The sequence below is a fragment of the Folsomia candida genome, unplaced genomic scaffold, assembly GCF_002217175.1.
Source record: "Folsomia candida strain VU population unplaced genomic scaffold, ASM221717v1 Fcan01_Sc032, whole genome shotgun sequence".
Classification (NCBI taxonomy): domain Eukaryota; kingdom Metazoa; phylum Arthropoda; class Collembola; order Entomobryomorpha; family Isotomidae; genus Folsomia; species Folsomia candida.
Window position 1 is genome coordinate 380,908 of NW_019091224.1, and position 70,793 is coordinate 451,700.

The following is a 70,793-nucleotide window of genomic DNA, read 5'->3' on the forward strand; positions in this document are numbered from 1 at the left end:
AGTTGCTAAGAGTGTAGAATTGTAATTTTAAGGTTATATACATATTAAAAAATAAGAGAGACATCTTATGTATGTGCACACGCGTAGCAAATAATGTGTCATGAAAAGCGAATAGCAATGAAGGTCTTGGGGGCCGTTCAAGTATTACGTAATCAAAAATTTGGAAAAATATTACTCATGGATATGTTCCCGTCATCATATCTCCCAATGTTAAATTTAACATGGGAAGGGTAAGCCGACCAAAAGGACTGACTTGCTAAGTTGATTACGTAATACTTGAACGGTCCCTTGTGAATGAAACTCGCTTGTCTTGGTTGCATACGGTGTGTATGACGCATTATTCATGCATAAATGGGTAGGTATGCAGTTTTGGAGAATGTGGGTGAGTTCATGCAAGCCATACATTTTAAAAGGAAATAAATAAATAAGAAACTTAAATAAAATTGCTTAATTGTATTCATTTCTTGCCTTATCTTCTATTCGCCGTCAGACATCAAAAATATGATGCAGTAAGACGAAAATCAAAAACCAAATCAAAATATAAATGTTCTTAAGATATTCCATTTTATACTAAACAATAAATAAACACAGAGTAATTTTTATTTGCAAAATTGTAAAGATTTGAAATTTGAATAAATTCCGGTTCATGATTGGATTCACAACCTGAACTAATACACTGAAGAGTCACCACTTAGGATTAGTTTAGTTGCCATGGTTACCACTGGTAACTTATCAGTAACTAACTTTGTTAAATTTTTTGCTAACTTTCGGTTTTTTTTCTGCCAGCTCTTTGATACTATGGTTTGCCTACTAAATCGGCGGACTGTACTAAATTAAATTAATTCGGTAAGGAAACGAACGAATAATTTAATTCTCTTTATGTCGTCGTAAGTAGTAACTAATGTACCCACAATAATTGCAATTCAATAATATGACCAATCGCTTGGAACAAAATGACACGAGTCGAAGATTAGGAATTCGTAACTCGAATTTTTCACTGCTAGGAAAATGTCGATTTTTTTTACATTGCTAGGGAAATTTTTTTTGAGGTTGCTAAGGAATTTCTTTATGTTGCTAAGGAATTTTTTTGACGTTGCTAAGGGAAATTTTTTATGTTGCTAGGGCATTTATTTGACGTTGCTAAGGGAAATTTTTTATGTTGCTAGGGCATTTATTTGACGTTGCTAAGGGAAATTTTTTATGTTGCTAGGGCATTTATTTGACGTTGCTAAGGGAAATCAGAATGCAGGAATGTCACGGAAAATTTCACGGGACGGACTTTTCGAAATTATAATATAAATTGGCAAGACGTCAGTCACCTTCGGAGGAGCATGCTAAACTATGAAGCATCAACTTTCTTTACACATAAAAATCCAGGTAGGAAAGATTTATACATATTTAGCACGCATTTCTGGTCCGCATTTCTGTTTAGTACAACGTCTGTACTAGATCTGCATTGCAGTCACGGCTGGATTGAATTTAAGGTGGGAAAACCTTTATGCGCTGATCTTGTCTGTGTGTGTAACCAATTTCGAAGGGCGAAATTTACTAGCTCTAAGCAGGGCTTATGCATGAACTTATATTGGCAAGGACTGGTAAGTGGAGGATGTGGGAGCGAGACAACATGGGCAGAGATTGTACTACGTGCCTCGTGCCGCGATTTGGTGCCTGTGTCAGTGCTTCTATAGTATTTGGTGCCTGTGTCGGAATACTTGTTGCCTCTGTAGTATTTGGTGCCTTCGATCGAATTTTTTGGGTTAGACAGATTATTTACATATGTGATGGGTTGCAAATAAGTAGCGCATGGATTTTTATCAGGTTTATTTCAATCTTTATGAAAAAAGCAGCATATAAAATTAATAAATTCAATACTTTATAGAATTATTAGTGTTAACTAAAATATAAGTATTATATAATATATATTAACACCAGTTAAAAATCTCAAGAGTTAAAACAAATCAATCCCCATTCTGTGGTCTATTCAATAATTTCAGCAGACGTTTAATTTAAATGAATAACATCGTAGTCTAAAGGGTATAGATTTAATTCCTCACGACTACTGTCATAAATATGCGAAAACTCGTAACTCAAAAACTACTAAAACTTCGAGGTCAGTATTTTATCAGAGATACATTGCCAATGAGCCATTCAGATATTTATGCTAATCATGCCATTAACACATTTAACTTTGGAGGTAAACCAGACCAAGTGTGACACTTCCATATTTCCAGAGAGAGAGAGTGAGAAACTCGGATTCTGGTGACCGTCCACCACCGCCTTTCGACAGGGCCGTATCCGTGTCACCTCGTCTCTCTCTCTGTAAACATCGGATATCACCAAAGTCTCATTTAATTAACCGTACAGGATAAATTAAATCTTGGCTTATCAAACCATGATAAACCTTTAATTTTTGTAATTATTAATTAATTTAAGTTTTTAATTTGGAACAATTTTAACACAAAATTTGATTATCTAAAAAATCGATAAGTGCATTGATAAGCGCCATAGCGTTAGTTTTTGAGTGGAAAACATCATTATAAATTATGATAAGCTTAAGTTGTAAATTTGGGGCGATTTGGATAACGAAATTTGCTTATCTGAAAAATTGATAAGCGCCTAGCGCTAATCTTCAGGTCGATATCGTCATTGTAAATTCAGATAGGCTTAAGTTCTAAACTTGGAGCGAGTTCCAGATTTTGATAATTGAAACTATTATCTCGTCAGTGGCCACACGTTTGCTACGGCTCTTGCCATAAAAGATGACCCCCACAGAAACTTTGACCCCAAAAATCTCATTGCGGCCATTTCTACTCGGACAACAAAAGCTGGAAATATAGATTTTCTGACGTAGAAAAATCTGGCATCAGGTTGTCAGCCTAGAAATGGCCGCAACTATGAGTTTTTTAACGGTTTATGTCGATAAAAAAGCGCGAAATTTCGAATTTTGAAACTTTTGATGCTTCAAAATGTTCGTATTCATGAGGGAATCCAAATGGCAAATGCAAGTTGGGGTCTAATTCTTTTTGTGCTGAGTGTACATTAACTTTCTCATTTTTCCCAATTTTCGAAGGGGGTGTGGTTGCATATAACTCAAAAATAGTCATGCTACACTGATCATCCCACCCAAAGTTAAATTTGGATTTTTTTATATAAATTTCGGTGATATCGATGCGACGTGGGATCTTCTCTTCTGGCCTGGTTTACCTCTTTGCTTATTTCCGTAAATTTGTGTCGGGTTCCAAAAAACCAGCGGGACGAATTTAATTAGCACCCTTTATTTTCTTGATAAGTTATAACGATTAATTGAGACAAAGATATCGAAAACATTTTTTTTGCATGTAAAATCAAAATTATTTCAATTTGTTTCAGTAACAATCACCTTGAACTTGTGTAGGTGTAAGTACATGTGATACATTTCAAAACGGTGCTTAATTGTCACAAACGGGGGTCGAGACACCAAGTCATGCAGCACAAAGCCCTACCTCTGCAAAAGTTTATGACAGCCTTGTCTTCGTATTGGATGGAGTCATCCACCCACAATTGGCATAAAAACATTATATATTCATATCATTTAAAGAATTTATAAATTAAATTAATACAAAGATTCGTAAAAATTTTCACCACTTCAGAGTTACGTACCTACTCTGTTCACATAAAGTGTTACTGGGATAAACAGGAACCGCTTTTTCAATTTTGGGAATTTAAATTTTATTTTTATTTCATTGAAAAGCCAGTTAAATTTTGAACAGAAAACATGTGTCACACTTCAAAATTTATCCCCCCTACGTAGCTAAATTTTTGAACTCGCGAACGCCAAGCACCCGCTGCGGCACGCGCTCCATTCATGCACAAATTGTCGCATTCCGGGGTCAGAAATTTTTTTGTGACCCAGACACTTATATGGGGCTCAGAACATACATTTTCTTCAACTCTAATAAATATTTGGTGTTGAAGTAGATTGAGGTCGGGAAATGCCAAGGTCAAACATGAAGTAAAATGAAGTCAGAAATATGGATCCTAATCCATTTTTTCACGAATTTCGCGCTAATTGTTAGCGTGGAGCCCTGTACAAGTGTCCACAGCTTACCACCCGATATGAATTGGTTGGTGGGGTGTTTCACCTTGGCCAGGACGTTAATAATAAAATTTTTTGCATCTACCCCCACCCCCCACTCGACGAAATTTAAGGTTTTGGATCAATTCCGTCGCTTTCCGCCAAAACTGAGAGTGACTCCGGAGGGTGTGACCTTTTGACCCTCTTTTGCAACTGTCCAATCCTTAATATATTTGCCATAAAACGTTCTATCCTGTTCGTTGAAATACACTTCCATCATGAAGATATTCACATTGGTAAACAGAAAAAAATTTCAGCATTTTTACCGTGCCTGCTTGGGAGGACCTTGCCATTTTTTACACGGACATATTCCTGCGGAATCGTTAACGTGTGGGACTCGGGAATAATTGAAGGCCTTCATCTTGGGGTCATTTTACAGCTTTCTTCCGATTGCTGAGTTTGCAGGTCATCTGTATGACCAAAGTCTTCGGCGCTTGAGTGTGATTTTGTAGTATTCTGGCGCTTGTAGCGTTGGACATTCCAGGAATTTTCTGCGACCTTAGACGATCGGAAATTTTGCATTTATTAATTGCCCCCATCCCTAAGATTATTTTAATAGCTTGGGCGACGACATAGTAGCTGACCATGAAAAGCTACACCACTTTAAAAATTGATATTTTTTTGCTAGGTGTAAAAATAAAAAATGATGGCTGTTCTCTTCTGCTTGCGCTTATATTAATTTTTACGTAGTGGGATCAGGAAAAAGCAGTTGGTACCTAATCATAGATACTGAATCAAGGAACACCATACAACCTATCTTTTAATTTTAGCTTATCGGATTCAAAAATACCGGGCGAGTAACACTTTATGTGAACAGAGTAGGTATTTCATGGATACACCCACATCAAAATAAATAATTGTCCTCTTACTATTTTACTTCCACCATTGCAAAAACTAAATTAAATATTCCGAAATTTTCTAAAACTGGACTTAGCATGTCCGGACAGCTTCTAGTTAACCGGTTCTCCAAAAAATGTGCACTTTTAATTAATTTTATGATGTTTTTAAATGAAAAGTTTATTGATTTGTTGGATGACTTTTTAAGGCAATTCTAACTTGGAGCTGCGGCCGTGTTACTGGGTGGAAGCACATGCACAGTGTGTCTCACAAAAACCAACGAGGCTTTATTGGGACTTACCAGTCCATCCTAGTATATAAGTTCATGGGCTTATGGGACCCCCATTTCCCTCTGTTTGTCTGTCTGAGTTGTGATAACTTTCTTTGAACTTATCCAATCGACTTAAAATGTGTAACCCAATACGGAATAAGCTACACCGGTTATGAAAATTTAAAATGCAGGTTAGAAATGTAATTTTGAAATAGGCGGGGAATTTGATAAATGTGCTCAAATTCTGGTTCGGGCTAAGCAAAGCTGTACTGAGAGATTTTCACGTAGTATTTTCACCAATCGATATAGATAAACGGGCAAAATTGAGGTTGTCGGTGGGCCTGCTTCTTGAAACGGTCATCCGGCAGCCTTGTGAACGGGGTCACGTGGGGTATAAATTAGTAAAGACGAACACAACGTTATGGAGCGTTTCGATCTTGGACGTGGCAATATGTAACGATGCCGACACTTATTTAAGCATGTTTGACGTTGTCATAATTTTGACATGCATACCATGCTTTGTCCCGTATCAGTTTATTGATTCATACACCACTTTGTACATATTTTGATAAAAGGATCTGTCAACAAGGTGTCCAGGGATTTATTATCTTTTGTAGACAAGCCGGATATCTGTAAAGTGCTGCTGCCTTTGATTCTCTCTTCCGCCTTCTGTTACTTTTGTGTCTTTCAAAACAAAACCAACAGGAATGGGCAAAATACAGTATTTTGAAAATACAAGTGTATTTGAAATACAAAATATATATTTCGTATTTTGTACTTAATACAACAATTTTAAGAAGCATTTGAAAAAACAAGTGTATTTGAAATACAAAATACGTATTTTGTATTTAATACAACAATTTTCAAAAGCATTTGAAAATACAAATGTATTTTGAACGATCTTATATATTTTCATTTTGTATAATATACAATATTATTGTATTTTAAGTGTTGGTCAAAGTATTTTTGGGTCAAAATACAAAACACTTTTCTAACATACTTTTAATTTTTTCACTTCTGGAATTGAAAATAACAGCAAATTGATTGTTTTTTACTTGAGTTTATTTAATTGCTGAATTTCCGTTTTGCATGGAATATTTCGGCTCTAATAAAGTACTTATGCAAATTCCTCGTAAAAATAAAAACATTAAAACAAAATATATTGCGGGCCATAAGCTTGGGTACTAATGCTCACCAATTGCAGAGAAACCAAAGAAAGTAAATTTTCTCATTTTATAAATAGTAAATGTTTGAGATGCTCACTTTACTTCAAACGTAAAAGGTTAAGTAAATAAATTTCGAATGTTTTGTTACTACACTTCTGTGTTGTATCAACATGTTTAATTAATGAAGTACGAAAATAGGAAAAGTATTTTTTTATTTTTGGAAGTATTTTGTATTTAATAAAACAATTTTCAAAAATATTTGAAAGTACAAATGTATTTTACCACTTCAAATGTATTTTCATATTGTATTTGGTATTTCCAACGGGTGTATTTTGCCCATCCCTGAAAGCCAAAAAAGTAGAGTCGAGCCGTTGTAGTATTCGTCATTGTTAAATTTACCATTTGCGGACCTACATGAAAATTGGCAGTGGTAAAATAAATTCTTCTCAAATTTACTTGCCAATTCAAGCTAGAAAGTTGTACGCGCCTTAGTCCTTCAAAAAAATGGTAAAGTTAATTTACGTGTTTGAAGTTTTTTTTAAATTTATAGATTTTCGCTTTTCCAGGCTCAAAGTAGTCAGAATCTAAGCGACGAACAAATAGCAGAATTTCAGGAATCATTTGGAATTTTTGACAAAAACGGGGATGGAACAATCAGCACTAAAGAACTTGGGATGGTGATGCGTTCGATGGGAAAGTTTCCAAGTGCCGCAGAGTTGGAGCAGATGATAAGCGAGGTTGATGGAGATGGTGGGTGTCCAAACAATCTTAGAAATTACCAGGGTTGCAAGTGTTTTAAACCACTTTTCACCAGATAGTGGGAAAAATGGGAAAAATACAATTTTTCCCACCCGCTAAAACTGTTAGGAAAACGTAGATTATACTAGATGGCGCCCCTGCAAACCGCTTGGAAATATGCAACACTAGTTTAAGTTTTGAAGTTAAAAGAGCTTATAGTTTAATTAATGTAGTTATGATTTTTGAGCATATTGAATACCGCGGTGAGATGCTAACAGAATAAATTATTTGTCTTTCTAACAACAGGAAGCGGGACGATCGATTTTCAAGAGTTTCTTTCCATGATGGCCCGCAACCAAGGTAGTCGAGACGAGAAAATGGAGGTGCACGAGTCCTTCAGGGTTATTGATAAGAACGGCGATGGGTTCATCACGGTGGGTGAGTTGAGACAAGTGATGGCCAACATTGGGGAGAATGCGAGTTATGAGGAAATTCAGGAGATGATTAAAGTTGCGGATCTGGATGGTGATGGGAAAGTTAATTTCGATGGTGAGCCATTTAAATTAATAAATTAATAAATAAATTAATTAATTTTTGTTCCGGTTTACTTCCAGAATATTTTGCAGTCCTCGGATCAAAATGAAGTTTCTAGAAGCAGAAAATATATTTCGAGGAAATTAGTTAAAAGAGAAATGAATAATGAAAAACAATTTAAGAGTTTGGATAGATTAAGAGAATAGTGCAATTATAAATAAATTTGAGTGGTCTCCTTTGAGTAGCTTCAAACCGTTTGGTAACACCTAAAATGTAGGATTTAAATTAGCGACGATTTAATTTTTTTTATGGTCGGGGGTCACGAGTGGACATGAAAAGTGAAGAGATTTTGGTCCCACCCCATGCCACACCCCCTCAGCTGAGCAAAACGTGTAAATCAGTTTTGAGTTTTTGTAATTTTTAGTGTTTGTGCAAATGGGCTGAAATTTGGCATGGAGGTAGACCAAATAATGCTGCTCATAGGAAATCTTTTGATTTTCGAAATTTTGAAAACTTTTGGAAATATCCAAAATTTCCGAAAAGAAGCGAAAATTTTGTTTTTGAAGGCAAATTTCCAAGAAATTAGTGGTTTATCGATTCTAATGTACTCAGCAGACTTTTGTGGTTCAAATAAATGAAAAAACACAGTTTTCATTTTTTTTCGTTTTTCTGACAGTAAATAAAAAAAGGTTAATGATCTCCTTCTCATGGGATGAAACAATTAATTAGAACAACTAATAGTGAATTAAGCAATCAATAAATTATCCGTTTGTGGTGTGTCGACACTTGTCATTGTGACTTTTTTAGCCCGACCCAAGGGCTTATATTGTCCGTCTGTCTGTGTATCTGTGTTGCAGTAATTCTCTAACGCATTGACCGATTTTTACCAAACGTGGTGGAAATATGCTTATTCGGGGGTGTGACGTGCTGTATAGTTTTTGACTCGAACAAAAAAGGTTTGGACCGGTGGGGGTCATATTAGTGGTTATATTTTTAAAACCTAAGGGAGGGCCCTTTTTAGGTAAATTCGACATGATGGTGCCAATGGAGGTATAAAGTTTATACTATAAACACGGAATTTTAAATTAAAATCGAAAATTCTTCAAATGATGCGACCCTTTTGGGTGTCCCACACCGATTTTTAAATTTTGTTATAGAAAGTTAAAATTTGGCACACCGATCTCTGATCGCTCCTAATTGTAGAATACAAATTCTAGAAACTTTCACCCGGCTAGAGGGCGACCCCCACCGATTTATAAATGTTGTGGGATGGAAGTCTAAAATTTTGAAAAGAGGTTTCCATTTGGTTCTAATGACAAAATGTGATGTTAAATGTGAACAAAATGAAATGAAAGGGACCACTTGTGATGACCCATACTGATTTAAATATTGTTCTGGTAGGCTGATCCACAGTCGAGTAAATATAAATTTATTTCAATGAATTGCCAGTTTATTCGTATAAATTACTCACTATGGTAATTAGCATGAACTAAATTAATTATTTCGGATCAAATAATTAAAAATTGGATGGTAGATTTCTTTGTTTAATATTTGTATTATTTGAAATAATACTGCAAGTTGAGTTGTTATTAGGACAAGGCCAATATATATTTTTGTTCATTCTCTGCCAGAGAATCTCTGTAAATGCTTAATTATAGGAAATATGATATTTTAAATATCTGTATACAGAAAATCCTAATACACGATTATTTAAATTGGCCGCCATTGTGGCACACATTTTGCCCACCCAGTATATCCAGGAGGTTATCTTTCTACTTACTTGTTTATTCGTTCATGTCTCGTATCTAAGCATTTACTCTAATTTTCTAAAAAGTTTAGGGTAAATCTATTTAGTTCAAATACCACCGTTATTTAATTTTTTTAAATTGTTTTAAACCAGTCGTTTAAATCTTACATAACCAAACACTTCCATTTTGGCAAGGTTGTTGCAACATTAAAAGAACAATAACTTTCAAAAGAGAACAATCGTTCAATTGTTCATCTCAAATTTATTTAAGCAATGTGCTCCACGGTCAACTGTTCCACTTTCAATTTCATTCTCCTCTTCTCTCTCCTGTCCAATTTTCAGCTGATTAGCCATGAAGTTCATCGTCTTAGCCATTTTGGTCGTAATTGCTGTGGGGGTGACGAAATCTGGTAAATTAAATAAAGTACAATTTTAACAAAGCTGTTCAAACTAATATCCTTGAAAATTTTGGGCAGAATTTTCCGCCGAATTTTCCGGGGAAGCCTCTGTAGCCTTGGACCATGGTGCTAAGCAAGTACGGGAAAAAAGAGCCCCCCATCGATTTTCCCCCTATGAAGGAAGATACAGTGGAGGATACGTTGGGCGTGGCTGGTACGATATCGACTACGCTAGGATGGGATGATGACGTCAATAGCTCCTCTCTCAACAGAATTAATTAAAATTGATCAATTTCAAGAGATACGCATTATGCATGAACAAGAAGATAATTAGGCAAATCAATCAGCATGGTCATCATTCTAATAAAATATATTTTGTTCATGAGCATGTAGACTATTTTATTAATGTTTTACTGTACAAGTTGTATTCGCAGATTTTGACGTGAGCATACATGCATAATTAAAAAAACTGAGTACGCAGGAGTCGCACAAAAAAGTCTCTAAATTTAAAAAAATCGTTGAAAACTAGAAAAAATAGAGAACCTGCTCCTATCCAGCAGGGGGGTACCCAAAATCGCGGGCACATTCCCTCGTTGCGTGGTTAAGGGAGATCCGCGGGCGCGAAAAGTTAAGGGGGTTGGGGGTGGGGCTGTCCTGACATTGATTCTCTCAACAATCTGCTGAATGAGTGCCAGCCCCTTCTCGCCAAAAACTCCCGTAGTTTTTATAGCAACGTGAACAAAAAAGAGCGGGGGCGGGAGCTTGAGAAGAGAACACGTCACTTTGTTCTCCTCCATTTTAAATACTTTTGTTTCTTGAAAAGCTGACGGCAAGGGTCACCCCCATTTTAATAATTTTCCCCCACTTAGTCTCTGTAGGCTCCAAGTTAGTGCAAGTGTTTTAGTGGGGGGAAATACGCCCGTAGTGATTTTTACGGCGTTTTTCCACCCCCTATCTTCTCAGTGCGGAGCAAGTCGCCCCAACTCCCCTTAGCAACGGTTGTCAAGGACCCCCTTTAACGGGATTTCGCCCTTCGTGCCTACCGGAGGGATTACCCACGACTCAGGTCCTGTAGGGGGAGGTACCTGCGTCCCCAGAAGCTTCGCGGAGTTTAAGCAACCGGTTTCTCTCTTGTTCAGTGATACAATCCAAATGACGATCCGTAACTTTTTTTAATAATATTATCACGAAAACGAATTGTTTCTGTTCCCTTTGGGTGGGACTAATTGGTCTCTCTTCGCGCTCAAGGCCCCTCACAGACCATGTCCACACCTAAAAAAAGTCCCGTTCCTCCTTCGTTGCGGCCGCCGCAGGACGACTCCACTGTTGCGCCTGGCCTCCGCAGCCGACCCCGTAAATCGATTATCGAACCCCCTCTTTCTCTCGTCGGGTTAGGCGGTGAGGAGCCCTCATGGAGTGGAGTCCCCCCTCCGTCTCACACACGTAGCGCAGGGTCCCCCATCCATGCCGGTCATCGGTCTCCCCCACATCTCCCGGAAAAAGACAGGATTTTGCGTCCATATTTACGCAGGACACCCAAAATTGGTCGATGGATGCAGGACAATTTTTTGTCGACCACTCTTCCCGGTTCCCCCAATTTCCCAGTTGGATGGGAAATATGTCCAGAAAGTGGGAACTGGGAAACGCTGGCAACATCAAATAAATATGAAAAAAATGATAAAAAGATTTCCCTGCAGAAACCAACTGTCATATTAACCTTTTAAGGTGGAAGGAGGTCAATTATTTGTATTACCAAAAAAATACTTCCGTCGAGCGGGAGGACAAGAATAGTGCTTCATGAATTTGTAAATTAATACATTTAGTTACTAAATTGGGATATTCCCTAGAAAATGGATTAAGTACCTGGAAAATTGGAAATTTATGGACCTTAGGGGATTGTAAAATTCCTAGGGATCGGGGAACCCTAATAGCAATTAAGAAAATTTTCTTGAAATTGATTAGGGTCAAATTCTGGTGAACTTTTGGCCGTACGTAAGTGTCAGTCGTGTCAGTCTGACCATCCGTCTAATCATAAAATATAACTGACTTACTTGAAATTTGGGACCCGGTTGTGGCTCAGGTCGAATTAGGGATTTTGTAGTCTGGGCAGTGTGTGGGGCATCATAACCTTTGCCCTGTCTGGAATATAGCTTTCATACTTTCCAACAACAGTGTAACATTTGTGTGGGTTCATGGTGCGAGGTAAGCTCGAAATTGAAGTTGGAGAGGCTTATTTAGACTAGAAAACTAAAGTTTTTATTTCTACTCCTGAACTTTTAATGAGAATTGTGAACATAAGAAGTGCTTCTACGTATTATGTACATAAGTTGTATGTATTTAGGAAATATCGAAAAAAATAGAAAATTGTTATATTTAAATGCTCATAAAGCAGTAATTTTACATCTTTCCGAGATATTGAATTCATTAAGGCAATTTTGTGCTTCACAAAATTTCACAAAATTTCTTTGTCAATATCCTTTGTATAAAACGATTTAATTTTTTGCAACTTTTGGTTTTAGTTTTCAATTTAGGGCAATGATTAGGACAACTCAACACTTGCGTATGAATAAAATCAGATTCTTATGCCTTTTAGAGTGTTTTAAAGTCAAATTGAACCAAATTTGTCATGTTATGCATTTTTGTGAATTTAATGCACTTTTAGGCAATTTCATGCATGGTGCATGCATATTAATATTATGCCCCTAAAAAGAAACACTGGGCAGATCATCAGCGTACCCATTCAAACAGGGTTCTGGCATTGAGGTCCTGTTATTGTTATAAATTGCTTTTAGTTATAAGTACCTCATAATCCACTTATCAGTCAGCAGGACTGGCAGTAGTTTAGTAGAGTAAATTTCAAACTAACTTCGTGCCAGGACCACCGGAAATAGCTTAGGAGGGGAACTTCAGAACATGCCACTCTCAGAATCCAATGCCCTTTGGATATGTTGTAGTACCCCATGAGTGTACCAAAACCCTGAAACGGTTTGATGCCATGACCCCATTTGCGCCCACCACACCCACTCAAAGGTGCAAAAAAAAAACGAAAAATGCCCTGTTTTGGTTCATTAGAAAATTCGCCAAAAATCCTATTTTGATCGGATTTTCAAAATTTAAGCCTTTTTGTGATCCTAGATAGTTGCCTTAGAATATCCAATATCAACTGTTTTGAAATTTTGATTTGGGTTATCTTTAATGGACCATAATTAAATACTAAAACTGACCATAATAACCATAATACATTGACCGATACTGGCTTTATTCATAAAAATAACCAGATCATCCATAATAAGTACTGAATTTGACCATAAAAAATCATTAAATTTAAAAAGCATTACCGCTGACAAATACACTTCAACTTTGTACAATTTTACAATTTTTAGTAAATAATTTAATCCTTTGGTGTTTTGGCTGGTCTTCCGCAGTTAAATTTCTCTCCAATAGGTACGCACTTAGGGGTATCCTTAAATTACGTAATGCTGGCTAGTATGGGCAAGATAGGGTTTTTCCCCTATCCTTCCCATACTGGCCAGCGTTACGTAATTTAAAGATAGCCCCTTAGCTTCAGGGGGTGGGCTAAACAGTTTTAATTTGATGGCCATCCCTACTGTATGTTTGCAAATATACATTTTCAAAAATGATGGTCAAGTTCATGGTGCATCATTCTAAGATACTGTGCTATCATCTTTTTTGACGAATGTTACAAGCCATATTTTACTCTGAAACTATTTAAATGATTCGAAACCTCGATGGGTTTGGGTTTTCCTCATCTAAAGGTAACCCTGGATCTCTACTTCCTAGCTGGGAGGACTTCGATGAAGGTTGAATAACCAGAAGTTATGTTTGCATCAAGTGTCCTAAATTTCGCCAGCTTAGCATTTTCAGTGCTAGTCCAATTGTATGCTTGTGTTGTCACAGAGAGGGTTAATACCGGTTCTACCATAAATTGAATGAAGTCAACATTGAAGTCAACGCCAGAATTATGCTTTAGACACAACGCCTACAACTCCCCGAGGGATAACTTTCTGGATGAATCCGACCTGTTTGTTTGTAGAAAATTATTTAGCTATGGATTTGAAGGACGATCTGCTCCCTCTGTCTGCAGGGACAACAGAATTGGATTTGGTTTGGTGATTCCTAATTCCAACAATGTCTTAATCCTTTATTTAATGTCTACTGGTATGTTTAATATCTCAGAATCACTGTCTACATCCTCAGATTCAGGTATGGCGTCATGATAAATTTGAGATTTTAAATTTTCTAGTTCCATTTTAGTAATTTATTGGTGAGACGTTATGTGAGTTGTATTTGGAAAGTGAGCATAAGTGAAATAAGTGAGTTCGAAAGTTTAGGAATGAAAAATACGCCATAATAATGTACCTCTTAATCCATGTTTGCCCTTCATTTCTTGATTATGTTGAGTTCAGTGTTTATTATGTATATATTAGTCTATATTTTACCTGCAATGTTAATTTTGTTATGTAAAAAGCCAGTATTGGTGGAATAAGTACTTATTATGGTCAGTATCAGAATTAGATTATGGTCGTTTAAATAGCACTATTTTGATTTTTTCGAAGACATACCCTCGGTGGGAAAATTTTCGAAAATACTCAAAAAATTTAAAAAATATATTTTGATGTGGGATACTATAAAACAACTATCTGGGAGTATACTGGTGAAGAATTTTCCAAATCCGAGCAAAATTGGAATTTTGTCGAGCGTTTGAAAGTGACTATTTTCGTGTTTTTTACCCTTTTGAGTGGGTGTGGCGGAGGCAAATAGGGCCATGGCATCAAACCGTTTCAGGGTATTGGTACACTCATTGGGTACTACAACACATCCAAAGGGCACCGAATTCTGAGAGTGGCATGTTCTGAAGTGTTCCTCCTTAGTGTACAGATTCCAGCATGCATAAATTCCAATCAAAATCTCAAAATAATTTAATTCCATCCCAAAATTAAAAAAAATTAATGGGTTTTGCATGCTTACTTTGTTTCTTGTATTACACAAACAAGAAATAGAAATTGGAATAGAAAATCCATCTGATATTGTTATCATTATGATCCATTGTTCTTTTAACTTTCGATTTTACTTCGATTTGTTAACTTCTAAATTACAACAAATCTGCGGAGTAGCAGTCAAACTACTAAGCTGTTTCACCCCAGAGATATGGCAGTTTTTATTACAAATTTAATTTTCTTTACACTTCCGGTACTAATTCTGTGTGAAAGCTCGTTCCACCAGATAACCCCACTCTATGTGCGACACTTGAAAAAGTTGGAGGACACCCTTGTCCCACATGTCATTGCCCGCTACACCAAGGCCCTCGAGGATCAGCTGGTTCTTATCCGAGAGTACGTCCAAGACTACGAGGACCATCAAAAATCACTTAATCCCGTTGAGGGAAATCCACTCGATACATACCGCCTCGTCCGACGGCTGGCCCTACTTACAGGACCGGACCTCACTAGGCTTTCTAAATATGCACAGGATGGTAGTTCCTATTTCAATAAACGTAGATGCAATTTTGACAAACTTTTATTTATTTTTATATAGAATTAGCGACAATTGTGGGACTGGTGAATATTGAGGATAAAAATGAAGCCGTTTTGTCACTTCTCCATCTCCAATACACATATTCGTTAACTGCATTTGATTTAGTGGAAGGAATCGTTTCAGGCCAGTATTAAATATTTTTAATTTCATTCGTCATGCATTAATCCATTAGCCAGGAAAAATATTTTTTGCTACTACTTGTTAGTTTCTCTAAAATCCATTTTTTCACAGGTGTACATACTGGAGTAACTCTAACCGCTGCGCATTCCATGGAAATTGCTCAGTCGGCTCTACACGGCGGTTACTACTCTTTCGCTTTGGAATGGCTTCAAGTCACCCATAAATCCAATAAAAGGGAGCAACGATTTACGGACTTTGAATTGCTAGAGGCCACAAAAGCATTTACGGTTGAACACGACACAAACTATGAGGTTAAAAGGTGTGGCTTGATCATCCTGTAAAACGATTAGCGTAATATCTCCCAGATCTCAGATTTTCAGAAAATTAAAAATAAGAATTTGCTTAATATTTGTATTTTTCGTCGGGTATTCGAAAAACCCAAAATTTTTCAATCCAACCTGAGTCGATTTATATCTGATATCGAATTTACCTCCGTCCTCCTAAACAACTTTCATAATACCGGGTAGGCTCAATCCAAACATTGATTTCAGTTTGATTTAATTTGTCTTGCAGGGCACAGAGGCACATGTTTATCTATCCACAAACTTTCAAAGAATGGAATATGAGCCTCCAGGAACTTCTTACTAAGCCACCACCTTCAATGGCATTGGGGCAAAGTGAGTTAATAAAGACGATACCAGATACCGGCGCGGCAAAGAGGGAACCATACAGCACAATTGCGTTATGTCAAGGCAACAATTTCCAGGTTTGTACATTTTTTGGCGGCTTTCGTTTCATGATATGCAAAACTTGTACAACCAAACATACAATTTGTTAATGCATAGCTCTTATGAATGCTTATGATGCTAAGAATGAATAATATAAAGCTGTAGTTATTAATTATATCGTCAAAAACAGGGAAATGCGGTGCGCTCAAAACTCCGATGTTATCTTGACTACGGCGCCAATTCTTACTTTTTAATCCAACCTGTCAGAGTGGAAGAATTAGGAGAGGGTCTAACCATTTTCCATTCCTTTCTTACCAACTCCCACGTCGATGAAATTAACCGGGTAGCATTCAATAAAATTGGTTTAGCTGTTACAAGGCGTGAAGCCAGTAGTGATGAGAATATAGCAGCATTTGCATGTAAGTAATTATCAAAATTTTATGCAAATCTGAATTGAACAATTTTTGTATTCCCAGCAGTCCTAAAGAATTCTGAACCGGTGGCATGGAGATTGAAAAGGAGGGCTGAGTTATTGTTGGGGCTTAATGTTCTGGGAGTTAATGCATCTGAAAGTGTACGCTTCTCACTTTATTCGACGGGTATGAAAATTCACAAAAACAAATTGGATGTGATTTTGTTGATAAATATTTATACTCAGTTGGTTAGATTAACGTATCTAATTTAAATTTTCAGGTGTGTGCTGTTTCGTTTACCTGGACGTATTGAGGGATTGAGGGCACACAACGATGCGGCTGGACACTACGACGAAAATGACCCCGATTTGGCCTGGGACAAGACTAATTATGTGGACAGACTCAAGACAATGCTGATCTATGTAAGAAATTACCCATTTAGAACTCTCCCGCTTAGGATTATAATTCTTAGTGGGGTTAAGTTGGAGATGGAAGTTCGGAATCAAACTTAACTTCGAATAATCAGTATGTGAATCAGGTTTGGATATTAATGAATTCTGGAAAAAATTACAAGGCGTGTTTGGGAACCAGTTTCTAAAAGTAATCAGTTCTTCCTATTCTAAATTAAAAATACAAATTAGTATTGCTTTGAAGGATTTAAAGAAATTTAAAGAAATTTAAATTTAAAGAAATAAAACTCGAAATAACCACCTTTTCGGATTAAAAAAATGTAATTACGAAACCTAATCAGATGTTTTAACGATTCCTTACTTCATATATGCACAGCTGAGCGACATTGACGTCGGTGGGATCACCGCCTTTACAAATCTTGGCGTAGCGATGCGTCCAACGAAAGGCTCGGCATTATTCTGGTAATGTTTAGTAAAACCCTGAAATTTCATTATTATGGTTTCCCTCCATTAAATCCGCTATGTTTACGTTTCAGGAGTAACTATGCATCAAATGCGGAGGACTTAAATCCCCTAATTACTCATGCGGGCTGCCCCGTCCTGCTCGGGATCAAGAGTTATGCCACCTTGTGGTTACTTTGGGTGACGATTGCATGATATGTTCTACCAATTTACAGTTATTATGAAAATCCTAAAATGTTTTTACTGCTTTGGCTTCATTTGTAAACAAATCCGAAAATTCGGTGGAGGCATGCATATTAAAGTAATGATATAAATTAAATGTCGCATTCATTTTGATTTTTGCTTGACGGATGTTAATTTTAATTTTTATTTTACAATTCATAGCAGTAAACTTTTTGCAATAAGTTATTGCAAAAAGTAAAAATATTTGATAGTTATTGCCAATAACTATCAAATATTTTTACTTTTACTTTTTACTTTTTACTATCTTTACTATTTTTACTTTTACTTTTTTTGTGTTCCAAAAATATTTAGAACAAAACAGTCTTTTGACTTCTCAATACTGATCTTGATCTTGGGCTTTTGATCTTGATCTGGGATTTGATCTTGATTTTGATCTTTTATCTTGAGTATTCGGCAGATTTATGTCTATCTTGATTTTTATCTTATGGGGCGCAAAAATTAATCTTGATCTTTTATCTTGATCTGCAAAAACCTTCATCTTGCCCACCTCTGCCCCTTGAGTTTGAATTTTTCGGTGGAAACCATTTATTGATTTTATTGATAGGGTTGCCGCTGGCTCTTATTTTGACGGGCTGGTAGTCGGGGAAAATTGACCGTACGGGCTGGGCGCCATACCGAGGACGACTTCGTCGGCCATTCTGTTTCCTTTAAATTTCTGAGAAGATAATTCCGTAAAAATATTATTTTTTAAAGTTTCGTTAAATTTATTTACATGATCACACGGTTTAAATTCCACTAGAAAATCTCCTAGCGAACTTACAGAGCAGTGTTGTGAATCAGTACAGTTATCCTGATAACTTATTAATGGGGATGGGTAATCCCGCCAAATTTGAAGCGGATCTGAAGCGGATCAGATAGTTTTTGCCTCGCGGTAAATAAATTTGTGTAGTCAACGTCAAAACGGCAAGGTACTTGTCATTTGTGCGTGAGGCATTGATAAGGGCTTTTTCCAAAGAAGGATTGTTCCAAAGGCAAGTATGTAAAAGGTTAGAACAGAACGGAATCAACATAAATAAACCGTTAAAAACGACTTTAACCAAGGGGTAAAATAAAGTTATTCATGGGAATTGAATTAACTTTGAATTGTTCTCGAGTCTCGACTATCCATTTTTGAATTTGTCATCAAGCTTGAGTATACCAAATTTCGACATTTTCGACCTTTGGCGTCGTCAACACAGTCACCATGTCGACGTACGTCGAAATCATCAAAAATCATGTCGATTTTTGAAATCCCCGTCCCAAGATATGTCTAAAACCGTTGAATCAAAAATTTCGACATGTTTCGCCATTGACCTTATTAACTTGGCGTCGTGACCTTTTGACCGACGACCCCCAAGTTCTAATCAGTTCCTCCCCTTAACATAATGAGTTAGTGTCCAAAATTTGAAATCTCTGTATCACTCCGTTTGAGAAAATTTGTGCTTCCAGCTCCAGTGCGTCCGCTTCCGACCAAAAATGGCCGCTTCCGACGTCCGGAAGCTGCTTCTGACTTCCGGAAGTCGAAAGCTGCGCACCTATGAGCTCCAAGAGTAAAATTTTAGTCTTGGTTAATAGTCCATAATTGGTCTTAATCAAGAATTTGGCTGAACTAAACTTAATTGAGTCATATTAACAGATTATAATTAAATGTGAAATGCTTGATTTGAAAATTTCCATGTTATATTTTCGTTAATATATGAAACCTAAAACTAGTCGTAAGTAGTGTTAACTAAACAATTAAAAAAAGAAAAAACGAGACTTATTCGTTAACCTCTTTGACAGTACTCATTTTTTTATTAAAATTTCACTTCTAAACGATATTGATTTGACTATTATATTTGATTATTATTATTATTAATTATACCCGATAGCAACCGATTAACATTTTCCACGAGTTTCCAATATTCGAGTTTTTGACGAAAAACACGAAAATCCACTTTTTAGAATTGGTTGGTACAGGGAAAATCCACAATTTTTAGGAGAAAAGTATCGAAAAAAAATGTTTTTCACCATCTAGTTTTCCACAAAATACCGAACAAATATTCTTTTTTTAAAGAAATTTTGGTGCCAAGGAAATCCTTGCAGTACGGACATTTGTGTATTTCGTAGTCAACGGATAAATAAAATACGACACAAATTTGCGTATTTCGCCGTGAACGGAAAATACAATAATAACACAAATGTGTGTACTTCGTCGTCAAGGTGTTAAAGCTCCACATTCCAAAATCCATAAAAATCGATAAAAAAATAGGCCCCCAAATCTAGCTCACGTATCAATAGTTCCGCTAGTGATATGCATAATGTGGAGTTGGATGTTGCACTACCCACACTGGTTTAACCTACAGACCGTCACGACCCCGACTCATTTAATTTTGCAAGGTATCATGCAAAATTTGGCAGATTTTCCCGACCACCATTTTGGCACGACCGGGTCCACGTCAGCACCCACCACCAATTGCATTTCAAAATACCAAGCTTCCCCTTATTGGAATTGAATATCACGAAAATGAATTTCATTATTATTATTATTATGAAAAATAATATTCAATTTTAAAAAAAATATCGCATATTTTCGTAAACCATTTCATCATGTATAATTAATAAATATGTATATACACCCAAATCAATGACTAATACAAATTACGTCGCAATAAATTACGTCAAGCTGTACATTTGTTGTAATTATTCATATACGCGGAACATCCTGTGTAGAATACGTCCAGGTAAACGAAACAGTACACACATTGTTATCAGGGCATAAATGATAACAACCAAAAAATTATCTCTCTACGCCACGATTACATTTATTGATACACAGCGTATGAAATATGCATGTGTGATAAATCCTCGTAGTGTGAATAATTACCAGACATCAAGCTCCCCTAAATCTACACAAAACTTAAAGCGTACACGGTTTATCACAACTGTTTCACAACCAAAATAGTTCGAAAGTACGTAAATCGTCCACCGTCAGTTAAACATTTGTTGAATAATTGGAAGCAAATAAGTTTCTGGAATTTTGTGAGATGGAAATGGTCTCGTACAAACCTCGTGGAGAAATGTATATGGTTGAGAACGATCAATCTTCCACACCTCCTAAAAGTTGCAGGTAGATGTGAACAGCTTTGTCTTCTCCACGGCCACTATTCGTCAAGGATTCGTACGGTAAATAAAGCAATAATTAATTTAAATTATTAACTATAAGAGGTTTAATTTTGGTTTAATTTTCAGAAAAGTGTTTTCCATTCTCCTACTCCAAATCGTGACGACTTTTGGGGTGGTTACGCTAGTGACGTTTTCAGACAGTGTCAGAGATGCGCTACGTAATTTGACATTTATTTACGTATCAATCCCTTTGGTGATTTTGGACCTTTGCTTGATCATCTTCATCCTGGTGAAGCCAGAGCGGATGAAAACCACTCCGATAAATTATATCGGATTAGTGGTCGTGACCATGGCAACTACGTTTCCGATAGGGGTGGGAACGTCTTATGTGGAGTAAGTGTAGTGGGAATTTATATATTTTAAGTGAAGATGAGTGTTTCGCCTAGTTTTAACTCATCCTGGACAGGACACTGTCCAAGAGTGGTTTTGAACAAGAATTCAAATGTGTCTAAAAGTGTTCAAAATGTGAAAAGGTGTCTAAATTGAAAAATGGGGCAAACTGCTACAATTCATGTTGCCACATTGGTTACTTTTGGGCACTTTTGGACACTTTAGACATTTTGGCCACTGCCCATGCCCAAAACGAAGCAATGCTTAAAATCAAGTCGTCTAAATGTGTTCAAAATGTCGAAAAGTGACCAAAATTGAAAAATGGGTCAAATTGCTATAACTCATATTTCCCCATTGGTTACTTTTGGATATTGGCCATGTCCAAAACGAAGCACTGCTTAAAATGAAGTCTTACTTTATCACACTAATCTCTGTTTTGTGCCCACTTTGTAGGATAAAATACGTCGTACTCTTCCCGACCGGACTCATCGTTACCAGCACATTGTCAGTGCTCCTATTTTGTCTACAATCTCGGAAACAATTGTCCTGCTTGTCTGGTTTCCTGATCTCCACGCTATCCCTCGTACTAACTGCGCTCCTTCTCTTCTTCGCTTTTCGCGTAGAAAATGTAGAAAAGGAGAGAGAAATGGGTACCATCCTAGGTGTTGCGGTCGTAATGACGATACTTTTGGAAATGTTTTGGATCGGTCTAATTCGTGGAATTATATTCGGGGATAAAAATAGATATGGGACACGATGTTCCGAAGAAGATTACATTTTGGCTGCAGTGCTGCTTTATGTGGTGGTAATTTTAATCTTTTTGGTTATCCTGCTCATAGTCCTGCTCATTGTGGGGTCAGGAAAAGGTGGTTCGAATACTTGTGGGAGTTGTGGATGTCATGGGAGTTGCGGGTTCTGGACTTGGCCGATGTTTGGGAGAACGAGAGCGTGTAAAGAACAACGACGGGGGGGTTGCGTGCCGGGTGAGAATGGAGGTGTTTCATAAATAAAATTTGGTTATTTATTGATTGTACTAGTGTTTAGAGCCCGGCTAGTGGGGGCTGTCGAATAAACAAAATGATAAGAATGCGAGTCCCTTTCATCAATATTTTTGATAAAAACTCATAAGCTATAGTTGTATTTAAGGACACAATTAATTTCGGTAACTTCATGTGTTGTTTAATATATGTATTCGTATTATGACTGGCGACACCCCTCGTGATGGGTGTGGTTTGAAAATCTCACTATTCTGTGTGGATTACATTTACAATGCATTTCAATTTGTTGAGGAAACAAGTTGAACGGCTATTTTTTTTACCAATTTAGATAATACGGATCCTTTGTAATAGCTACTGATCATTTTGTATAAAATGAAATCTTGAAAAAACAGCGAAGAAATTGCTGCGCTTTCGAATTTCAAAATTTACCAGTTGAACCAAAATTGTCTTTAATGCCAATATCATATGTGCTTATAGGGCTGGGAATTCAGTCTAGTGGTTAGTGCATCCATCTCTTTCCACAAATTGGCGTCCAGTTCGAAAAGGGCTGGAGTTTTTGGTATAATCACCGATTAGCGTACTGGAAAAGATGTCTGCTTGATGATAGAGAGCGGCTTGATTAGGCAAATGCTGGCTCCCATTTGGACACTATAAACAAAATTATAATGAATCATTACTGCGCGGAGTGCATATATGACTCCACCGCGATAGTAATGATTTGGTATTAAAACAATACTATATGGTAAATAACCTTCAGTGCAGACTTATATAGCCCGAGCTAGTATGTGAAACTTCCATTGCAATGATCCATTGCAATGATCATAATTTATTTCAACTCGATTAAGCAATTAGCAAGAATCGGTATAGGTCATCCCCTAGGGTCCCTCGGGATGAAAAATTTTCCAACTTAACTTCATAATGTCATAAATATTCATCAGAGACCTCTGTGCTAAATTTAAGCTTTCTATGATAATTTATTAAAATCGGTATGGGTCACCCTATAGGGTCCCTCAAGTTCAAAATTTTTAAAGTTTGATTTGATATTCCTATTTTACACCTCCATTGGAGCCATCATACCGAATTTCAGCATTTTACTCGAATACTCTGCACCGAAGTCAAAATCCACACCACTATTTTGACCCCCACCGGTCCAAAACTTTTTTGATCGAACCCATCTTCGAACTTAACCTCGGCCTTGCCCCAACGGTCATTGTAAGACCAAGTAGGTCAAAATCGGTTGAGTGGTTCGGTTCGTCCGCTAGCGTGTCACGGACGGACGGACGGACGGACGGACATGGTGATCCCATAAGCCCTGGCTCGGGCTAAAAAGTAACACAAATTAGTGTTAAGATTATTACCAAAAAGTGTTATTTTATTACTAAATTTATACCAACATAGTGTAAATTTTTAATTAAAGCACGGTATCTACTCCGCTGGTTTTTTTTATTGCCAAGTTGCTAAGATTGGATACATACTCCGGTCCGGTACATGCTAATTGACTAATACGTGTTTCCTCCATGCCCGGGGAATTCCATTTACTGACTATATAAGTAGTATTGTGCACTGTACATGTCTGAATAGAACCTAACTTACTTACCTAGTTAAAATCTACCTATCCTAATCACCCTCTCCTAAACAAAGCCTGCAAGAGCTGTTAGCCATAAGCGGACGTTAAACCTGACCTTTTTTTACATTATGTGTTTATAAACATACCCAGAATTTAGTCGACACAATTGTGTTTAAAGTATTCACTTATTTAATATTGTGGCTGTCTTAAAACTATATATTTCTTCCCGAATATGAATGAAGCCTAATTATTTAGTATTTAGGTATTTTTTTTAAATCCAAATTATAAATAAGTATGTGCAATACTCAAATAATCCTTTTGCCGAATTTTCGGATTTTCAAATCGCTCAACTTTTTGAATTTTGGGACAAATTAGAAAATTTAAACACGTATTTCCTTAGAATTACTTTTTTTACGTTTTAAAAATGTATTTAAGTTCATGAGAAATAGTGTTGAGTGATTTTGTATGTTATTTTTAAGTGTGGTGAATTTTGTGTAAATATTGCATTAGGCGAAAACAGATTATCTTTTATATTATAAAAAGCAATGAATTATTTATTTACAAGTTTTGAAATGGTTACATACACATATTTGATGTATGAACTAATGTGGGGTATTTTAATACATTAATTTATTGAGGGAAATTGATACATATTTAATTGCAATCTCACTTCCTTCCATTTGAGGTAAGTTGAGACTTGCGATCTACTCTTGCGTAACAGCGTTTGCTTTAGCACGTAAAATTTGCGGACCTGTTTGGTGGTGGACCTTGGCTACTCTTATTCCACAGGTCGGACACGAAAGCGCGCGACCTGCGTAACCAAAACTCGGCGATATATTTAGCTTTCCCGGAATTGTGACCGTGGAAAGTAATGTACATGCGAGTTTCTGCAGGAGCGTTCTTTTCTCATGCATTTATGTAGCAGTCGACTCTTCCACTGCTGCGTCGGGTATGCATATGCATCATGTGTATCTAGCTGGATGAGAGCGAGGGTTTTTCTCTCTTTGTTTCATCCATCCATCCATCCAACTGTACCTATGCAGAATATCTGCATGCAATGCAACACAAATTGCACCCAACTTTTACACATTTGTCAATCTTACTTGCTGCATCCAGCAACCTATGTCCCTGTGCATGTTTCTAAACATTCTGCCTCCTTTGAACGGTTACCGTTCTAAATTAAACAATACAAATTAGATATTGTTAAATAATCTTAAATTTACATTATGGTATAACTAACAAAAACTAACTTAACCCAATGTATGGCACTATTTCGCCAATTTCGGAAGATTTTGCATCCATTTGCATCCGATTTTGCATGAATCAAAGTCTATGCAATTTGACCAGTATAAAAGGCCCTGCAATTTGTCACCAAATTGTAGTTACCTTTTGTCTCTGGTCCAGTTCCTGCAGGTCTCATCTTCCCCAAAAATCTCCAGGATGTCCACCAATTCGGTCGAAACCCGGGTCTTCTCTTCCCTGTTCGGAGCCATTCAGGATTCCGGCCCCATTTGTCTGGATCTCGTTGTGCCCCAGGACGACAGATATGCAGAGGACCATCCTGTGGTACCCTGCTACCAGAGTCGATCTGCCACCTGCGGTCATCTTGTTCATCAGGGCTGCGCCGCAAATTACGTAATTAGATGCGGCCGGGTGTTTTCCCTTGAGTACGAGGACGAAGTCTCCTTATCCGAATGGCGGACCCGCTGCTGGTGTAGATTCGACTCGGACTCTTTTCGAACGGCGGATATCTCGATTGGTGAGTTGCATTCATCCATTTTGTAATATAATTTTATTATGTTTAGTAATTTTTAATTTCCTAATTTTTTTACTAATTTTTTTACTAATTTTTTTTTCAGTTTAACCTAACTTTTATTTATTTACTTATTATTTTTTCGCAGTATACCCCTTGCGGATGGAAGGAGACTTAGAGTCTCTCTCGAACCGACCCAGTGACCCCCCCTCAGAGGACGCCTTCCTCGACCCTCCAGTAGTGGATGAAAATAGGGAGCCCATTGAAGAGTACTTCTTCGAGGCGGAGGTCGTGCTCACTCCTCTCCAGCCCGTTGCTCCATCTCACAATGCTGTTTCTCTCGTTCCTGTCGTCCCAACCTTGGCTGAGGATGCGGCTGAGAGAACTTCTGGCAATAAGTCGACCACTGAGCTGGATCCCACTATGGACACAGCAGACGAGCAATCTTCGTGGTCAACTGGATCCTGGAGAGACGAGCCGTATGAGTGTGCACATTGCGGTAAGTTTCCTTATTTCCTTAGTAGTTGCAGTAATAGTAGTAGTGAGAGTTTACTCACGTCAGGTTTGCATATTTACCCTCATTCATTTTCTTATCTTGCTTGATTGCAGAGTTCACGTCAATGGAGTACCACCTCATGAGACTTCACGATGAGAACGAGCATCCTCTCCTTTTCGAGTGCATGCTGTGCTACCTAGAGAACCGGAATCGCGGGGTCATCCTGGACCATCTTCCTAATTTCCATCGCATCCGTGGTTTGCACACCACTCAGTTTGTGGCTCCTTACTAACAGTTTTTTTTAGTTAATTATCGCTCGGTTACAACTAGGTTATTCTTTATTATATGACCTATTATAACCTATTATTCTAGGTTATTCTGCAATCCCATAACTCTTTTTAAATGATGCTTAACTGACTTCACTCCGCTTTCCCAAAGACCTCCAAAATGTGGCGCGGCTGGTGGATTATAGTGCCATGTAATTCCTTCATCGGCAAGAATCTGGAATATTTTCTGATTACGATTATTTGATTTTGATAGCTTTATAAATTCTTTTAATTCTTTATCTCCGCCGACAAAATTTGTTCCATCGTCACTATATATGTCCGACGGCTTGCCTCTTCGTGCTGTGAATCTTCGTAATGCTGCTATGAATGCATTCGAACTAGCATCACTCACGATTTCCAGATGAATTGCCCTCGTAGCACAACAGATGAAGATGCATAAATAAGCTTTCAAAGTTATCTTACTTCTCGGTGTAATTGGTTTAATTAGAAACGGTCCAGCATAATCCACTCCACAATTTTTGAACGGTGGGGCTGGATTTATTCGAAATGACGGCAGATTAGCCATCATCTGCTCCATTGTTTCCGCTCTCAATCTTGTGCATACTATACAATTTCTTATTACTTTTCTAATTGCATCCTTTCCTCGCACAATCCAATATTTTTGTTGTAGATACGATAGTAGCGCTTGCGGCCCTGCATGTAAGTTTAGTAAATGGGCCTCTTCAATTATTAAGGATGTTAACCTATGCTTCTGGGGTAGAAGCATGGGATATTTTTTATCTGGAGACATCTTCGCATGTGCGAGCCTTCCCCCCACACGAAGAATGTGTTCTTTGTCCAGAAATGGATTTAACTGTAACAGTCTACTTTTATTAGAAAGTTTTCCATTCTGTAGCTGCACGATTTCTTGGTTAAATTCTTCTCCTTGAATGATAACAATCCACTTTTTTATTGCGACATCAAGTTCATTCGTAGATATCCCACTTGTTAATTTATTTCCAGTTACAACGCCTTGTTTAGACTGGAATGAGTGCACACAATTATTTTTGAAACGTAATAATAGTGCTGTGATTCTTTGTACTCGATTAATTGATGAATATCTTAATAATAATTCATTTGGTACATTAATTGTTGTCATCTGACAGATAATATTTTCACGTTTTTCGTCCCTTGGATCGGGCACGTGTTGAAAATCTTCTGGAAGTACTGGTTCGGCAATTTTTTCAACCAACCAGCTTGGTCCATTCCACCATAATTGGTGGTTTATTAATTCTTTTACGGTAATTCCTCGAGATGCACAATCAGCTGGGTTGTCCACACCACGGAGGAATCCCCAGTTTTCCGCTGGTAAATTTTCTTGAATTTTTGAAATACGATTGGCGACGAAGGTATGATACTTATATGGCTCGGATTGCACCCATCGAAGTACTAATGTGGAATCTGTATACGCAAACATCCGTGTGAACTTGATTTTTAATGCTTTTGCGACTGACGGCATGAATTCTGCAAGTAAGACGGCTCCACATAGTTCCAACCTGGGTAACGACTGCTTTTGCACTGGGGCAACTCTTGTCTTTGATGCCACTAAGTACGATAATCCATTCCCATTCGAATCATATGAGACCAAGTATACTACGGCTGCGTATGCTTTTTCAGATGCATCACTAAATCCAATTAAATAAGTCATACATTTTTCCCAGCATGCCCTGATTGGGCTCTCGGGATGTGTAGTTGCTTCAGATCTTGTAATTCGGATTTGAACTTGCTCCACGTATTTTGAATGTATTCTGGGACTTCATCATCCTACTCCGTTTTTTCTTTCCATATAGTCTGCATTAAGATTTTCGCTCTTATAACTATCGGAGCGCACCATCCTATGGGATCAAATAGCTTTGATATTTCTGACAGAACAACTCGTTTCGTTAACGATTTATTGGAGCAATTATTGAACATGTCAGTTTTGAATCCGAATGAATCATCCACTGGGTTCCAGTAGATTCCAAGGGTCTTGATGGTGGCGTCCTTATCGAAAGCTAACAACGTTTTTGTTTCTCTCAACTCTTCTGGTATAGATGAAAGCACTCTTTCTGAATTTGAGGTGAATTTCCTAATTGAAAAACCTCCTAATTGTAATAATTCTCTGATTCCCTGCTGAATTTTAATGGCATCTTCTTCATTGTTTACGCCAGACAACAGGTCATCCATGTAGAAATCTTGCTTTAATATTTTTGATATAATTTCAAAGTTGTGCTGATTCGCCAACTCTTGTAACACTTTTGTGGCCAAATACGGACCTGACGCTGTGCCATAGGTGATTGTTAATAACTTGAAATGTTGTAGTGGTAGATGTGGAGCTTCTCTCCATACTATATGTTGTAACTCTTGGTCTTCACTTGACACAAGAATTTGACGATACTGTTACGCGTAATAAATTATGCAAGGACAAGAGGAGTGGTTGGAAGTATTTCCATTTTATGTGGATTTTATTATAAAAATTCAAAAATTTAAATTTTCTTACATATAAAGATTTCCAAAACCAAATGGCTCAGTCTTACGACTTTAACCGACTAGGTTATGGAGACAGAGGGAGAGAGATTGATTCTGCTGTACAATTTTCCAGCCTTTTTATACCAGGTCTGGACAAAGAAATCATGAAAACATCTTCTTACTGCGTGATCATTGAAGGACTTGTTATTGTCATAATAATAGTTCAAGGATGAATAAGGGTCTCCTCAAATACACTCAAATATATATATACATATTGTATAGTTATTTCTATAGTCTATTTCTTAACTTTCTCCTTCATATTTTATAGCGTAACAGATACATCTTCTCTATATCTCCATTCAACGCTAGAGCATGCTTTCTGATGCGCATAATCAGATCTGCCAGCTTATCCTGTACTGACGGACCGATCATCATAGTATTGACGGACCGATCGTACTGACGGACCGATCATCATTTAACGATAATCCATTAGACGTTTTGGCGGACGCGTCAAAAACTACACGAAATTTTGTCGTGGTTGACGATTCCTTCACAATAAAATGATGGGGGAGATAACATCTAAACGTGCTATCTTTATTTGGCGGTGGTACTTCTACCATATGGCCTAAATTCAAATATTCGTCCATAAACTTTTTGTATTCTTTAACAAATTGTTCATTTTTGTGGAGACGTCGGTCAACTTCGTTGAAACGATTTATTGCAATATTTAAAGAGTCCCCTAATTGCACTTTATGAATTTTAATTGGGTACTTCACAATGAATACACCCTCTTTATTTCTTTGTACTGTATTTTTGAAATGTTCCTCACACTGTTTTTCTTCAGCACTAAGGAATGGGGAGTCCTGGAATTTTTCCATTTCCCAAAAACCTTTTAATAATGAATCCAGTTTCAAGCTCTGGTCCTTCTCAATTGATTTATTTACTTGAGAATTATACAATTTCACCTCAGTTTTATTCCTTGTTCGTCCTCCGCCTATCAGTACACCCAATTGTGAATTGATAGCCATTGGTTTGTTGCAATCCACGTCCTTCCCCCCATCGATTATACTGTGGTAGAGTTCAGCTCCTATCAGTATATCGATATCAGAGGGTATATGAAATCCTGGATCAGCCATTTGATTATTTGTTTGATTTATTTTGTTTTGAAGATAATGCACAGTATTTTGACCTATCTTCGAAAATGGCAACCGACTAATTTTTGGTACCACGAATGCTTCCATTTGGAAGGTTTTGTTTGTGTCAAAGTGCGGAGAAAATAGAACATTTACTAATCCTCTGCTACACCCGACGTTATTTTGCCCTAACCCAGAAATTGACGCATAGGTTTTTTGTTGTGGCAACCTTAAACGATTTGCACACGATACAGTTATAAAATTGTTGCTGGCTGCACTATCGAGCATTGCCTTACACCTCACCAATTTATGTACATTATTGTTTACTGCCACACATGCAGTTGCTATTTTTAAGTGTGGTGAATTTTGTGTAAATATTGCATTAGGCGAAAACAGATTATCTTTTTTATTATATGAACTAATTTGGGGTATTTTAATACATTAATTTATTGAGGGAAATTGATACATATTTAATTGCAATCTCACTTCCTTCCATTTGAGGTAAGTTGAGACTTGCGATCTACTCTTGCGTAACAGCGTTTGCTTTAGCACGTAAAATTTGCGGACCTGTTTGGTGGTGGACCTTGGCTACTCTTATTCCACAGGTCGGACACGAAAGCGCGCGACCTGCGTAACCAAAACTCGGCGATATATTTAGCTTTCCCGGAATTGTGACCGTGGAAAGTAATGTACATGCGAGTTTCTGCAGGAGCGTTCTTTTCTCATGCATTTATGTAGCAGTCGACTCTTCCACTGCTGCGTCGGGTATGCATATGCATCATGTGTATCTAGCTGGATGAGAGCGAGGGTTTTTCTCTCTTTGTTTCATCCATCCATCCATCCAACTGTACCTATGCAGAATATCTGCATGCAATGCAACACAAATTGCACCCAACTTTTACACATTTGTCAATCTTACTTGCTGCATCCAGCAACCTATGTCCCTGTGCATGTTTCTAAACAAAATGCAAGTTAAATTTTTTTTTATTCGAATTTTTAGTTTTTGTAATTTTGTAATTTTGGATAATAGCAAAAATTTTGTGATTTGTATAAATCCCAAAACTTATTATTTTTACTAAATCCAGGAGGTAATTCTGAAAATGCTTGCTTCTAATTTTCTGATTTCGAGTCGAAAATAAAAAAGTTACAGTGATTTTAAAATCCGAAAATTCAGATGAAGAATTATTTCAATCAAACGCAAGGCGGTTAAATTAGCGCATTATTTAAAGAACAAAAATACATGTTCGCTGATTTTCGGATGTGAACAAATTAAAATTAGTCTCATTAAATTTGATAATATACACCGGAGTTGATTCGGGTCATGGGTTTTTGAAAATCCGATCCGTTTCTCGGATTAAAAATAAAACCCGTTTTGACCCGATCCGTTTTTTGGATTCTCAAAACCCGATCCGATCCGTTTTTCAGAAGGCCCATTTTGACCCGTTTTTCGGGTGAAGCCCGATCTGTTTTGGGTATATAACAAGCCCGATTTTTTTATTATTAATTTTTGAGGGATCCAAATAATTCAAAAGCATGTTCTATAATTTAACCAGATGCCAAATCCACTAATTGTCACTACAATTCCAACAGCAACGTTTTCTTTTGAATATATTTAATTAAATATTATCCAATCATAGGTTCTGAATTCCTACACTGCTTGGTTTATTTGCTCTAAATATCTAAATATTATAATTTTGAAATTTAAAGTCCAAAAGTATTAGCTAATAATAGCTACTAATATTTTTAGTAGATTGTAAACGATGCTACAATCATATATTTATTATTCGTTGATATTGGGGCACATCAAGTAGTCATTTATGTCACAAATCTAACTCTTTCAGACTACATATTTTTACAAAACCTACATAAGTAGCTTGACAACAAAAAAAACATCACGCCCAGATTTTTTAGACTTTGGCCAAAATAGTAGCTAAGTTGGGCCAAAATCCACTTTGTCCTTCAATAACAAATCACTCTTCCTTCAACACAGGAGAATCTTCTACCCAACCGATATCCATGGGCTCAACAGCATTCCTTCTGTTCGGGTGGAGACCGATTGCAAACTTCGTTACAGGCGTCAACATATGTTCCCTGTGCTTGAACCGTTGTCATGGCAAATTCTGTCCATTAAAAAATAAAATAAAAAAATAAAATAAAAAAATAAAAAAACAAAAAATAAAAAGTCCATTAAATGAAAAATCTCATAATTATTATATTTATAAACTTTCTTTGCAATTAGTCTTATGGTTCAAGATACGCCCCAATAATGCACACACTGTTAGTGTGACATGTCATTTTAAAATTATAAAATGAACATACTCACGACAACGTCTTGTTTTGCATCGCAACTTATTTAGCAAACTTGCGAAAATCAAAATATTTGCGTCGCGAGGGGATTCGCATATCTCGCAAATCTACTAACAATACCTATTTTGTCGTTGTTTCCATGGATTTCTGTAATTTCTCTTGAGGATGCGTTTGCGAAATAAGCTTGCGAAATAAGAACATGCTCAATTGCTGGGTAAATTTGCGAAAAAAATCCCATGGTTTTCCAGCAAAATTTTTGCGAACTCTCGCACATCTTCGCAAGTTATGTTGCTATGCTTAATTTGCAAGATATGCGAGGGTTGACGTGAGTACGCTCAATATAAATTAAATTTGATAAATTAGGTAAAAAGTTAGTAAATGTGGACAAACCTCCTAAAACGAGCAGAGCTGCAAAAAATATGGTCGCCGTTTTCATAATTTCTGTCGGAGTAAGTAAATATGTAGATGAAAAATGTTTCCAATGCGGCTACTTTTCGAGATATGTACACTCTTAGCAAACTGGTAATAAAATTTTAATAACGATCTTTACCAAGCCCCTGGTAAACAGAGTTGTTCCACAGTGGTAATAATACTTATTACTAGGTTTATTACTGTTTGGTAAAGACACGACTCCACGTGTTGGTAATATTCGTTATTACGTATTTGGTAAAGATTTATTACCGCGGGTTTCGAATAATTTGATAACAAAGATTTTTACCGTCACTACATGAAGTTTTACCATGGCGTAATAAATTATTACTGATCTAGTAACGAAATTATTTATTACCAACCAGTAACAATTCTTTACTATTCTGGTAGAGTCATATACTTGTACGGCTTGGTAATGATCTCGTAACAATTTTTTTAAGAGTGTAATAGTATGATTATGGCGATTTGCTGCTTTTATATGCATAAAAGGGTTGATTGACATCATTTCTAAGAAATTTGTCAAGTTCAATGAATGAGAATCAGGGTTCCGAACAGTGTTTTGCGTGTTTTTGTTCGGTCAGGTGTCCGTCTACTGCATATACATATCCGCATATGTACCTACACTCTAAATAAAAATAACTAAAATTTACCCACGGTTGAGTAAAAAAGAGGATGACACAACAATCGGGTGAAATTTTCACAAACGGTTGGACAAGTATTACACAATCGTTGGATAAATTTTACACAAGCAACACTGCATTCAACACGGTATTTTGGAACCCTGGATGAGAATACGTAGTAAATATTAGCATTTTGGTTTTCCAGCTAGAAACGTGGTGATGAATAATAAACAAGTTCGTATGAATTGGAAAAAGGTTTTTACCCGGTGGAAATAATAGTGTCTGTATTTGTTTACTTGTCATGCTTTGAAATGCAGTGACGAGATTTTTACCAGATTAGCTTCCCCAGGGTGCACGATGGATTAAAAATGTGTTTAAATAATTTAATTTAACATTTAATACTATTAAATCATTTAGGGTTTTTTTTATAGAATTTCTAATTTCTTGCGGCGGAAAAGTATTTATCCTTAACTCTTAGAAATGGGGTTACGATTATAACCAAAAAGTAAAAGTATGTGACTCTGCCACCGTGGTTATACATTTGTCATCGAGTGGTTACAATTGTCACCGACTAATTATAAAATTTCACTGACTTGGTATTAAATTTGTAACTATTAAATTTGTAAATTAATGTGAAACTTACATTTCATCGTAAGCATTTGAAATTGGGCATGCACATGCATTAAAGTGCTGTGCACCACAATTTATAATCAGTTTCCGTTCCAATCAGGGAGAATTTTTTGCAAAAAATTGAAAAGCAACTGAATTCACATGATCCGTTATTGGGACCAGTGTTTCTTTTAGTGCGCACGAAATAATTTTTATGCATGCATGGTGCATAAAAATTCACAAAAATGCGTAACAACATATAAAAATGCACAAAATGCATAAAAATACCTGAAATACAATTTTGGCAGAGAATTTCATATTTTTAAGAAATTTTATACTTTACTACCCTGAATGGGGAAGTAAAATTCAGTTGTCTATACTTCTATAATGGTTTGAAACCTTTCCACAACACTTTCTAGCCCTTGGCAGAGCTTATGTACTCATCATACATAGTTGGCATCAATTACGCTAGTAAAAATTCTATCCTATCTACTTGGAATACATAAAATTTTGACTTGAAAATTTTGACCTTTTACATGAAAATTTCAAACAAGGATTTGTTTTTCTATAAAATTCAAGCCGTGTAAAATGTTAATAAAAAATTGTCGAGTTATAATTTCACCAGCTTTTAGAGACTTTCAGTTCAAATATTAAAATACTAAAAAGATGAATAAAATGTCATATTTACAAAACACAGCGATTTCTCAACTATGGGCTAGCAGATATTTAGAAAAATTAAAATATTACAATATTATTTGCACCTAAATCAGTTTCGTGCATTTTCATGCACTTTTCCGATTTTTTGATGGGTGTTATTTGACGTTTAAAAAAACATTTTCGTGCAGATGTTATTTAACAGCAGAAGCAGCTAATTAAAAAAAGGTAGAACTTTTGATTGAAAAACGATTTTCAAGTTCTGTTTTCGCAGCTCTCTTTAATCTGAGTTGGGAAAGTTTTTGAATTTTGAAAGAATTTTTTTGCGACTTAATTACAATATAAGGGGTTCTATGGGGAGGGTCCCTACTGCGATTAGCAGAATTTGAGATGGAACATTATGTGGTTGCTTATTAAATAACCTAAGAGTGTTTAAAAAAAGTATTTAGCGTATGACATTATTTATTGTCCTTACAATACACGTTGGCAGAAAGGAATTATATAATTTAAGTAATATTATTTAAATTCATGCACCAATAAACTCTGACTAACTGGGCCAGTAGGTCCTTTTAACCGAATATTGCTGTGAATCGGATTATCGTCATGAATAAACAGTTTTATAAACACACACATCTGCCCAGCCATGCAAAAATAGGAGCCTCCTCGCGACAGGTGAATCTTTCTTTTACTGACAATGCAACACCGTGAAGTGTTTATCTCAAATCTTAATGGAACTAACAATGCGATGGTGTGAAGTGCAACTCTCCGATTTGGCTGAAATTTTGGAATTATGTGGTCCAAGTCGATACAACCAACGTTTCTTGAGGCAGTTTGTGCGATGGTTGGGCTTTGTCAAAAAATTTGAGGTGAAAGTTGAAAAACGGGTGATTTTTACCAAGCGGAGGAAGCAAATTCCACTTCCATTCTTTTTAAATGGAAAAATCGCCCGTTTTTCAACTGTGACCTGAAATATTTTGACAAAGCCCAACCATCGCACAAAGTGGGTCAAGAAACGTTGGTTGTATCGACTTGGACCACATAATTCCAAAATTTCAGCCAAATCGGAGAGTTGCCCTTCACACAATCACATTGTAAGTTTAATTTATTCACATTCAAAAATAAGCGGACCCGTATTTTTATTCTAATTGATAATTCGCGTGGTTAAGTGCCTCGCGGGAGATTCAAATAATTCAAATTTTTATTACACAAATTGAGAATTTTTGGATTTTCAAATTGCCAAAACTTTTTATATTTTAGCGCAAATTAGAAAATTTAAAGACGTATTTTCTTAAAGTTACTTGTTTCAGCTTTTTAAAATCTATTTTCATTTTTTTTTTAAATTTTTAGTTTTTGGAATTTTGATAATTTTGTATAATAACAAAACTCTAAAAAAATTGAAATTTGTAGAAATTCGAAAAACCATTATTTTTCCTGAATGCAGGAGGTAATTGTGAGAATGCTTGTTTTTAATTTTCTGATTTCACGCCAAAATTAACAAAGTAATTTAAAAATCTGAAAATTCAGCCGACAAATTATTTTAATCTCCACGCCGTCAAATGCGAGCATTATCGAAAAATCAAAATACGGGTCCACTTATTTTTGATTGTTACTCAATTAAAATTAGTCCCATTAAAATTGTAGATAAAGATAAACACCAAACGATGTTGCATTGTAAGTATTTAATTGTCGCAAAACTCTGTTTCGGTTTAAAATCCATGCCAAAATGCTGGCATGCTGTGACCGATTTTTGTACCTTATGTTATCCATTACCTGTCGATAACTCTGTTTTATTTATTTATTTGCCTTACGTCTACGTTTTCACATTTCTTGAAACAAGATAAAGGATGAACACCAAACGATGTTGCATTGTGAGAGACAGACCTTGAAATCAGGATAAATGACAATGAAAAGAAATGATGCATCAATGTCTGTCTCCCTATTGTGACTCATTTCTAAAGATTCTCGTGCACACAATGGCTTTCATGTAACGGTGATTGCGTCTTATGTCGGATCGAGACTTTATTTTTTTCACTTTGAGAACCATTCCAACCCAGTCAAACTTTTGGTAAAGTCATTCCCAGAGCAAGGTTGCCAGGAGGATTTAGAATTTCGAAAATTAGTGGGAATGCATTTATTGCGATATTTCTGTCTATTTTTCTGCCTTGGGAGTAGTTCGGGATGGAATTTATTTCCATGGAGGGCTACAAAAAATTCACTCGGGAATTTCACGAGGGAGAAACTATCTTCTTTGAGGAACCAACGGAATCGCTTGCAGAGTCTGGTCATTGAGGAGAAAAGGGCAGAAATAGGGAAAAAGGTGACGTTGAATTCATCCCTGGCGACGAAATTTTCAAGGAAAAATTTCGTGAAAAATTTTGTACCCGTGAATGAAATAATTGAGAAAAAGTCTGACAAAAGGAAGCCACAGGTGAGGAAATAAATAATATGAGACAAAGGTGCAGTTGACTTACATATAAGAATGTATATAAAATTTGTGTATTAAAAAATTTGGCAGAGTTTTGATCCACGTCTGGAATTGGTTGACAGAATGTTGAAATCTGAAAAAATGAAAAATATTTTAAATCTATTTCCGGCCGAGTTTGGAATTAAAATAAAAAAGATATTAAAGATCGATGGGTTGAAAAATAGGTAAGGGGGGTATATTTTTATTGATTGATTGATAATCGATTCTTTATAAATTAGAGATATTTATGATTTTTGTAGTCATGAAGATTCTTCGGGAATTAATTTTGCCGCTAGTAGAGGAGGAGGAGGGGGTGGATGGGGATGGGGGATGGGTGGTGAAATCGACGCATTCACCATTCTGGCTGCCTTAGCTTTCTTAACGTATTGACCTATTTATTTATTAAATATTGACAAGTTCCCTCTAAACAAAATTTTAATGAATCATTACTGCGCGGAGTGCGTATATGACTCTACCGCGATAGTAATGATTTGGTATTAAAACAATACTATATGGTAAAAAAATTGATACAAATTAGTGTTAAAATTATTACCAAAAAGTGTTATTTTATTACTAAATCTATCCCAACATGGTGTAAATTTTTAATTCCAATTATTCAGCTTCGTCTGCTCCATTTAAATATGTAAATATCTGTCTGTCCTATATATGCATCGTTTCCATGTTTCGTGTTTTTGCAACGAGTTAATCCTCAACCAGAATCAACTTTATACCTAAAAATCAATGTTTGTCCGTTCCAATTATGTAGTTTTCACTTAAAAATGGAACGCTATTAATTAGGGTTGCCGCGGGTAGCGAAAATGCTACCCCTTACCCGGCCCGCTACCCGCAGCCCAACTACCCGTACCCGCACGGGTACCCGTGCGGGTACCCGTTGCCCGTTACCCGTTTTGAGAATTCAGTTAAACATTAACCAACTACCAAAATAACACGGATTTAATTAATTAGTTATCCTTCTAGGTTAATAAGAACTTTGAGAGAGTGCTACTAGAAATTGCTGACGATATAATTAGCTGTATTTAACTAACTGCTCATGAAAGCAAACTTATTGACTTAGGGGTAGCCAAGAAACAATGAGACTTAATTGTTGACATTTTCATTTAAACGACATTTTTTATTTAAAAACACTGGCTTGCAACTTCAATTTTTGCTTTAAATCGTATCATATTTTTTTACTCCTACAAAAACTAGTTGAAAGGTCACCAATACCACATTACTCTAAAATTACTGAAATCTTGAATCAAGTATCGTAAATACTCTATTTATAGCCCTATTCTATTTATAGCCGGCTCTGGAGCCCAGGATTTTTAAAGTTTAGCTAGATCTATAATTATAGCCGGGTCTCTGATTTTGAGTTGCCTTGTCCGCTGTCTGTATTTGTAGCATGCTCAGGAAATGCCACATATTTAGTTAAAGAGTAAGATTAAAGTTTGCACAATTATTAATTTTACTCTTTAATAAGGATGTGTACGATCGTGACCAAAAATTTAAAAAAACTACTAAATCTTGATGAAAGGCGATGATTTAATTTAAATTCCCAGTGAACGCTGTCCTAATGGCACATCCTATTAAATAAAGCAAATCTTAAATTGTGTTAACTTGAGTTAAGCCTGAGCTTGTAATGTTCCAAATTGTAGCGAAAACTAATTTTAGCCGGGTCTCTAATTATAGCCGGTGTCCAATTATAGCCGGGTCTGTGAGGTTCAGTTTTGGATTTTAGCCCCGGCTATAAATAGAGTATTTGCGGTAAGTTTTGCTTGAGAAACGATAATTTCTTCCCGTTTTCTGAATTTATAATGGAATGGTGTGAAATGCAACATTCCGATTTTGTTTAAATTTTGGAATTGTGTCGTTCAACTGAATGCAGGACAATTTGTCAAAATATTTGGGATCAAAATTGAAGAATTACCGATTTTTATTGGGGAGGAAGTGGATTTTTCCCCGCTTGTTAAAAATCGCTCTCTTTTCAAATTTGACTTGAAAATTCTTGATTAATTCTTACTATCCCACAATAAACTTCCTTAATAGACACGTTGGTTGTATTGACTTTAACCTTATATTTCAAAATTTCAACTGCTCACTGGCTGCGCAAGGCGAGCTATTTAATTATGTAGAATCGAAATACCCGTTACCCGTGCGGGTAGTAGTAACTACCCGCAGACAAACGGGTACCCGCAATATCGTGCGGGTATGCGGGTAACGGGTACCCGCAATATCGTGCGGGTATGCGGGTAACGGGTACCCGCAATATCGTGCGGATATGCGGATAATGGGTGCCCGCAATATCGTGCGGGTAACGGGTACCCGCAATATCGTGCGGGTATGCGGGTAACGGGTACCCGCAATATCGTGCGGGTATGCGGGTAACGGGTACCCGCAATATCGTGTGGGTATGCGGGTAACGGGTACCCGGCCCGTTACCCGCGACAACCTTACTATTAATCCCCGCGACCCATTTTATAGTGAATTCCATTAATTTAATATCATTTGGGTCATGAATCAAATCCCTTGCAGGATATTGATATTCCCATTTTCATGCGTAGTTTATTAACCCTGCAAATACCATCCATATAAAAGGACAGAGGACTCGCTCTTCAGCTAGTTCGTACTTCAAGATAGAAATCTGGTATAGTCACGAAGGTATTGATTTCTCGGTATTAAAACTATACGGATCGGTAAAAAATTTGCTACCAATATATTAATTGTCTGGATATGCAATCATATATTTCAGTTTTCGATGTTTCGCCCCGTGGCGATTTTAGGTCGCAAACCTGTCCTTGGCGAAAGAATCCTGTGGACGTCAAAAAAATCCCTCACGGTTGTATGTTGGCTCATTTTCCTCGTAATCGCATGTAGTATCTAATAAAAAATGTCCGAAAGTCGAAATAAAATTATCCTCGGACTTTTTTTTTCGACGCCTCAAATTTTTTCTGGCTTTCTCTGACCTTATCTGGCCGTAGAACCTTTTGACATTTTTGTGCGGAGTTTGAGATTTCAAAAACTACAGTCGATATAAAAAAGATGTCTTTGTTGTCGTCGTCGGAGTTTGGCAGAGATATTTTGATCCGAAGAGGGGAAAACGCGCATTAAATTTTAAAGTGCAAAATTTGGGCTGCTCTCTTATTCGGATGCCCAAATCATTAGGCGGGAGGTCGTCCCTTTTTTGCAAATTTCACACTAATTAAATATAGTGTTGGCTAGGTTACTAGTCAACATATGAGAGGATATGCTGGGAGACCCCAGATTGTAAATAATTTATTAAACACGTATTATTCAAACATCCACAGCAATGAAGACGAAGACCATAGTTCTTCTGACGATCCTCGTTATCGCACTTTTCTGCATCTTTGAAGCCAACGTGGTAAGTAAATTTTGTAAAAGTCGTTCCCACGAGGTAACATTGTAAAATTCATAAACTCCTTCGCTTAAAAATAATAATTTCCAAAGAAAATTCAGTCAACCTGATTTTTGGATATACATTTTAATTCACATGCATTCTTTTTGGTTGAAGGTCATTTCATTTCACTGCATTTCTTACTTCGTCTCATGCAATAAGCATTGGATAAAAATGAAAGATTGAGAAATTCTTTCATTCCTTTCATTCGTCTGAAATGAGGGAATCTTTCATTCACACGAAGGGGAAATATTCATTTATTATCATACTCATTCATATGAATGAAAGTGAACAGGTGACATACGTAGGATACCGATGGGTGGTCAAAAGCCCGGTGTTTTTGACGACGTGGCACATATTTGGAGGCTCCCTTGCTAGAAAAATAAAATTTATTGTAAAATTGTACATGATCAAGCTATATTTTAAATAAATATTTGCATAGGTCGAAGCGAGATGTAGAGGACTACGAAGGGCGGCTTGTTATGCAAAATGCGCACAGAAGGGACTCGTCTGTATCTGGCCGGACGGAAGGTGTCAATGCGAAACGTTCTAGAATGGACCTATTAATCCAAAACAATGGTGCCTGCCGATATCGAAATTCGATAAATATTATAATATGGATTAAATTTAATTTTTTATGGAATAATTTGAAATAAAGTTCTTATATAAGACTATAACTTAAACTTACGCATCATAAGTTATGATGCTTCTCAAATGAATTAGAAATAATTGATCAGCTGAGTAATAATTTATTGCGCTATTTTAGAAGGGTACATAACGGAATCTTACTTCATTTAATATTTTCAGAAAATATATAATTTCTTGAAAATACACAAATTCCCTGCCGGAATTGAATTTCATTCATTTTTGTGCATTATATGCACTGTTATGCATTTTCATGCATTATGCATGTATTATGCATCATGCATTATATATGTGTTACATACATAAAAATAATATCTTGGGCATAACTAGTATATACGGACGCCAATTGACGGGAAAAACAAGCCCGTCGATAAGCCCGTGACTCCAAGCAAGAAATTTTCATAGAATGAAAACATGAATGTCGTGAAGTGGGCCTCTCTGTGCAGAGCGAGTAGAGAGAGAAAAAAGAGGCTAACTTCGCAACTAAGCCACCCACCCAGCCACACACTCGCTTGTTTTAAGTTTAGTAGATATATTATACAAAATTCAAAATTTGGATTCGCGACTCTACTTCTATATGTTTTCTTTATGGTAAGTAATAATATTTATTTTTCTCATCACAACAAAAACATTGCTGAATTCGCTAAGAAGTAAACGACCCATTTTTTATAAACTCCCAACACGAGCAAATTTAAGTTAACCGTTTCTTGCAAAATGCCAAATAACGCGTTATTATAGAGGGGAAATCGATCCACCAAATTTCCCCTAGAATCACGAATTGGCGTCGAAACGATGCTACGAATCAATCAAACGGTGGAGATCATGGCTTACAAAATTGCAAAAATATAGACGGGATAAAATAGTTAAATCTTATTTCCAAACCTACGGACATCTTGACGATCTGAAAAAGAAGGCGCTTTATAATTATATTAAATAAGTATTTTTAATTTAATTCCTTCAATTAATTTAATAAAAAATTATGACCACTATTTCTTCACGTTTATAAAACTTGTCAAGAAAACTTTATTCATATTAAATTCCAACAGAGTTTAAAATTTTCTAAAATTTGCAAAATATTAATGTCCCTTATTTTAATCTTGATTAGCCAATTATATCTTGATACGAAATGCGTTAGATAATTTTAGGATGCTTTATAGAAATTATGAATAAACCGTTTGTAATAACCTTTTTAGGTCGTTACATTCGTTATCCGAATGGGTGGACTATTTAGTTTTCACGTGGGAATATACATCACTTATTAAAATTCAGCATTAGTAAACCTAAGTACTTATTTAAGCATTAGAGGATACTCTGCACGGGTCAATTAATCAAAATCAAATTCATAACACCCCCCTCCTCTCATTATTAAACCTGGCAGAAGAAAATGCGTCAAAATTACACATTCACAGGTTTGCATAGGGGGCCATCCATATATTACGTCATCAAAAATTCTCCATTATACGACCCGACGTAAGCATTAAGGGATAGGGAATTTTAACAAGGGCAAGATAGTCCACCAAAACCATTAAAATGATGACGTAATATATGCACGTTCCCAAACCTGTATTTTTTGCCTCCCAACGCACACTCATCCCATCGTCACTACTCTGACTCTGTTATGCTTCTTTTTATTGTGGGGCTGGTTACCTGGCAACGAAGGAAGTGTGTGTACAGGGAGGGATAAACAATTACCTACTCACCTTTATAAATATTTACTAGCATGCATCCTCACATCCAGATACATACACATATTGCAATAAAAACTGGTTGGCTATAGAGAGAAATTTTGCACACATGTCGCAAAAGCAAAAGTGTTTTTATCCTCTCGCACACAAAGTCACGTAGTCCCCAGGATTATTATTTTGTGGTCTTTATAAATAACATTAAATAAATATTTCGTGCAAATCAAACGGAATGTGATATTTAGTCAATTGAACGGGGGAACTAAAAATTTGATGGAAATGACAACGGTAACATTTACATAAATATATCGGCTTAATTTTGAACTTAGAAAATTTAGTATTTTTGTTTTGACACTAGTCCGTGAAACACTTGGTGACCGTGTTTTTTGTCCTGCTAAGTATCCTTTTTGCGGGAATAGGAGGTCAACAGTATTTCGATGGGTCGGGAAATACCCCGAATTCGCAGCATGTGGAGGAATGCAGTTTAACAAATTGTGATTCCTACGCAAAATGTCCGCATGGATGGATGGAACTTTACACGGAGCGATACAGTGAGAAAAATATTTTGTTTAGTGTTAAACCCGATTACTAAAAAATGTCACAAGACGATGGTGTAAAGTGTAACGCTGGGATTTGGGGGACATTTTAAAATTGTGTGGTCCAACCAACGTTTCTTGGGACAGTTTGTGCGATGGTGGGAATTGGTCGAAATATTTTAGATCAAAGTTGAAAAAATGAACCGTGATTTTTACCAAGTGGAGGAAGCAAACCGCATTCCCTTGGAAGCAAAAAGTCGTCCGTTTTTCAAATTTGAGGTAAAATATTCGACAAATTCCAACCATCGCACAAACTACGTCAAGAAACGTTGGTTGTATTGACTTGGACCACATAATTTTAAAATTTCAGCCAAATCGGAGGATTACACTTCTCTAGCATCATATTGTCCGTTATTTCCCACTTAACCTCTTTGTTACTAAAGTAACCTCTTTCCCCTTAAATATTTTTTAATAAAATTCCCCTTGAATTCGATGCTCATTTCATAACTACGTCTGATAGCAACCAATTAAATTTTCATGATTTTTTATGTACAAAATCCCAATATTTTTTCATCCAGTTTCCAAGTTTTGAGTTTTTCACGAAAAACACAAAATATCCACTTTTTAACATTGGTTGATATAGGGAAAATTTCAAAATTTGGGAGGAAAAATACCTACTTTTCACCATAGAGTTTTCCACAAAATACCCAAGAAACACTCTTATTTTTAAGAAATTTTGGTGTCATGTGATAATTTGATAATTTTTTTTGACACGTGATATGACGTATTTCGTCCTTAAGGGACAGTCGCCATGGTACATCATATGGCGTATTTGGCATGTAACGGAAATTTTAATGGTACGTCATATGGCGTATTTGGTCTCTTTGAGACCTGTTTAGGAATACGTCATATGACGTGTTTAATGTGAAAGAGGTTAAATTAGTTGAAAAGTCGTTATCGACAGATTTATTTTAGAATTGTAAAACTCAAAATTAAAAAAGTCAAAACACTCGAAAAATCCAAGGTTTCGGGTGACATTGACAAGTGACATTAAGTGACTGACATTAAGTGACAATAACCGGTTGTTGTCACTTGACATTTAGTGACATTAAGTGACAAGTGACATCAAGTCTTAAATTGGGGAAAGTGAGATAGAAGTAAACGAAAGAAGATAGAAGAACTTAAATAGATAGAAGTAACTTAAACTTCGTGGATTGATGCAACAGCTTCTTATTGTGATCCATTAGTGCCTATAAATAAAAATATACAGTGAAAATGAATGTACATAAGTTCGCGTATATAATTGGCACAGGTACAAATTGACAATGGCGCAACGCAATACCAATAATATCCCATATCCAATAGTTAATTCCATTTTTACAAGATCAGTTTTACCTATCTGATCTGCGTTCCCTCAATATACCTTCAAATATAAAATATACAATTATTTAATTTATTATGAGAAACGATGAATTTTTAACGCATTTTGCCTTGAGCAAAACCGACTGTGATGAAAAATCTCATGATCCGCGTTGATCTCATGATCCGCGTTTCTCATTTTCCCCCAATATTTGGCTTAATGTCACTTGTCACTTAATGTCACTTAATGTCGGTTATTGTCACTTAATGTCAATGTCATGACATTAGGCCTCCAAAAGTGGCATTAACGAAACCCTGGAAAAATCCACTTTTGTGGAAGGCCTTGATGCAGAAAAAGTTCAGGTTAAAAAAGTCCACTTCTTACCACGAATTTTTCCACATTTTACAATTGAGTTAATCCATTTTCAATTTTGTCATCAATTTTGGTTGTAAGTATTAAATTTAAAATTACACACATTTGTGTATTTCGTCCTCAAGGGAAAGTAAAATACTACACAAATGTGTATACTACACCGTCAAATTTAAAATTTTCAATTTTTACCTGACTAAAAAACGGGAATTTTGCATTAATTTTGAGACCTATACATATTTTCTTTTCTTATGTGACCATGCAAAACACACTTTTTCAAAACAGAAAAATTGCATGCATTTCAAACAAGTAAAATTATCCCATTTAATCTTTTTTTGACAAAATTCAAGATATCGTGTATTTTAAACCTTAGAGACCAAATAGATTAGAAATTTTCCATTGGCAACTAACATGAAAGTAGAAAATTGACAATAAATGACAATCACCATGGTGAAAAGTCGAATTTTTTCAACCGAATTTTTGAATATTTTCTACATCAACTCCATGTAAACATATGGAATTTTTATTTTTTTCGAATTCGTGTCATTTTTGAACATTAACAAAACTCAAATTCTGAGGTAAATGGCAACAAGGGCTTCGAAGTTACGGTCCAAAAGAGGTTCTAATTACAGTGGAATCCGGTTATAGTGAATTTCAAGGGACCTAATGAGTTCACTGTATCAGGAATTCATTGTAGCCGAATTTAGTGAAAAGAATTTTTAAAAAATTGTGTTAGGTATGTACATTTGTATTAAGTACATATTCAGACTATACTTGTGAATGTAGAGCATTAATTAGATGTACATACAAAACAGTTAAGAAAAAAATCTGCATTCTATGTATGTTTGTACATAGCAAGAATGATTTAGTTATAAACGTAGCCCTTAATTTCTACTGAAGAATATTCGACGAGATTATTCTAGATCCAATTTACCCAAAGCCGCATTTGTTATATATTTGACGATGGCAAACAATGTGTCAAATGCACATTTTAACTACTCGCAAATTAATTTCCTACTTTTTGATCAAGTTTATTGACAATTTATATGATAATGAAAGCTGGCACGAATAATTCTTGATATTATAATTATTTAATATGAATGATATTAAAGAATGGGATCAGTTTTGGAGGCAGGCAAAAAACACATACGTAAAAAAACGATCCAGCGTTCGGTAATTTGGAGAGAAATTCATTATAACCGGAGTATTTGCACGTCGGGAAGCTCAATTCGGTTTACTGTAACCGAAATTTCACACTATCAGGATTCACTATAACCAGACTATTCAGCATTGAAGAGCATAGTGAAATTCAAGGGAACCGAGAGCCCATTCATTAAAGCCGGAAGTTCACTTTAGCCGGATTCGCTATAAACGGATTCCACTGTATTATAATTTCAACCAAATTTTAAGCCCCAATTTAAAATTTATTTCATGGCTGGTAAACTCATACTACTCAGCCCAGGGTGCGTAAACTTTTTGGTTGTCCGTGGTTTCTCCTAAGGGGATGATGCAAGGATGAAAATTTTCATGCAAAAATTAAAAGTTGGGGCATGCAATTTTCCCATGAATTTGGTTGTCAACCGCATATCAAATTGCACGCAATTCCCCAACTTTTAATTTTTGAATGCAAATTTCCATCCTTGCATCATCCCCTTAGGAGAAACCACGGACAACCAAAAAGTTTATGCACCCTGTCGTCACCCGTTCCAATAAATATTCCCAATGAATTATTTCGTTAACCTTTCCCCAGCCTGTCCTGGTGGCCGTGAGAAGAAATATTGCTGCTCCGCCGGCCGCACGCCGCTCTGCTACCACACCCCCTGCGCCGGCCCTTCTCCCTCTTGTCTCAACGGCTACCGAGAATGGAGCCGCGGCGCGGCGCAGTGTGGGCGCAGGGACGAGCACACGCTGCACTGCTGCATAGACGGCCATCTCCCGCAGTGCTTCAACACCACGTGCTCCCCCGCGGGAGATGTTTCAAACCAATGTCCAGGCGGGTATAGTCAGGTCGCTTATTGGAAAGGGGCCGGTTGGGAGTGTCCACCCCACTTGGACATGCGGACTTGTTGTAGATCTGAGCAAAACCTTCAAAATCAGAATCCCTTTACCCAAGGAAACAACCCGTTTCAAAATAATCAACCAAATTATGATCGAAATTACCAAAATAGTTATCCAAACCAAAATAATAATTATAATCAGCAACAGAACTACCAGGGTAAAATTTCAGAATTTTTTTTATAAAAAATCAATTTAGCATTAAATGTCTCGAAAAACTGATTTTCCTAATGTTTTATATGTAGGTGGCTCCGATTTCCGCTCCGAGTCTTGTCAATACACTAATTGCGAAACTTATTCGCCACGATGCCCAGGGACGCATTCGTATGAATTATCAACGGACAAAAGTTGTAAGAAAAAAAAAATTTTTCCGGGTTATATAGAATTTTTACAAACAAAATTACCCCCTTTTTTATTTTCAGATTGTACACAAGGCCGAGAACGAAAACTTTGCTGTCGTCCCGGCCAACTTCCGCCGTGTTACGATACTTCCTGCCAGTCTGCCACGAACCTAAGGTGTCCCACTGGTTACCGGGAATGGAGCCGGGACACGGGCGCCTGTCGAGGAAGCGGGAACGAGCAGAGACTCCACTGCTGCGCGGATGGCCAACTCCCCACCTGTTACAATACGACATGCGCAGATAATCCGACCTGTGCGACCGGATTTTTAGAGGGAAATATCCCCTCATCAGGACAGAACGAGTGTGACTGGCGAATGTCGCGAAAAACTTGTTGTCGCCAGGGAAACAATGATTTCCAATTTGGCGGAAGAAGAGACGGGCTTTCCACACGGGGTGAATTTTTTTTTCAAAAGAAAAATATTTACTTCTAAGGAAACCGGTTTGTGATTATTTTAAATTTTCTTTTTTTAGACCAACAACAATCTCGCGGAACACCGGAAGGTTGTCTATTTTCAGACTGTCAACAATACCCCAGATGTCCGTTATCTTACAGAGAAATGTTTACTGACAGGAAAAGTTGGTTATAAAAAAATTTTAGGTTTAAATGTTCTCTTAAAAATTTTCAAAATTTGAAAATTTTAACAGCTTGTGCAAGCGGTCGGGAGAGGATGATGTGCTGTCGACAAGATCTCCTCCCCGAGTGTATCGATACCCTGTGCGAGTCCACCTATGAGGTCCGGTGTCCCAACGGGTACAGGGAACAGTCTCGGGGTAACCAGGGGTGCAGCAGTAGCCTAGATACGAAGCTGTATTGTTGCTCTGACTCCCGCCAACTGGGCCACTGTTACAACACGACTTGCACGAACAGCGGGGAGGCCGAGTGTCGTCGGGGGTATGTTATGATTGCAAGGGGAAAAGGGGTCGAGTGGGGCTGCCCCTGGACGGCTTATAAATCGACGTGTTGTGAAACTGCAAGTTGGAATGGTGGTCGTGGTAATTTTTACCACAACATTGGCCAGATAATAGTCGTTTCATTTCTGGTTTCATTTTTGAGGGCGTATGTTTCAGTTTAGAACAAAAATACAAGTTTCCTTATGTTTTTGGGAACCCGCGTTGTAAGCAGTGGCCATAATTCTTCTTCTACAGTGAGTAAGGGGTTCCAAGTTTGTAAAAAAATCGTTTTTTTCTGCTTTTTTTGTACATGTACAAGATACGAAACAATTGGGAAAAGCGAAAAAACGATTTTTTTGACAAACTTGGAAGTCCCTAATATCTTGTTTAATGCTTTATGGAACTTAATCCTTGTTTTTCTGTTTTTCGTGACTTTCCCTTTATGGAAAACCTAGGGGAAATACTAAATATATGTTTAGAAATATTGCATTTATTTAGTAAGCTTTATGTTTTATTATAACTTTACACGTTGACTTCGTTGAGGACATGTTCTTCCATGACCAAGGGAAACATACAGGGTTAAGACAACTGATATAGTAGTATTTTGCACATATTTGTTACTACTTTTGTAGCTTATGCACACATAGCTATACACAGATTTGTGAACTTGTAAAATTTTTCAGAGAAAATAAATGACAACTATTACCAAGCTTATTCATCTCTGAGGTGGCTACCCTCTGTCATTCTGAATTAAGTATTTAATAATTTATTTGTCAGTCAACCCAGGGTCATATACATGTATTCATATAATTAGATCGTGTAAACATTTCGAACCCGTTGTAATATATGTATGTATTTAGCGTTGGAGTGCCACAGCACATGGCCGTCGAGTAAAATTGTGGTGTTATTATTAAAATAATTAAAATAATCAACCAAATATTGACCTATGTATCAATAATGTTAACAATTTTCACAGTGCCAGTTTTTGCCACATTTACAGCAGACCTGTTCCTGTATCTTAACCTCTTTTTGAGAGTAACTTCCGTAAATCCCTTGTTGCCACTAACCCCCGAAATTGAGGTTTGTCAATTTTCAAAACTGATGTAAATTCGAAAAAAATATGTTTGCATGGATTTTATACATAAAATATTTAAAAATCCGACTTTTAGTCTGTACATCCCACTTTGATGACCCCCAGCACTGGTCGGATCAGAACCATCTTCTAACTTAAGGATTCCTTAATAAGGAAGGTAACGATACAGTGGTGCTCCAGGTGCCACACATACCCATGACATAAAATAGCACTTGCAAACATAATTTTTCGTGTTGAATTTCATATTGATCAAATTAGGCGGTTGGGGACCCATTGGCACGCCAACTTTATAATGGAAGGCGTATCAAGGCAGTGACCTTTTCCCGACCCAAGCTTCCTTTGCTCAGGACGCTTAGCTTGGGAAGTTTCATGGAAATTTCCATTCAAATTTTCACCAAATTTTCATCAAAATTTTCATTATAACTTTCATCCAAAATTGTCATCAAAATTTTCATTATAACTTTCATCCAAAATTGTCATCAAAATTTTCATGAAAACTGGCACACAGCTAAAATGCGCGTCGATTGGAAGAAAATTTTGCAACTAAAATGCGCATAAAAGCATGCAGATGCGTCTAATAGTAAGCTATTACTCGTGTAATTCAGAAGCATAAAACAAGCATAATACTCATGTCTAAAATGTGAGTATTATTCACATTGAATAAAAATTTTACGCACGCAATACTCACATTTTAGACACGTGTATTATGCTTGGTTATGCTTGTTTAGTATCCTAATATCCTATTTTAAATATCCTATTTTTATTGTGGCGGTCTTACACGTTATTTATGGTGGAGATTTCAAAAACCACCCTTAGTTTGACCTGAAATGACCCCGTGTCCGTGTAAAAGCTGTTTATGCAATGAGTAAAATGTGCATATTTCAAACAAATGTACATATCTCAGACAAATGTGAAGTGTGATCGTCGTAGATGTACTTTATGCCGGGGATTTAAAAAATCACCTTTATTTAGACCTATGATTACCCGGTGACTGTGTAAACGTAGCAAAATGTCACATTTCTTCACTTTCAATGACAGCGAAGAAATGTGACATTTTACACTAGTAAAACGTGCAAAGTTTAATATGCAAATATGTAAAGTTTCATAAATATATCTATATTAAGTAGTGGTCGTTTTGCATGATACAACCTTATGTAGGTACCTACATAGTTTTAAAGTTTAATCACTAGGCTTCACTAGGCTTCTGGCTATGTGAAAAGCATTGTACAAATGCACGTTTTGGTTTAGCTCTTGCCAAATATTTCGCTGAAACGTGATTTTGCACCCCATGTTCTATGACAAAGTTTAAGTTTCACTAACTTATCTATCGATTAAGGCTGTTCGGAAGGAAATCGAGGTGTGACAGTACGTCCGTTTCCCTTGTAAGTATTATGGTCAACTCGGAAATAATAGTGAAAGTAAAAATGATCTCGCTGGAAGATATTTTTAGACTGATGGTGATTTTTATTAAACAACTTGGTTTTAAGGTTTTGACAGTACATAGGACACATTCATACATATGTAATAGTATGTGGTCAGAAGTGACCATACAAACTACGCGGAGTTATGCTCAAACGAAGTGTCCCTTCTAATGAGGCATAAAAACAAAAGGACCCTTTTAATCCCTTGTCCTGGGAAAAAGGTTGGAAAATGCTCAGCCCTCATAAAAGTCGACAAACTTAAAAATTGATAAATATGGAAAACTTTGTTACAATTTTAACATCCTCCCTGAATTTTTAAAGTTCAATATCGGCAGTTTCCACTGGATTTGCCCTAACCGAAATTACATTTGGCCGGCTTTTCAGAAAAAGGAAAACACAAAGAGTGGCTTGAGCAACTATTATTAGTATGCAAAGGGTTAAGATCCATTCCATTGTTGACCAGGCTGGTTCATTGCTTGTGTGGTAGTGGATTGACCCTCCTTCGTCAGTGGAACCATTGATCATCAGACTGGTCCAGTTGAAACTAGGCTGCAAGTGCCAGTTGGCTTTCATCGTGAATAGTGGGTCGACTACCTCTTGGTGAACAAGGCTGGATTCAGTTCCTGAAAATTCAATATCATTTATTTTAAAATTAGCATTCATTGGAAGGATGAACACGCTAGCAGGGCATTGTTGCAGCTTCCTCTCAATGGTAATATTGGACCCAGGGCAGTAGATATGATATTGTCCATGGTGTAGTTTGATTTGTACAAAATCCCATGGTTCAGCAAGGTTCTTGTCATAACAGTGGTCTATGTCAAAGTGATTGGAGTTCTTTGTTTTCGCTGTTGGCGTGCATCCTCGAGTGGGCGAAACAATTAGGTCGGGGGTTGTAGGCTCCTTAACGTTGATGGAGTATACGCAGTCATCTTTCGTAGAAAGGATGGCATTATGGGGTCCCTTGTACTTTAGAACGCAGGTTTCATTCTTCCTTTCAACTTTGAGATCGAAGGAGTCTGCCTCGATGAGTTGCAAATCTTTGTTAATTTCAGTTGCTGTGAAGTCCACATACAGCTTGGTTCTGTCATCTGATATTTCGCACTTTTGAGATTGTGCGAAGCTGACTGGGCAAGCATCACCACAGGGTAACGTGAAATTAAAGAAATCCATTAGTGGTGCGTAAACTTTTCCTCGCCGCCACTGTCTTGTTGCTTCTCTAATTATTTCTCTACCTATCATGAGGCGACTGGTAAGGTAGGCAATTGAGAAATGGATTTTCCCTTGAGTTCGTCGTGATCAAGCTGATGTAGCTGAAGCTGTTCTAGTATACCATTTAGGCTAACCTTAAGCTTCTCAATCTCTCTTTCCGATATTTCCACGCGACGTTCCAATTCATCCAGCATCTCTCTTTGTTCCGCTACTGTTCCTTGCAAAGCAGAGATTCTTCCAGTTTGAACAAACGAATTGATTGCTCCACCAACTGATAAGCCGGCTACAAGGACAGTCACACCAATTATTACTCCAACTGCAAGTAATGGGAGGACTCTCTTCACTCTTCGTCCAATCTCTCTGGTATGTCGCGAATTAATATGATCGGAGAATTTTCTTTTAGGGCACATTTTTTCTAGCTCATCCAGGAACATTTCGTCGTATATTTTGTTACATTTCTCGGTTGCATAGGCACTTAAATCCTTATGGAGTAGATCCTGTGTTAAAATTTCGCACGGGTTCATGAATTTGACGAGCAAGTGGACTTGGTTATATCCCGTTGTAACTGGGATTGGACTCTTTTTCCATAGTAAAGGGATCGCATTCTGATGTGTCACCCCACAAGCTTGCGTAATAAACATAAGAAGGATGGTGAGAAGGCTCATCAGTGAGAAGTTGGCTTGGAGGGGACCTCTCTTTACTTTAGTTGGGTTGTCCTTGCTCTCCTTTGTCTCATTTCTTTCCATACTGAGATCGTGTCTCATCTTGAAATGCTGGGTCTTCAGTAGTGGCTTAGTTAATCCATCTGCAATTTGTTCACTGGTATGTACATATTCAATTGCCAACTGTCCTGTACTAACTAGCTCTCTTGTGTAGTGGTACCGGACATCGATGTGCTTGGATCTTGAGTGCATCTCTGGATTTTTGACCAATTTTATTGCACTCTGGTTGTCAACATGAATTATTGTTGGGGACTCTTGTGGGAATCCTAATTCTTCTAGAAATCGTCGTAACCAAACGGCTTCACGCGCTCCAGAAGCGAGAGATATATATTCACTTTCCATTGATGACATTGAGACAATGGGTTGCTTTTGGCTTGACCATGAAATAAGGCTGTCATTTAGCATGAAGACAAAACCTGTTGTAGATTTTCTATCCATTTTACGTTTAAGCTTGTATACCCATTTACTGTCAAGCAATCTTGCATTGGCTGGCCTCTTCACGTATTTCCAAGTCCCATTTTTCTTATGACTTTCAATCTCATCTTGCATTGCCTTTATCCATTCTTCCTTCTCTTTAGACTCAACGGCTTCTTTATAAGTTGAAGGTTCTTTGTCTGCATAAATGGCATGAGCTTGATATCTATCTGGTTTCTTAATTTTAGCTCTGTCTCTTAAATTGCGAGTGGTTCCTGATTTTTTACTTGTTTCAGGCAAGACAACACGTGTCGTCCCTTGCGATGGAATGCGAGCCGTGTAGTCTCCTTTTTCAGTTTTAACTTGGACTTCTAATTCGTCACCCATTTTCTCGTTGTCAGGTTGTACTGGCTGTGGGTCAACTTGATCAGGCTGTGGGTCCTCGGGATCGTATTTCTCCTCGTCCGTCCATTCTGCATCATCTTGTGCATCATCTTGTGCATCATCTTTTGCATCATCTTTTTCAGATTTGGATTCATCAGGTTCATCTCTTTCTTCTTCGCCATGTATCATTACTGTCGGTTCAAAAGCTTCTTCGTGGAAAGATACATTTCTTGCCTCAACCACTTGTCCGGACTCAGGGTCGTAAAGACGATATTTCTTGCTCTCTGATGCGTACCCACACAGGATAAGTCGCTCTCCCTTTGCTCCCCAGACCGTCCTTTTCTGGGCTGGTATATGTGCAAATGCTACGCTACCAAAGACTCTCAAATGACGGAGTGAAGGTTTCTTGCCAAATATTGCTTCAAATGCGGTTATATTTGGACTTTGCTTGTCCAGTATTCGGTTGTGGACGTAGACGGTGGTGGCAACGGCTTCAGTCCATAAAGATTCGGGTAATTTAGCTTCCAGCAGAATAGTTCGAGCACAGTCTTTTAAAGTTCTTATTTCACGTTCGGACCTCCCATTCATTTCTGGATTGTAGCTGACGGTTGTTTCATGAATTATTCCCCGGTCTCTGAAGTATGATGCCAAAGTAGAATTACAGAATTCTCCACCATTGTCTGAACGGCATATCTTGACCTTTCTTCCTGTTTGATTTTCCATAAATTCAATGTAGCATTTGATACGATCCTTGGCTTCGTCTTTGCTCTTGAGAAAATATACAGTGCGGAAGCCAGTAGCATCGTCTTTCAAGAGTAAGAAATATTGAGCTCCTCCCAGGGATGCAACAGGCATTTTTCCGGCTAAGTCCATATGGACCATTTCTCCTGGTTTTATCGTTGCATTTCTTGTTGCGGCTGGAAATGGCTTTCGAGATTGCTTCCCAATCTCACAGTCTTCACACATAATTTTATGTGACACGGCAGGTCAATTCCACGAACTGCGTCTTTCTTGATGGAGTCCACCACATAGTTCATATTAATGTGTGTCAAGCGTTGATGCCATAGTTTAGCATTAGTCACGGGATGCATGTATGCAGCAATAATTTGTGAAGTGGGACGAAACTTCATGACATACATATCATTCTTGAACTCGGCAATTGGCCCCTTAAACCGTCCATCCTGATAAAATGTTGCTCCATTCTTGTCACGGACGATGGAGTACCCTTTCTTAGCCATTGATCCCTCAGAAAAAAGGTTGACAGCCCCTTGTATGTACAACACGTTATCTATGGTACATTCCTCCCATATGCCGTTGATGTAAGCGTCAAGTGTCACTGTCCCTTTTCCTAGTGCTTGTGTAGCCCTTTTGTCCGTTAGGAAGACTGACTTGGGAGTGTCAAACTCTTCATATCTTGTAAACCATGCCTTATCTCCACAGACATGCTGGTTAGCTCCAGAATCGCTTAGCCACACTTGTTCAGTCACGGGTGCTTGCATGGGGGTTTGTATTGCATTTAGCATGAACGCTTTCCCAGGGCTTCTATTGGCTTGTGCGGGATTATCTGAAGGTTTATTGCTCTGATTTTGTGGATTACTCCTGCATTCCCTTTTCCAGTGGCCCTTTTTCCCACACCCATGGCAGGTTGTTGCCTTTTTCAACTCTTCAATGCTCTGTTTCTTCTTGCCTTTCTTCTGGTCATGGGTCAAGAATGCCTTTGCTGCATCTTGATTGGTTGCTGCTGGTTTGGATTCCTTCCTCTCCAACTCCTCCTTCTTCAGACGGGCAAGTAGCATTATCATGCTCTGGTCCTTATCCGGAACGCTGTCCCATGCCTTTTTGAAGGCATTATACTCCTCGTCGGGGAGACTTGAGACAATCTTTGTGACAATGGATGCTTCAGGCATGACGACTCCCATTTCATTTAGTCTTCTACCCAGCTCTTCCACCTCTGCAAATGCTTCAATCAATGACTGACTCTTGCCAATTTTGTAATTGAAGAATCTAGCCATGGTATGTTGCTTGTTAAGCGAGCTTGAATCTGAATTGATGCTTTTCAGCTTGTCAAACATTGCTTTTGATGTAGCGCAGTCATAAATATGATTTGTTTGAGTGGCACTGAGAGTGGGGACAATGATGGATTGTGCTTGCATATCCTTCTTATCCCATGCTGGCTGTTGTGCTTCATCTGCAGGTCGTTGGGTAGTGCCGTTGACCACTTCCCACAGGTCATGTGACTTGAGAAGTAAAGTTATCTGAAGTCTCCACCTCGCGTAATTGGTGTCGTCTAGCTTGACAATGTGCGTAACATCTATTCTTTTGATTGTTGATGTCATCTTGTCGTTGTGGAGTAGGGAAAGCAGAAGCGAAAAACAGAAATAGACTTGTTACCTTCTCTTTGCCTAATAAAGAGCAGTAGAATCGAAAAAGGTCGAGATTTGGTAGACGGGAACTCAGGATTTGGGTAGAGTGGTCGTCCTCAATAAAACTCGTCCTCGGGCGGAAGGTTCAGCTTCGGGTAGAGTCAAAGGGTTGATGTCTCTTGTCCAAACAATGGTCCAATTCACGGCACACTTTTACAGGCTTACTCGGTCCAGACTGGCACTGGGCAGTGGAGACTTACTGCTATTATTAACTGATGAATTGACCTTTTCACTTCACAACAATAACACTGATCGACTTCAGTTTATCAAGTGTTGAACAGGAAACAGTTCTTCTCGTTGTGATACTTTAACAGACTCTGAGACACTTTTGAGGCACTTTTGAGACACTCAATGAGGCAGGTTGAGACCAACAATATGAATCATACAAACTAACGGCTTTGCTACCATGAAAGTAAAAATGATCTCGCTGGAAGATATTTTTAGACTGATGGTGATTTTTATTAAACAACTTGGTTTTAAGGTTTTGACAGTACATAGGACACATTCATACATATGTAATAATATGTGGTCAGAAGTGACCATACAAACTACGCAGAGTTATGCTCAAACGAAGTGTCCCTTCTAATGAGGCATAAAAACAAAAGGACCCTTTTAATCCCTTGTCCTGGGAAAAAGGTTGGAAAATGCTCAGCCCTCATAAAAGTCGACAAACTTAAAAATTGATAAATATGGAAAACTTTGTTAACATGCATATTTTAACAAATAGAACATCGCCAATGTTAATTTGTCTGAGAGGCTAAATGGCCGACCTCGCCATAAACTTTAACATGTAGAGTTTGAAAATTCACCGTGAGGTCAGTTCTTGACCGATTTTCAAAATTCCGCCCGTTTTGGAAACATTGAGCCCTTGCGCGACATATATAATTTCAGATTTTGAAAATTCGACCCCACCCCCCCGTTATTGAGGTCACAAGGTCAAAAAACAAGTAGAAATTCTTTATAGAATTTGAAATTTCTACGACGGTATTCGAAGGTCGTCGACCTAAATTCTTGGCGGCAATGCCTGAAGTAGTCAGGGCGTCGTATTGGCGACTAGTTGGTCACACCCCCTGCTGTTCAGTCATTGTGGGGGTGGTCGAAAATCAAGTCAGAAGAATTAAAGAGACAAAAAAATCCCTCCACACTCGATTTCTGACGTCGCCACCTCAAATAATCGTACCCACGTCCCCCTTCTGGGTGATTTGGTGTTGTAGGTGACCCCATGGCGACGGGGGGTGTGGTCATCGGCGCCTCTTCCAAGACACTACCCAAGCATGGCATGCGACATATAATTTTTCTCAGCTTGCCAAGGGGATTGCAATGACATAGTTAGAAATTTAAAAACCACACCCCTTGTGGGTGTGGTCATCGACCCCCGCCCAATCTTGCCAACCCATGTCATGTGACATATCATTGTTCTCAACTTGCCAAGGGGATATCAATGACGTAACCTAAACCCTAAAAAGGATTGCTTAGGTGAGACTATATACGATTAAAAGTATGAAATAACCCCTCCCTCCTCCCACCCTGAAGAGAAAGTGTTGGTAAAATTAGCACGACCGCTCTGGGAATAATTTCTTTATTTTTCACATATCTGCACTGTAAAAATAATGGGAACACCGATGTACTGTAATTTTGCATAAACTATCCCCACTTATCTTAAATAACATTGCACCGTGCACTCTAAGCAAATTGGTTACAAAACCTTAATTTAGATTCTGACAAGTCGTAGTAAATGCTATTTTTATTTTATTAATGTGTTTATATTGAAGCAAAAATCTATGGATTGTTCATTATTACTTTAATTGTGATGCATTTATTGTGTCGCATATATACCACATTAACCACGAATCAACAGGAACCAATAGTCATCATAACGATAAAGTTAGTGGATACATGTTGGAACTGAATTAATTCCGACCAATTTAATTGGTCGGAATATCAAGTAATACTTGATGTTTAGACCCACAATTATTTCCACGTGACGAAATTATTCCCAGAGCGGTGATACTAATTTTACCAACACTTTCTCTTCAGGGTGGGAGGAGGGAGGGGTTATTTCATACTTTTAATCGCAGATATAGTCTCACCTAAGCAATCCTTTTTAGGGTTTGGGTTATTTTAAGCTTTTAATTTGTAATATTTATGATGATTCATCACTGATCGTGTTCTAATAATGACAACAATAATTAAGTAATTAATTGCAAGAAAAAGTAATTGGTAATAGACTTTCGTTACTTACGATAATACAATTACTTGACTTAAATCGAGTCTCAGTAATTAATCGCCGTTAGCTCATAAATTGGATATCCTAAAATCGTGATTTGCAGGATGTGTTTCTAACAAACATGAAGATTAATTTTGTTAATAATATTCACATTTGCACTTTGGAAATGTGAATCAAAGGGTTTAAATTGCTAGGCGATCTCACTTTCATTTCAGTTTCCCTTAGCGGGCACACAACCCAACGCTACATTTTTCGTCAAGGGGAAAACTTTTTCATTTCTCAACCGATTTTGATGATTACAATTTTAAATTGAAGATAGAAGATAGCTAAATTTGTCACATTTTCATCAAAGCACACTTTCAATTGACCCCTCTACTTTGTTCTAATAAGGCAAAACGTCGCCATGGAAGTGGTTTTTCAAGGATTACTCCGAAACTAGGATGGTTTCATGAATGGCAGCTGAAAATTAAATTCTTCATGATCATAATTGACTCATAGTTTTTATTTCACCGAAATCGGTTGAGAAATGAAAAAGTTATAGGCTGTGGTCACTTTTCAGAACCCCAGTGAATGCTTACTTAGGTATTTATTCAGTAACCATAGCCTCACCTAAGAATAATTGAAATTCAAAAAGCCACACACCCGGTTGTAGCTTCTGAATTTTACGAAACCACGTCATGTGACACGGTATTTTTCTAACCACGCCAAGATGATTACGGTGACTTAATTCAGATTTCAAAAACCACACCCCCTAGTTGTGTGGTTTTTGTGCCCGGTGGCTTCCGGCTAAATCAAAGCAAGCCACACGCGATGCATTAATTTTTCAGCTTGTGAAGGCGATCACTGTGGGCGTGGCCGTGTTGCGTGTATTGTATCGAATTTATCTCTCAATACTTTTTCAGCAGTGCCTCTCGGCAACACTGAATGGTAAATACACACCCTCCTGTATTGGCCAATGGACGCAACCAAGAGATTCCCTGACGCATTAAGTATTCCATCGTTAATAGCCTCACAAGATAAACCGGTTACACTTTTGTATAACAATAATTTCAAACGGAATTTATTGAGACAGCAAAAAATTTGAATTGGACGAGATTCTCAGGGTTTGTAGACCTGATTTTTCTGAAACCCACGGTGGCAGTCCCCGTCTCAAATTTCCCCCCTGGCGGAGTGGGAGGAGCTGAAGGTCCAAAATATCGCTCGATCTCCGATTTTTAGCTCAAAGGGGGTCAATATTTTTGAATGCGGGTTTCGCCAAACGTTCCCTAATTTTTTGTCTAATTTTTTTGGCGTTTTTTGAAATTCGCAAATCGAATTTCACAAAATTCTTTTTGGCGAAATTCAAAATTCACCTCTGACTTCCTACTCCTTAGTCTCACATAGGGAATTTTCTTATGTGAGATAATTTCAACAAACGCTCGAAAGCCATGGTAGACAAAAAAATAGGAAACTTTTGGTGAAAACCGCATTCAAAAATATTGACCCCTCTTCGAGCTAAAGGTCACAGACCGGCAATTTTTTCGACTTTGAGTCCCTCCCACTCCGCGAGGGGGGCAATTTGAGACGGGAGACTGCCACCGTGGTTTCAGAAACATCAGGTCTACGAACCCTGCGAATCTCGTCCAATTCAAATTTTGTTCTGTCTTAAGAAATTCCGGTCGAAATTATTGTTACTCTTTTCGGTTTTGAGGATTATAGCTCCTTGGCGCTAAGTGCCAAGCAGATTCTGATAACAGAAATAGACAGTGGCTTCAGGGTTCATGAACGATTGTAGTACTTATCATATTTATTCGTGGACCGAATATTCTGACACACACGGGCACATGTGTTTCACACCTGTGAAACGAACTTGTACACCAGAATATGCATGTAGCACATTTATTTATTTACACGTCGGGGAAAACCATCTCAAGTTTATGTGTAGCTGCCAAAACTTTCTGTAATCAGATATACAGGATTCACAATACACATATTTACTAACATAGCACAGCAACTTGAAATTTTTGAATTGAAATTATGTCCCGGTGCTACTTTTAAGGGACTGATCAAAATGACATCCCGCATGACGTAGTTAGGCACGATTTAGACGGGCGCAGTGAACAAACAAAAGGTGTGATTTCTAGTGGTTGCCTAAAACTCAGCGAGGAGCTACAACTAGTGATCCAGTGGGCGTGGTTTTTTTAAAATCCCATTACGTCACTGTAATCATCACGATAAATTGAGAAAAACGGTATGCCCCCTGGCGTAGTTACGGAATATTTATCCGGGCGCAGACACTACACCACTAGGGGGTCGGTTTCTTTAATTTCAATTATGTCGCCATGATCGCCGTAATCAGCTGACAAAAATGACATGTCACATGACGTGGTTTCGTAAAATTCAGAAGGAAGCTACAGCCACCCGGGTGTGGCTTTTTTAATTTCAATTATGTAATTGCAATCCCCTTGTCAAGTTGAGAAAAATGATATGTCACATAACATGGGTTGGCAAGATTGGGCGGGAGTCGATTACCACACCCACAGGGGGTGTGGTTTTTAAATTTCTAACTATGTCATTGCAATCCCCTTGGCAAGCTGAGGAGGGGAGCTTGCGAGGTTGATAATAACAGATATTGGTGCCCTTTGGATATGTGGTAGGGACCCATGAGTGTACTAAAACCCTGAAGTAGTTTGACTCCATGGCCACATTTGCGCCCGCCACACCCACTCAAAAATGTCCAAAAAACGCTTTCACCCCAGTTTTCACTCACTCAAATCCACGCCAAAAATCCAATTTTACTCGGATTTTAAAATTTCTTTCACCATTATACTCCCAGATAGTTGCTTTCTTCAATCCAATATCAAACTCAATTTTTTCGAAATTTTTAGTATTTTTAAAATTTAAAATTCTGAATGAGCATTGTTGTAGTCATCAACAAAACAAATTATGTTTGCGAAATAATCATCAATAAAATTGAGTTTGATATTGGATTGAAGAAAGCAACTATCTGGGAGTATAATGGTGAAAGAAATTTCAAAATCCGAGTAAAATTGGATTTTTGACGTGGATTTGAGTGAGTGAAAACTCGAGCGAAAGCGTTTTTTGGGCATTTTTGAGTGGGTGTGGCGGGCGCAAATGTGGCCATGGAGTCAAACTACTTCAGGGTTTTAGTACACTCATGGGTCCCTACCACATATCCAAAGGGCACCAAGATCTGTTATTATCAACCTCGCAAGCTCCCCTCCTGAGAAAAATCACATGTCACATGACATGGGTTGGCAAGATTGGGCGGGGGTCGATGACCACACCCACAGGGGGTGTGGTTTTTAAATTTCTAACTATGTCATTGCAATCCCCTTGGCAAGCTGAGAAAAATTATATGTCGCATGCCATGCTTGGGTAGTGTCTTGGAAGAGGCGCCGATGACCACACCCCCCGTCGCCATGGGGTCACCTACAATACCAAATCACCCAGAAGGGGGACGTGGGTACGATTATTTGAGGTGGCGACGTCAGAAATCGAGTGTGGAGGGATTTTTTTGTCTCTTTAATTCTTCTGACTTGATTTTCGACCACCCCCACAATGACTGAACAGCAGGGGGTGTGACCAACTAGTCGCCAATACGACGCCCTGACTACTTCAGGCATTGCCGCCAAGAATTTAGGTCGACGACCTTCGAATACCGTCGTAGAAATTTCAAATTCTATAAAGAATTTCTACTTGTTTTTTGACCTTGTGACCTCAATAACGGGGGGGTGGGGTCGAATTTTCAAAATCTGAAATTATATATGTCGCGCAAGGGCTCAATGTTTCCAAAACGGGCGGAATTTTGAAAATCGGTCAAGAACTGACCTCACGGTGAATTTTCAAACTCTACATGTTAAAGTTTATGACGAGGTCGGCCATTTAGCCTCCCGAGAATTCCCATGCTCAGTACTTTCCGAGTTGACCATAGTACTTTATTTTGTTACGTACTATCTTAAAATCTCTGTCCTCCGTGTTCACGTGGTTCTCCCAGGCTGGATCGTAGTAGCCATCAATCCATAAGCTTCCAGATACCCTTTCCCCGTTGAATAAAAATTTAATTCCGAACGAAGGATCGGAGTGAATCATGTTGTACGGCACCGACCGTACAATGAACAATGTACAACAATGAACCTAATTATACAATGAATCTAAAATTTATTGTAGTTAAGTACCAGAATATGTATAGCAAATCTTGGACCATTTTCCTTCTCTCCGATGCTGTAAATCATACATCCGCTGGTTCCAGTAGCAGTGTGCCTTAAAAGAGAAGATTAATTTTCTCCTTGTAGTTTGTTACCATTAAACTAGTATGGAAAAATTTAGACACATCATAGTTTACGCATATTTGCTAACCTAATTAAACATTTGTTCCTACGTACTTTCTTTTACCATCATTAGTAGCAACTATTTCTTACAGAATGATCAATTTAATCCATATCGATATATAACGTCATTAATAATTCATTTAATTTTTATCATCTATTTAGAGCTGAAAAATTGCTCGGTTTCGTCTACCTACTTAATATCTTTTAAAATTAGTAGCTACTCAGACAGACGGAACTGCTTAAATATGTAACTCAATTATTTTTCCTAGACAAATTCGTGATTTTCTAAACATTAGTTTTAAGTTATTTACATTTAACCTCCGAATTTGTTTAAGATACCAATACCATTAACTTTCACAAATTCATCCAATCTTTATTTACACCCAATTGCTGCTAATGAAGCCTTATAATGAAGCCATGGAACTATATCGTGTGTTACCAATAATATTCTTTATTCACAAATTTAAATTAACTCATATTTTCAACAATAAGTTTCAGAATGCTGACAATTAATAATGCATAACAGTATTAACTTCTTTCTTAGATTTCAAATTAATTTTTAATATAGGCTTAGTCTCTGTTAGAAAGAAAAATACCTGTATTTATACATACAGGTAATTGTCGTAGTCACATCATCAATCCATCCGTAGTTGGAATAAATTCTAAAATTATTCCCACAGATCACTCAAAAATTATAAATTTCTAAAATTTGAGTACTTTACTCTAACCCATCCTTCTCCAGAAATGTCTTCTAACCTCGTCTGGTTCACCATCTCCGCCAGTTTCCGTCTCAACCGACCCTTATGGAACTGCCCTCTGCAATGGGATCCCAAAAGGAGGCGGTTCTTCCACAAAAGATTAATCTCATTCTGGTGGTATGTCGCCATCTTTGGGAATATCCTCCTCCTGTGTTGTGGCTCCATCGGATATGTTCTTTACGGCGAAATGACCAATCCCCAGGGACGATTGCCACTCCATTTCTTAGTCGAATACGTGCTAGGTGGCGTTGCTTGTCTCTTCGTGACTGGCATTTGCATCTACATCACATTCTTCGCCGATGAGACCGTCATCGTTGTCAATACAATAATTCGTTTGTACGAAGAATTTCATCCATCTGTCAATCCTCTAGGGGTAAGATATCCGAAACAGGAAAAATTGTGCGGGATACGAATCCCCGACTTTTTGGACGCGGATGGAAAAATTGACAGAATAGGTACGGTAAGAATTCTTTGTGGTTTGCTAATTAACTTATTTCTCTAAATACCTACATTTACCTATCTTCGCCAAATACCAACACTTTATAAAAGAATTACTCCTCCTATATTTAAAAGCCAATTATTTAAGAGTTAGATTAGTTTTTAGTAATACCTAATTAATAAATAGAAAATTAGAAGAACCCAGGGCTGCCTACATATTAAGACTATCGATTAAGTATCTTCTTTAAAAATTATGCATATTTTAAGGTCTGACCCTACTAATGGCCTTGTTACCAGCGCCCTTCATTCCTCTCCCTGTGGCCCTTGCTTGTGTCTACCTTCTCAAAATGGATGTCTTCATCTTCATCCTGGAAGACCTTTTCCCGCATTCTGTGGCCAACAGCATATTCCTCACTCCCTTCAGGGTAGCCCCCATATGGATTGCATCTGCCGAAATGTGCAGAATATTCCCGTTCGTCGCCTTCGTTATGGGCGTTCCCATCCAACTATTGTCCAAATCGGGGCAAATTCTGCTAAATTCAGAACTACGGTAAAAATTCTATTCATTCCAAAAATGTCATGCTTATTACCATTATAATGTCCCTAATACTTAAAATCAATAGGGGGAAATCCGAAATTCAAAGCAACACAATTCTTGCACAGTTCAATCAATTGCGTGTAGTAAACACCGCGATGGAAAACGTCCTTGCAGCCATGACATTTGTCCTCATGGGAACCGGCCTCGTAATCTCATCCCTGCTGAATTTTGCCACAATCAGATTCCTCGACGCCGCCCTGCCAAGGGTCTTCTACTTAATGTTCCCATTTTTATCGGCCACCACCATCGTCATTATCTTCACCCTCCTCCCATTCGCGATTGGGGATTACGAAAATTCCGTAGCAACTTTGTCCAGATGGAGAGAATTAGTAGGTTTAAAGGATAAATAATTGCGCAAAAGGTTACTCGCCATGCGGCCCTGGATGTATTACGCAGGCCTAAATAAGCACTATTTCTACTCTCTCACAAAATCTATGAAAGGCACTTACGGCCATTGTCGATAACACGGTCAATTTGTTAATCACCATCCCATCTGTGCACATCTGAATTTTTTCAGGCAATTATACAATTCATTTGAAATTATTTGAGTAAGCACGAATACACTTCAAGTAAGTGGAGAAAACAATTCCAACCAAATTATATAGAAACTCGCGACGCCTTTCGCAATTTATTTTTGCTTCATCAGGCTACAAATCAGAATTTAAAATTTAATTAAATAATTATTTACAAAATGTCATAATATTATAAATTTAGAATGCTGCTAAGAATTACCGTGTTTCTATTTTAGTTATGTTTGTGTATTATTAGTGAAACAGTGAGTGTGGTTGACGTGAAAAGATTTACACTGAATTTGGGATAGGTTTACAAAAGGTTTCCAATGTATTGGTTTTCTTAAATGATATTACAAATGAAAGCTTGGACATAATATGTTTATACTAATCAGTATTCCCCTTCTCGTTTTCTTTATGAATAAAGTTAATTAGCATATCTTTAAACTTAAACATGTTTTTATAGAATGGCATTACGAGGTATACCTTTTCTTGTTTTACTCTATTCGGTTCCAAGTAATTCTGATATTTACATAAAATATTGGGATTATTATTTGACAATGATTTTAAAATTAATTTAGTTTTTGGTTGTAAAATATATTTTCTGTGCATGCTCATTATTTGGGATTTAATTTGCGTTAAAAGCACTTGTGGATATCCCCTAGTCATAAATTTATGAAACATCATTCAAATTACATCCCTCATCGTTCGAACATTCTTTTTACTCTTAAAAATCGACTAAATGGTAACGAATTAATTAATGACCTTGGGTGATTGGATTTATAATGTAAAAAAGTGTATTTTATTTTGATAATTCATAAGGATCGTGGAGATAAGCACTTCACAAAAGATATAAAGATACACATCCAATACATTGATAAATACATTGATTTCAACTTGAAACTTGAAATATAAATGACAAAATTCTTCCAATATTTCCAGTTGTCATTTTAATTTCACTGACATCACTGGATATTATATACAATCACATAACCACAATTAAATAAATGTATGGAAAAAATGGATAAATGGATGAAAAATAAAAATTAATTATGCTACACCGTTGTCAAGAATGCCAGTCCTTTAAATTTACATATCTCACGTGAGAATATTTTCATAATAGTACTACCAAACTGTGGAATTTTAGTAAATAAGGATTATCCGATATCCGATCGGATATCCGAAGTATCCGTCGGATTGATCCGATCGGATAAAGGGTCTTATCCAATCCGATTGTGCTCGGATATTTTTATTTGCGATCCGCTCCGATGATTATCCGATGCGCTCCGAAGGATCGGATACACCATCCCTACACCTACCTTCCTAGGATATGTTTGTACGCATTCTTTGCAAAAAATACAAATAAGGCGACTACGTGGATAATATTTATCTCCAGGATTAATATCATACCAATATTTGCGTCAATTGTGACGCGCACATTTAATTCTACTGTTCATTAATCATTATCATTGGTCACTGCATTGTAGATTTTCATATAATTTAACATTAGAAATATAGATTTTACATATTGCTTTCCAGATTTAAAAAAATTCAATAATTATTAGTGTATTGATTAGATGGTAATATCTTAAATTATAATTCCACCATCTCCCTTGATGAAGATAAGAGCATCCTGTCGAAATATATGGGGAAAAATAAAGTTTTTATAAATCAACATCAACCCACAGAGTCCGTCTCAATTTCACCGAATTAAGAGTGTTATTACTTTCTTGGTTTATAAGCTTGGTATGTGTGTACATAATTGAGTGGTTGTTTGACAGGATGTCGATTTATTTGTTATTCTGTTGGGCGGTGTAAGGGAAAATATTTTATATAAATTAGCATACCTCTGTATGTAGAGATTATGTTTTAGAATTTCGTGTATTAATTGTTTGGGGACCTTTAAACATTAAATTAAGGTTAATTTCATGGATTGGACACATGGCAGAAATTTGTAAGCAAAAGATTAATCAACTTAATTATTGAAATTGAGGAAGCGTGGATAGGTTTTAGTTGGAAAGGTGAATTAACGAGTCAAGGGTCGAATCCTGATACCGTGGGAACCGCAATCTTACTTCGATACCAATTATATTAAATCAAAAAATATATTTCCTCAAAAGATGTCTATCTTTACTTGTAACAAAACTATGACTATGATAGTTAGACTATCCAAGCGTTGCAAAAACACAACGTGGCAATTGTTAATAACACTAACCTGAAATTACTTAAATTTATTCAAATAAAAATGTATGAACTTATTTTTATTTTAGTTTATTCGTCAATGGAGTAGGCACTGATAAAGATTTTATTAATTATGATATGTCCATATCTACTAAGGCATATTCTGCATGAGTTTATTATGCATAAAAATATTCACATAAATATTTCTTTGATTTAAAAAAAATAACCATTTCGGGAAACACCACATATTCGACCCTTGACCCGTTAATTCACCCTCCCTAGTTAATGCCTATCCACTCTTCTTCTATATCAATAATTAAGTAGAATAATATCTTGCTTACAAATTTCTGTTACGTGTACGATCCAAGAAATTAATTTTAATTTAATATTTAAAATTCCCCAAACAATCAATACAAGAAATTCTAAAATGTAATATGTACATAGGCATACTAATTTCTATAAAATATTTTCCCTTCCACCGTCCAACAGGAATAACAAATGAATCCACATCCTGTTAAAAAAATATTCAATTATGCACACAAATGTCAGGTTTGTAAACCAAGAAAGTAAAGCGGGGATGGGAGACATTTTTGCTAAGTAAACTATTAAACCAAGCAAAGTCCAATTTATAAACAATTTATATAGCCATTTGCTATATTAATATCTCCAACATTTTCTTCCCATAGCTCACTCTCACAAACGACAGTTCAAAGAAAATATTGCAAAGAATTATATACATAATTCAAAGAAGTTTCGTAAAAAACAATCAATATTTATATCATCATGGCAACCGTTACTTCACTAATGTGGCGATCCCTCAACACCTTCTCACGAGGGTTTGCTCTCCTCCCCCCATTTCCATTAGAGTGGGACATTTCCAAAAACAGATTTATTCCCTATACAAATTCCAAATCCTTGTTTTTCTGGAAAGTTTTGATGCTCTGCTTATTTCTGTCCAATATCGTCTACGTGATCTTATTCCTTGCCGCCATTCTTGGCACAGCAACGATGACCTTGCTAGAGGTCATGATATCCTGCCTGTTCTTTTCTATTGGTGTCTTCGCGAATCTTGTGGAAATCGTCATCTTTATGCATGTGGGAAATACGGCCCAGGCGTTTAATTGTGTTGCCATTTTTGGAAAAGCAAATCAGTAAGATAGATATTATCTCAATCTGAATTAATTTCTCTTACCGCCATCCTAACGTTTCTCACTGTCCCCGTAGAATTTCCGGCATCATGTTTAACTTCACAAAAAGCAGGAAAAATTGACATGGTCGGCCTCGTCTTAAACTCGATCACCTTTTTATTCGTGATTCACACAATAATCGTTCCCATTTGCGGTATCTACATCGGACTGGACCCTTACAGTCTCTTCGTCGCCCGCGTAGTCCCTCTACATTGGCAAACTGTGCCAAAATATGGCATCATTCCATTAAAAATTACCCTAATAGGGTCCTGGTATCTCGTAGTGCGAGTCTTAGCGATGACCATGTGTGCCTGTACTTTAGCCGCGTATCTAACGTTGTCCTGTATTGCGTCCCTTTGCGCCAAATCGGGGCTAATTGAGACTAATCAAATTTCCCCATACCTGGTGGAATATTCCTCCTGCGAATTAATTCTGTCCATAGCATATCCCTTTTTAGCTCCGGCTGTCGCACTCTGCCTCCTAAACGGCTTTGTCTTATCAATCTTGTACAACTTTATATCACTGAAGATGCATCACATGATTCCGATGCCATTTTTTGCGGTATTTCCAATCTTGGCGGTTGTAGCCATCACCATAATTCAGACTAGTGTTCTCAATGGTCCGGTTCGGTCCGGTCCAGTGCAGGATCAGGACCGGACCGAAGACCGATAAGCTTGGACCGAAACCGGACCGATATTTTTTGACAGGACCGGGACCGGACCGAGTCTTATCGGTCGGTCCCGGTCGGACCGATAAGATTTCGCTTTCAATATTAGACAAACCTTACGGATTTTACAAGTTACTTCAGAACACGTTAGTTGCTTCACAGAAAAATTTAAGTTTACATTTAATTTTCAAAATTTATTTTAACGTCGTAAAATTCGAAGTTCTTATTAGAATTTTATTTTTTTGATAGATTTAAAGATAGTGACAAGTTTTCACAAGTACAGATTATGAGGGTCACCAAATTTTCAGTAGTGTGCCATTACTAGTGTCTCACCTACTGTCTTTTATCTGATTGAGTAAAAGAAATTTTGTTATTCCCTGCGGCGCAATATAAAATTTAATGACCCACATGAACTTTTTGAACCTGACCATTGAATAAATACTCTTTACGTTAAACGATGACTAAAAATGGGACAAATTTTAAAACGATTTGTGAAAAATTTGGAAATTTACAGAGATTAATCTCAGAATGAATCGCACGCTAAGTTAAATCTAAGCTTACATCTGTTACAAATATTGGTTGGCGAATCTACCATAAATTTTGGTAAATAAATAACAATTATCCCCAACCTTGCAAAAAAAATTAGATAGATGAAAGTGGTCGGCATGTGTGCGACCGACAAGAGTGAAAGCAAGTAAACAACGTCATAAACTGTAGCAAACGCAATGTAGCAGTAGGGTGAAACATTTGAGAAAGGGCAAGCTGGCTTGGCTTATTTCATACTTATTTCTGTTAATTTTAACGTTTCAAAGATGAAGTACACACATTTGCGTACTGCATAAAACTAAAAAAAATTCTAAAAAATCTGAGTATTTGTTTGGCAATTTTGTGGCAAATTAGATGGTTAATAGTCGATTGTTTAAAATCATCCCAAATTATGGAATTTTCTCTATACCGGTACTTGGAAACTGGTTGAAATAAACATACCGTCTTTTGTAGGAAATCATGAAGATTTTCATTGGTTGCTATTCGGTGTAATTAAAAAATCAACATCGTACCCAAGGAAATTTTACACAAAAATCATTGATACGAAAGAGGTTAATAAGCTAATTCAAAAGCCAGATATAATAGATATATGTGGTCATAAAATTAAAGCGCTATGTTGTAGCCGTTTCACATTTTCTCCAAAAGTTATCGTCCGAAGGTTATCGGTCCGGTCCTAAACAGTCAGGACCGAGACCGGACCGAAATTTTTTATCGGTCCTGGTCCGGTCTAAGCCCAGGACCAGGACCGGACCGAACCGGAGTTATCGGTCCGGTCCGGTCCGTGGACCGGACCATTGAGCACACTAGGCAGTGCACAACTATCAAATCCCATTACATTACAATTTTAATTTTACATCACTGGTCTCTGTACTTCGATCTTTCTTCTTCTTGATAGAATAAAAATTTTTCAATCTAATGCTATTTTTTGGTTGTGCACTGCCTCAGTGAAATTTCCACCTTTTTGGGAACTTCTTTATCTTACTTAACTGTGTGCAACCGAGTAGAAGCGGAGTCGAACTGATGCTCGCGAGGGACAATCCCATGTACATATTTGCATAAAGATACCTACATAATTAATATTCAAGCAGAGTTCATGCGGCACGTGTGGCAATAAAATCAGTCAAGACTTACATAACCAAGGCTATCTGGTCATGTTGGATTCATCTTCATCTGTTTGATGATGCTTGCAATTTGTGAATAGGCTGGACACCTTTCTGCATTATAAGAATAATGGTAAGAATTTTCGTCAATGTTAAACGCTTATGTGTCTAATTCATTTCTCTGCATGGTTTAATTCAACAAGTCCCAAAATTTTGCAA

General features: G+C 37.2%; 7 protein-coding genes and 2 long non-coding RNA genes across 14 annotated transcripts; 7 read left to right on the forward strand and 2 right to left on the reverse strand.

Moving 5' to 3' along the window:
• The first annotated feature begins 6,790 nt into the window (after positions 1–6,790).
• Positions 6,791–8,348, forward strand: LOC110860397 (calmodulin-A). Its single transcript, XM_035860364.1, has 4 exons — positions 6,791–6,895; positions 6,955–7,138; positions 7,433–7,675; positions 7,741–8,348. Exons 1-4 carry the CDS (start codon positions 6,893–6,895, stop codon positions 7,767–7,769), a joined length of 459 nt encoding a protein of 152 aa, XP_035716257.1. The 5' UTR covers positions 6,791–6,892; the 3' UTR covers positions 7,770–8,348.
• Positions 8,349–9,719: 1,371 nt separating this feature from the next.
• LOC118439270 lies at positions 9,720–10,187 on the forward strand. Its single transcript, XR_004837321.1, has 2 exons — positions 9,720–9,817; positions 9,884–10,187. It is a non-coding gene; the product is annotated as an uncharacterized LOC118439270 (long non-coding RNA).
• A 4,787-nt stretch (positions 10,188–14,974) lies between these two features.
• Positions 14,975–17,689, forward strand: LOC118439220 (prolyl 4-hydroxylase subunit alpha-2-like). The gene is made up of 9 exons (XM_035860334.1): positions 14,975–15,299; positions 15,362–15,484; positions 15,593–15,800; positions 16,055–16,247; positions 16,400–16,628; positions 16,686–16,845; positions 16,903–17,044; positions 17,409–17,494; positions 17,569–17,689. Exons 1-9 carry the CDS (start codon positions 14,975–14,977, stop codon positions 17,687–17,689), a joined length of 1,587 nt encoding a protein of 528 aa, XP_035716227.1.
• Positions 17,690–20,582: 2,893 nt separating this feature from the next.
• On the forward strand, positions 20,583–22,266 carry LOC118439250. The gene is made up of 3 exons (XM_035860391.1): positions 20,583–20,881; positions 20,948–21,214; positions 21,665–22,266. Exons 2-3 carry the CDS (start codon positions 21,126–21,128, stop codon positions 22,215–22,217), a joined length of 642 nt encoding a protein of 213 aa, XP_035716284.1. The 5' UTR covers positions 20,583–20,881; positions 20,948–21,125; the 3' UTR covers positions 22,218–22,266.
• Positions 22,267–26,388: 4,122 nt separating this feature from the next.
• LOC110860398 lies at positions 26,389–29,935 on the reverse strand. Its single transcript, XM_022109431.1, has 4 exons — positions 29,257–29,935; positions 28,183–28,612; positions 27,436–27,976; positions 26,389–27,333 (listed from the first exon to the last, which is right to left on the reverse strand). Exons 1-4 carry the CDS (start codon positions 29,933–29,935, stop codon positions 26,389–26,391), a joined length of 2,595 nt encoding a protein of 864 aa, XP_021965123.1.
• A 1,637-nt stretch (positions 29,936–31,572) lies between these two features.
• LOC110860471 lies at positions 31,573–33,098 on the reverse strand. The gene is made up of 2 exons (XR_002548965.2): positions 32,630–33,098; positions 31,573–32,052 (listed from the first exon to the last, which is right to left on the reverse strand). It is a non-coding gene; the product is annotated as an uncharacterized LOC110860471 (long non-coding RNA).
• A 3,438-nt stretch (positions 33,099–36,536) lies between these two features.
• LOC118439240 lies at positions 36,537–41,146 on the forward strand. 6 transcript variants are annotated; one of them, XR_004837303.1, is made up of 7 exons: positions 36,537–36,979; positions 37,067–37,200; positions 37,276–37,398; positions 39,577–39,673; positions 39,765–39,854; positions 40,321–40,394; positions 40,870–41,146. XR_004837303.1 is itself a non-coding variant. In XM_035860377.1 (6 exons), the coding sequence occupies exons 1-6, from the start codon at positions 36,677–36,679 to the stop codon at positions 40,978–40,980; spliced, it is 804 nt and encodes a 267-aa protein (XP_035716270.1). In that variant the 5' UTR covers positions 36,567–36,676; the 3' UTR covers positions 40,981–41,110. The 6 variants fall into 6 exon arrangements, 1 of the variants encoding a protein (XP_035716270.1); XR_004837304.1 differs by having other exon boundaries at positions 39,796–39,854; XR_004837301.1 differs by having other exon boundaries at positions 36,547–36,979; positions 39,577–39,854.
• Positions 41,147–42,835: 1,689 nt separating this feature from the next.
• On the forward strand, positions 42,836–49,080 carry LOC110860436. The gene is made up of 7 exons (XM_022109472.2): positions 42,836–43,042; positions 43,113–43,305; positions 46,770–47,234; positions 47,320–47,424; positions 47,497–47,868; positions 47,947–48,051; positions 48,121–49,080. Exons 1-7 carry the CDS (start codon positions 43,028–43,030, stop codon positions 48,546–48,548), a joined length of 1,683 nt encoding a protein of 560 aa, XP_021965164.1. The 5' UTR covers positions 42,836–43,027; the 3' UTR covers positions 48,549–49,080.
• Positions 49,081–62,135: 13,055 nt separating this feature from the next.
• Positions 62,136–65,750, forward strand: LOC118439259. The gene is made up of 3 exons (XM_035860409.1): positions 62,136–63,803; positions 64,054–64,336; positions 64,410–65,750. Exons 1-3 carry the CDS (start codon positions 63,335–63,337, stop codon positions 64,732–64,734), a joined length of 1,077 nt encoding a protein of 358 aa, XP_035716302.1. The 5' UTR covers positions 62,136–63,334; the 3' UTR covers positions 64,735–65,750.
• Positions 65,751–70,793: the final 5,043 nt, after the last annotated feature.

Excerpts from the sequence above, each read along its gene's own strand:
- LOC110860397 (XM_035860364.1), top strand. Across the intron at positions 7,139-7,432 it reads AAGCGAGGTTGATGGAGATG|GAAGCGGGACGATCGATTTT; the intron begins GTGGGTGTCCAA and ends TTCTAACAACAG. Across the intron at positions 7,676-7,740 it reads TGGGAAAGTTAATTTCGATG|AATATTTTGCAGTCCTCGGA; the intron begins GTGAGCCATTTA and ends GTTTACTTCCAG.
- LOC118439220 (XM_035860334.1), top strand. The coding sequence starts at position 14,975 with ATGGCAGTTTTTATTACAAATTTAATTTTCTTTACACTTCCGGTACTA. Across the intron at positions 16,248-16,399 it reads GTCAAGGCAACAATTTCCAG|GGAAATGCGGTGCGCTCAAA; the intron begins GTTTGTACATTT and ends CGTCAAAAACAG. Across the intron at positions 16,846-16,902 it reads AACAAATTGGATGTGATTTT|GTGTGTGCTGTTTCGTTTAC; the intron begins GTTGATAAATAT and ends TTAAATTTTCAG.
- LOC118439250 (XM_035860391.1), top strand. The coding sequence starts at position 21,126 with ATGAAAACCACTCCGATAAATTATATCGGATTAGTGGTCGTGACCATG. Across the intron at positions 21,215-21,664 it reads GTGGGAACGTCTTATGTGGA|GATAAAATACGTCGTACTCT; the intron begins GTAAGTGTAGTG and ends CCCACTTTGTAG.
- LOC110860398 (XM_022109431.1), bottom strand. The coding sequence starts at position 29,935 with ATGGCTGATCCAGGATTTCATATACCCTCTGATATCGATATACTGATA. Across the intron at positions 28,613-29,256 it reads AAATGATGATCGGTCCGTCA|CGTCAGGTCCGTATTTGGCC; the intron begins GTACGATCGGTC and ends CCTATGGCACAG. Across the intron at positions 27,334-27,435 it reads GTCAGATGACAACAATTAAT|TCTAAACAAGGCGTTGTAAC; the intron begins GTACCAAATGAA and ends CACTCATTCCAG.
- LOC118439240 (XM_035860377.1), top strand. The coding sequence starts at position 36,677 with ATGCATTTATTGCGATATTTCTGTCTATTTTTCTGCCTTGGGAGTAGT. Across the intron at positions 37,201-37,275 it reads ATCGATGGGTTGAAAAATAG|TCATGAAGATTCTTCGGGAA; the intron begins GTAAGGGGGGTA and ends TGATTTTTGTAG. Across the intron at positions 37,399-39,795 it reads GCTGCCTTAGCTTTCTTAAC|GTCGCAAACCTGTCCTTGGC; the intron begins GTATTGACCTAT and ends TGGCGATTTTAG.
- LOC110860436 (XM_022109472.2), top strand. Across the intron at positions 47,235-47,319 it reads TCAGCAACAGAACTACCAGG|GTGGCTCCGATTTCCGCTCC; the intron begins GTAAAATTTCAG and ends TTTTATATGTAG. Across the intron at positions 47,425-47,496 it reads ATTATCAACGGACAAAAGTT|ATTGTACACAAGGCCGAGAA; the intron begins GTAAGAAAAAAA and ends TTTTATTTTCAG.
- LOC118439259 (XM_035860409.1), top strand. The coding sequence starts at position 63,335 with ATGTCTTCTAACCTCGTCTGGTTCACCATCTCCGCCAGTTTCCGTCTC. Across the intron at positions 63,804-64,053 it reads TGGAAAAATTGACAGAATAG|GTCTGACCCTACTAATGGCC; the intron begins GTACGGTAAGAA and ends GCATATTTTAAG. Across the intron at positions 64,337-64,409 it reads CTGCTAAATTCAGAACTACG|GGGGAAATCCGAAATTCAAA; the intron begins GTAAAAATTCTA and ends TAAAATCAATAG.